Raw genomic sequence first — 72,089 nt, forward strand, 5'->3', positions numbered from 1 at the left:
TCCCCCATTTCTCCCATTTTGCCCCCCATTCTGCCCCCCAATCGCTCACTATCAGCCCTCATTTGCTCACTCTGAGCATCCATCCGGTTCCCCCATTACCCCCATCATTCTGCTTTCCATTTCTTCGCTATTCTTGTCCATAAGGGCCTTCATTTGTATAAAAAAAAAGGTTCAAATCCACCAACGGCGCTGCTACGGTCGCGGGCACGGTCGCCGTAGCCATGTGCGAGGCGCCATTTTGCGCGCCCGCAACCTCGTGCGCGAGGACGCCATTTTGCGAACCTGCCGCCCTCACTGCTTCGCTCTCCTCATGTCCCTCAATTTGGTCCTGGATCGACCCTGCCTCACTCTCCTCTACCGGAACCCAGCCGTCTTGATCTCCCATAGCGCGACTTTCAAAATTCGGGTTTTTTTTGTAAAACAAAATCAAATTTCGGTACTTTATAATTTTGACCAAATTTTTTCCTAGATGTTTTTTAAAAATTTGGTTCGGGCCTCGAATCTGACTCCTCGACACCAATTGTTACGGGTAATAACACAATTGGTGTCCAAAATTTGGGCTAAATAAATTTAGTCCCAGGTTCGAATCCCAACTCCTGACAACAATTGTTACGGACGCGGTTAGGATGTTATTTACCGAGCGGTGGTATTGCCGCGACCTAACAGTTCCCCCGATTCTTCCCCAACTCACCCGATTCCACCCAAACGTTGACCAAATCGCGCTATGCTAAATCAATGATGGAAAGGACACAACGACTGGGATAGATGAAACGACGCAAGGGGTACAGTTCTCAAGACCTCCGGAGGAGGATATAATTACAGTGGTGGAGAAAAGGGGTAGATTACAAGGTAGTGAGGTAAAGACACAGAAGAGATAGGCACTTAATTACAGTCTTATCTTATCCCAGACAGACCACAGACAAACGGAACAAGGCTGACTTACACAGGGATTGATGGCAGGGAGGGACAGGTAGTTTGATGGCACAAGGTGCACCTTGGCTCGGGGACAGGATAAAGCACGGTCCAGTCCAGAGATGCGGGGAGGCCTCACAGCGCTCGGAGTGTACGTCTTGCTTGCTCCAAGCTCAGCGCGCATCTAACGTCACCTCCCTCTTCCTGCGCATGCTCAGCGGGGAGTGACACGCCCTCGGCTGGTTAGCTCCGCCCCAGATGGGACCGGTCCGCCGCTTCCATTGGGTGCGGGGGTTACCGGGCTCCGCCCTTGACGAGGAGCTGACAGGGAGCCCCCATTTGGTAACCCCGTCGAGCACATGTTCGATGGCGGCTCGTTGGGAAGGCCTCGTGCCCTCCCAACACCACCTACCAACCAAGCCGGAGTGAGGACGCGCACTCCCTGTGCACGCCGCCGCCGTTGCTGTTGTTGTTGTTGTTGTTGTTGCTGAACCGTGAGGAAGAGCTGCGGGGAGGTATTGGGAGGTCCTAAACTTCCTAACGGTGCCATACAATCACATTCTGGTGCAACGAAGGGTCAGAATTAATGGAAACGAGTCCTTAACTGACATAGACTAAGAATAACTAGCAAGATGTCCTATAGTTGTCTTACATGAGATGCGGTGAACCTGGGCACGACATTTAATGGGGGAAATAGGGGGAGGTCGGGTCTACAGAGTGTTGTTTACAGAAAATGGGACTAGGGAATGGGGGATTGGGGATAGTTGGGAAGTATTGAGGAAATAGGGGAATATTTACAAGCGGATATGGATGGATGCAAATCCCATATCCGCAACAATATATATATATATATATATATATATATATATATATATATATATATATATATATATATATATATATATATATATATATATATATATATATATATATATATATATATATATATATATATATATATATATATATACAGACTTGGCATTTAATATGGAATTTTTTTTTTTCTTGCCTTGGGTTTACTTTCTGAACTCTGAACCCTCTGGCTCCGCCCTTGATGACGACGGGCGGGCACGCCTTTCTTCCCCAACCCTGCCTCGTGGCCAATGGCGGCAATTGTAGTTGGCAATGCGAATGGCAATTGATGAAAGGGGAAATGGAGGTTTTGGGAATGGGAATGAAGGATGAAGGGAATCTATCTTTTTCACTCGGTGCAATGGAGTGTCATTCTAATGGAAGACAAGGCCTTACCCTAAAACACATAATAAGGATATAAACTACTGAACAAGGGTATTATAGTGTCCTTCAATGGATGCTTTATGGAATTAACTACCGGGACGCCCTTTTAACCTTTACACAGCACTGGAGGCAGGAGGGGCCAGACTCAAGCAATAATTCATAACAATTTCCAATACAATACAACACAATCAAAAAAATACAGTCCTCATATCCGCAACACTGCACCCTCCTCCTCTTAGGCACGTCCCGGGCCTACAACTTTAATTTAGTGTGACACGTAGGTGTAGTTCCCTCTACTTTTAACCTGACCCTGAGTGCGACAGTTTTAAAACATAAATAAATATGTCCCGCTGCTCCATTGCACCCTGCCTAACAGACTCACGCCCACAGCTAACCGAATTGCGGAATGGTCTTCAAACTACACACTGGCGGTGGGGAGCATTATTTACAATTGACGCTACTTTATTTACAAAACGCAACCCAGGACCTGTGATTGTTCTTTCTGGGGGAGAGACAGTCTGCTCTGCATCAATGCACAATGAAAGCACCCAAAACGCACCAACACACCCTCAAGCACCAATCGGTGCAGTCACCACAGTTCATCAATGTTCAATAATAAAAATAACCAAACAACCCCTAACCCTGCAGGTGGTCTCTTGCTCTTCGGCTCCCTCTGCTGGCTATTATTATTTCTTCCAGTTGTTGTCTTTTTCCTTTGCTGGCGGTCTATTTGCAATAAAATGCACCCTACGTGTCCATTTTTATTTGTTTTATTTATGGCCCACAGGGCCGACTAGTGTGGTTCACCTGTGGGGCATCGGTGCCCTGTGATCAAGGTCCGCCAGCAAGATTTCGGGCCCTCATGGCCGGTTCCAGCAGAGGGGCCATGCCCCAACCCATGGGGTCCATAAGTGGTGCTCGGCCACAGACATGTGGTCCATAATGTGGTGCATCGATGCAGACAGCTGGTTCTGGGAGTTCCGGGCGCACAATGGCGGACTCACGCACGCTCCCCTCGGCGCCCAGTGGCGCTCAGGTCATGTGGGAGACAAAAGGGGGAAGACAGATGAGCGAGGGGTAAGGTCACAAGGGTACACATCAAACAAGGCAATGCAGGGTGAAGTGCGTACAGAGAGCGAAGTGAGAAAGCTCGTCCCTTCTGTACGTCACCCCCCCCTGTCACCTGCACTACCCTTGCCCTTACCCCATATTTACAAAAATCTACACATTTACAAATCCGTCGCTACTGTCACGTCTTCCCCATTTTTCCCCTATACCAAATTCGTCACCACAATCCCTGTAGCCAAAATTTGCCATCACCCAAATTCATCATCAATCCTCATAAGGAGGAAGAGATGGAACAACAAAGCACAATGTCACACCCACGTCATGATGCGTCTCACAATCCAAAACATTTGCATCATAAAATAATTAAACCAACCTGGCATGGTGTGGAGGTACGTCATCTCAGGTGAGTGGATGCAGATGGTGCGAGGAGATCTCCATCCTAACTATCCTCTAAATGACATTAACACACTTTACACTACCCGGGGTCTTTCCCTGCCAAACCATTGGCCATCTTACTCTATGTGATTTTAAGAACCAAATTCCCATTGACCAAACTGTGGTGCTTCATCAATTTGGGGTCTCACTCCCCCGATTCATCTCCCGGTGCCCTTGCACAATTTCTGGGCAGTGACGTGTAGCTCTCCCAGCAGGTCTACCCACCTGCACACCTCCACCACTGTAGTTGCCGCCCGAGCTTACCTGCTCCTTACCTAACCTATCTAACTGGGGAAGGCCCCTCCTGGCTCTGTCACCCCTCGGTGCCCTCTGGCACTGGGCTACCCGGGTCCGTCCTCCGGATCCTCGGGCCCCATCAACAACAACTCTACCGTCTCCCAGAGCCCACCTGCGGCCTCACCTGGCCGACATCCTCACAGTGGTGGAGTGCCCAAACCAACTACACACACTAACAGGCTACACGCCCAGCCATTTCCACAACACTAATGCACCCATCCAAACACCATTCTTTCACCTGCACCACAGATGCCAATATCCAACCACAATTTACCTGTACCCTCTACCTAACACTTACACTACCCGCCCCGGGTATTCGTGATGGGGGTCCACTCTTCCCCCATTCACACCTTCGCACCATCCACTCCACTCCATAGTTTCCACCATACTCACTCCACGACCATCCATTCCAATACTACATATACTCCAGACCATTTATTCCAAACACCTGTTCTCCATTCACCTGTAGTTGCACACCTGTGCAATCTCACCTGGTTGCACCTGCACCCTCCTTCCTTCCTGGACCATTTGGTCAGCACAATACTCATCACTATCACTCACTCAAACACTGCTCCATACACCTGTTCAGTTGCACACCTGTGCAATCACACCTGTTCCTCACACACTTTTCACAATACACTTCTATACACCTCCAACACTCACACGGCATCATCTAATCTACCTGTTGCCCTGCTAACTTAGTGCTCCCCGTCTTCCCTTTAAACTAAGCACATACCACGTCATTATCATCCAAACTACCCTCTCTATGTCCCCAGCTACCTGTCCAATGTAGCTACCTAACCTTACCGTTACCTATTGTCAATCTCTTCTAGATCCCTACACATTATCCAAACCCTCCCTCGGCGAGCTTACACTGCCATAAACCCCATAAATCTAGTGCTCCTTTGCCCCCCGTTGAGGGATGGTGGATTGGCCATCCCATCACATGGGGCATCTCTTACTATAAATTTTGCTCGTCCAATTTCCACAAATCAAAAATTTGTCAATTACCGCCAATTCTACTCACTATTCTAAATTTCGTATCAAATCACTATCACTATCACCATCATCACAGTCCACTCACTAGTGCCTCTCGGTGCGCCAATTCACTTCCAAAGCCCGGCTTCATAAAGCCGAGCAATGAATGCGGGTTGTTTGGTGCCGGCGGCTGGATGCGTCCGGCACTCGGTGCAGGGAAGGAGGTTTACCCGGGCCGAGATCCCACGCACCACTTCGGCACGGAGCCATCCAATGGCCCGATCTCGACCTGCCGGAACGTCTCAACAAAAAGGGGTCGCCATGATGACCCTTCCTGTCGGGCTGCCCGCTGCGCCTAGTGGAGCACCGACGCGGCCGTTCAAAGCGAGGCCCAGCGTGGATCACGTACGGCGGTCCTTTCGAACCCGCCGTGGTTCGGATCCCCGCTGGTCCTCGCGGCACGCGAAACCCGGCACGCACCGAGGGCCCGATTTGGCTATAAGTCGCTCTAACCGCTAACCTGGTTACTGTCGATGCCTCACCTGCATGCTTACACCCCGCAGCCCGTTCCTTGCTCATACATCCAGCTGTTCCCATGCTCCTCGTCTTTGCACCTTCTCTTACACACCCAGGTACACTCATTCCGCTCACAGACTTGGTCACACACCTGACCACCTCACACCTTTGCACACACTCGTTGTTCGCACACCTCACCAACACACCTCTTCGCGCCCCCTTCTCGGTCACCTCCTCTGTGACAATTACAGGTGTGCTCTCACCCGCACACCCAACCACGTGCCTCACTACCAACTCAAGTGTGCATTCCCACACACGCTCTACCATTCCAGGTGTGCATCCTTCCATTCCAGGTGTACATCCTCTCTCACCTGTCACAACCAACTCATGCTCCGTGCCACTCTCACTACTTTCACCACCACTCTTGACAGCGCACTCAACCTTACCCTCGACAGCGCACTCTTTCCTCATGCACCTGTCCGTTACACACCTTTCTCGCGCACACTCTTGCGCACACTCTCCCGTTACACCCTCTGTAACACTCACCACAGGTGTGCATTCTTCCTTACTTTTGACAGCGCACTCTTTCCCCATGCACCCGTCCGTTACACACCTTTCTCGCGCATCCTCTTGCGCACACTCTCTCGTTACTTCCTCCGTAACACTCCCCACTCCGCGCTTCCATGTGCCCCCTCGCACACGCGCAACAACCAACTCACTCTCGACGGCACACTCACTCCTCGGCGCGCACTTTTTCCTCACACACCCCAGAGTCGGACATTCTCGCACACCTCCTCCTTCGCACACCGTACCTGTCGCACACTTCACCAACGGCCTCTCACGAACACCCGGATCCAAATCAACCCCCAAGCCGACTGAAGCTCCCCTCACATCATGTACATTTCCACGTATATCGCCACTCACCTCGGCACCTCGTCTCCGCACCTCCTTCGCCACCTGCAAACTCTTTATTTGGTTAGTGAGCACACCATTATGAGTTGAGCACCGACCTTGTACATATTGCATCACTGCCTCCTGTATTTCTCTCTTAGTTTCTGTCCGTCTCTTCTTAATTTCACTCACCTCTTCCTCCACTTCCTCTAATTTTTGCTTCACCTCTTTTATTTCCCGGTGCGTCTCCTCAAGTTAATCCTCTAAGGCTACCTTGACCGTTTCTATGTTCGTCCTCACCTGCCGGTCCTTCGTCTCCATTACCTCTGTCACCTCTTCCAACCTCGTTGTCAGTCCCTCACGTACCATCTGACATTGCCTCTGCGTCGCTATCAAGTCATTTTTAATGTCGTTTTGTGTCGCTTTTAACCCTCCTAGTACCGCAGTGTTCCTTTGAACCTGCTCCACTAACTCCGTCTGTCCCACCGTCAGCTGTTCCACCTCCTCCGTCAGGTCCTCTATGCCCCCTTGTAACTTTGCCGTCCCATTTCTCACCTCTTTCTCCATACGCTTTTCACCTCGCTTTACCTCTTCGCGTACCCCCGAGACCTCCTCACTTACACCTCGTCGTATCTCCTCTTTCATCTCCTCCCTCTCTTTTGTAGATGCCACCCTCATCTGTCCCAATTCATCCCTCTGAGCATCCAGTTTGGTTTCTACCCCGATTTTCACCTCCTCTATCTGCTCTCCCATTTGTTTAATTTCTCGGGCGGATTGCTCCCCTATTTCCCGCAATTTGCCTTCCATCCTATTTTCTAGCCCCATTAACCCCTTTTTCACCTCTTTTATCCCGTTGTCTAACCCCTCAAATTTCTTGTCTAGTCCCTCACCGGTACCCCTCGCTTCGTCCCTCATTACCCCCAATTGCTCACTCTGAGCCCTCGCTTCGTCCCTCATTACCCCCAATTGCTCACCCATTTATCTTTGCTCTCGGGTGGACTTATCGCTTTGAGCATCCATTTTTGCTTCTAGCCTCTCCATAAGGGCCCCCATTTTTAACAAAAAAAGGTTCGAATCCACCGGTGGCGCTGCTATGGTCGCGGGCGCGGTCGCCGTAGCCATGTGCGAGGTGCCATTTTGCGCGCCCGTAACCTCGTGCGCGAGAGCGCCATTTTGCGCGCCTGAAACCTCCTCAACCACATTGCCAATGTTCTCCTCATTGCTCCCCTCCATTTGATCCTGGGTTACTCCTAACCCCTCTTCTAGCTCACCCACCTGCATCCGATCGCCTTAACCAGCCATGGTGCGATTTCAAAATTCGGGTTTTTCTTTAAAAATAAAACAATTTCCAGCAGCTCGTAATTTTGAGCGCGTTAAGCGCGCTTCGGGTCCGACCCCGCTCCCGACACCAATTGTTACGCCAATTGTACAATTGTGTCCAAAATTTGGGCTAAGTGAATTTAGTCCCAGGTCCGAATCCGACACTCCTGACACCAGTTGTTACGGTCCGCGGTTAAGGATGGTATGTTTGCCGAGCGGAGGCACCGCGACCTAACAGTTTCCCCGATTCACCCGATTCACCCGACGTTGGCCGTATCGCGCCACCGCTATTCAATGAGGGAAAAGACAAAGACGACGGATGTGAAGAAAAGGAATAAGACGACGAAGCAAAGGTTGAAAATACTACTAAATTTATTTACTATGTACAGGCTCAAAGAAACCAAGGAGAAGGAAAGATAATAAAATAATGTACAGAAGCTTTTAGAGACACAGTGAAAATACTAGCTTATACAGACTTAATTAACTACCCAGGACAGAACAAACAGAACAAACTCACGTACACGAATGGGGAACTTGCAGGCAGGAAGGGCTGGAAGGAGAGGAAAGTCCAATGGGTCCAGCAGCACGAATCGGCGCGTTGGGCAGCCGCCGTTCCTTCGCGGCCCTGCTCAAAACCGCCGTCCAGGCCCCAAGCGGCTGTGGAGTGTTGTTGCTGCTGTGGACGCTGCTGCTGGCGAGCAAGGCGACGAATAGCAGGCTTTGTGCTTCCCTGGATGATCTCCTTTGAACAAGAATCGCTGCTGGATGATCTCTTCTCTTGGACAAGAATCGCTGCTGGATGATCTCCCTTCTCTCTCTTGGACCTCACAACCCAGCTCTCTCTTGGACCCTTTTACTCCGCTCTCCTCTGACGACCCAGCTCTTTTCTTTGCACCTCACCACGCAGCTCAGCTCAGCCCTGGTCACTCTTGCGCGCGCGCTCTTATAGCGCCTCCGGCGATTAAGCCGCCGGCCTTCAGGACACGCCCATCGGTGTGCTCACCTCGGCCCTGGTTGGTCGCGCGACCCTCTGGCTCCGCCCTTGATGACGACGGGCGGGCACGCCTTTCTTCCCCAACCCTGCCTCGTGGCCAATGGCGGCAATTGTAGTTGGCAATGCGAATGGCAATTGACGAAAGGGGAAATGGCGGTTTTGGGAATGGGAATGAAGGATGAAGGGAATCTATCTTTTTCACTCGGTGCAATGGAGTGTCATTCTAATGGAAGACAAGGCCTTACCCTAAAACACATAATAAGGATATAAACTACTGAACAAGGGTATTATCGTGTCCTTCAATGGATGCTTTATGGAATTAACTACCGGGACACCCTTTTAACCTTTACACAGCACTGGAGGCAGGAGGGGCCAGACTCAAGCAATAATTCATAACAATTTCCAATACAATACAACACAATCAAAAAATACAGTCCTCATATCCGCAACAATATATATGTATGTATGTATGTATATATATATATATATATATATATATATATATATATATATATATATATATATATATATATATATATATATTGTGTATACTAGGGCATTGCCCGTACGTGGGTGCCCGTTCCTTGCCAAAAAAAAAAAAAAACGCTACCCGTACGCTCTACCCCGCCCGTACGCCCGTAAACAAAAAAAACAACGCTCTTCGCTTCCGCCCTTCGCTCTGACTGAATTGGGAGAAATAATGCGCATAAGAAATCGAATTACGTACCGTAATGGCGGTCAGCTCGTAACGCGCTCAGCTCCGCTCGTCTCACATCGGCCACGCCTACGCAACAAAGCGTTCTGTGATTGGCTGCCGGAAAGCGTGCTGCCGGACAGTCTTCACTGTCCGGAAGTTCGCAAATCGCAGTTAGGATGAATCGTTTTAATTTAATCGCAGTTTGAATTCGTTTTAAAACATAGTTTAACGGCAACATAGTTTTCCAACGTGAAATAAATGAATACGCTGTCAAATGTGCCGTCCGAGGCAGAGTCTGATCGCCACGTTCGGCACACGTGATAGCTCGCTGCTCTCTGATTGGTTGAATCGTTTTTTGGACATAGCTCGGTAAGTAATTGTCCGATTAATATGAAACCTTGAAAAGGCACATCCTCGGGTCCCCAGCAATATACCTGGCAAGTTTCAAGTATATCGGACCCGTGGTTGTCGAGAAACAGCGGTCACAGACACACAGACACACAGACACACAGACACACAGACACACAGACACACAGACACACAGACACACAGAGATTACTGGAATTATAGATAGATATATATATATTGTTGCGGATCTCCCGAAGCCCGTTCTACAAAGGGGGGGGGGGTTAAACCCTTTTCCCCCTGGGTCTTCGGGTTCGCGAGGACAAATCGCCACTTCCGGGCAAACGTGAAAAAGGGTATCGGGACAAATTTGCACGTACCTTTAACCCACGCTGCCACGAAAGCGGGGATCGAACCTCGCACAAGCCACGCTTAATCGAGTACGCCCGAGCGGTATGCGTATCACGTGACTAGTGCTGTTACTTTTATGGAACCCGATTTGAGCGATTCCATTCGTACCATGCGAAGCCAATGGATGGAAGGGACAGGACGGTCAAATCAGAGGAAGAACACGATTTATTTACACTGTACAATGATTCAGAATGAAGGAGGAAAGGGGACACAGAGTAGAGCTTAATCAATCTTACTTATCCCCAGACACGGGCCCACTCATGTATACGCGGAGAAGAAGAGAAGAATGTTCGCTCCGGGGCAGCTCGCCCGGCGTGGCTCTCCGATGTTCGCGGCACGTACGCAGGCGAAGGCAGGCAGGAAGAAATCGCGCATCTTTGGCCCGGCGCGGGTCGTCCTCTTGAGCGCGCGATTAATACAGCACAGAGCGCAGGGCACGGGGAAAGTTCGTGTGCAATAGGTTCAATTCGCTCGTTCTGCAGCTCCACTCGCATTCTCAAGCTCAACCCAACTCACTCTCACGGGGAACTGTAACTCGTCTCACAGGGAACTGTAACTCAGCACACGACTTTGACTCATCTCCCGTCTCTCTCTTCAACTGCACTGCCAACTCAACTCACCGGGAACTCAACTCATCTCAACTGTTCTGAGGTGGGGGGGTTCGGAGCCGGGTTTTATGGCCCCGCCCCAAAGTCTCACTCGAATGTTCCAAACACCGCCTCTGGTCGTCGTGGTTAGCCACTCCCCTCGAGCCCTGATTGGCGGCTCGTGCTTACCGGCCACTCCTGCCGCACCTCCCTTCGGCCTCGGTAGACTTGTTCAGGCCTGCCGCGTGGCATTTCAGCGCCAAAAGAACACCGAAGCTCACTGGCCTACTCAACGCAAAACTAAACACAGGAAAGGACTACGCTTACATTCACTAAGAAATAACTGAACTATCACGAGGCTTCATGTTGTGGTGCGTCTACCTACGAGGGGGAATTAACCTTTATTCCGAAACCACAACAATATATATATATATACAGACTTGGCATTTAATATGGAATATTTTTTTTTTCTTGACTTGGGTTTACTTTCTTAACTCAGTATATCAATCTGGTGAGTTTCTTTTACACTTTGGTGATTTATTTGTTAAAAGAACCATGTCACTGATTGTCGCAGCAAGAAGTCAACAACAGGATTATATCACAGGTGGCGTGGCAAAATGTACAGACAGGTGCATTTGATGATTGGCTTCACAGTCGGGTATACAAGGGTTGTTGCGTTCTGTATTAGTGGAAAACAACTGCTGCACGTCTCCAAAAGTTATTGCCGCTTCCTCTGGAGATGGTCCGTCAATTTGACAATGCTGTTTGTCATGGAGTGGTGGCTTTACGAAATTACGGCATGAAACAGCGTGCTATTGCTCGGCAGTATGGCATCACTCAAGGTCAGGTGACAAAGATCCTGAAACGAAATGCTCCGAGGGGTGTCCCTACTCCAATACCGAGGCCAGGACGTCCCCGCAGAACCACAAGGAGGGATGATCGCCAGCTGCACCAGTTAGTCCGCAATGGCCGTACCAAGACAGCTAATCGGCTTAGGGCTGAGTGGCAGCAACTGACAAATGTGCCTGTATCCAGAAGGCTAGTCAACCAACGACTGGTTCAAGCAGGCTATCGTGCCAGGCGTCCCCTGAGAAAGCCACGCCTGACCAGACAACACCACCAGCGCCGATTGCAGTGGGCCAGAGAGCACCGTCAATGGCAGCCAGGACACTGGAATCACGTGATCTTCAGTGACGAGTCTAGATTTCTGGTCTATCGTCAAGATGGCCGCGCCCGAGTGCGCAGACAAGTGCATGAAGCCTACAACAAAGATTGTATAGTGCCAAGAGTCCAAGCTGGAGGTGGTGGGGTGACCGTTTGGGCTGCTTTTCATGCAGGGGGCAAAACTGACCTGGTTGTTCTGAATGGAAACCTGAACCAGTTCAAGTACAGGGCCATTCTGGAAGAAACATTGCTTCCATTTGCTCATGCAGCCTTTCGAGGAAACTGTCTTCCAAGATGACAATGCACGGCCTCATCGTGCTCGCATGATCCAACACTTTCTTGCTGACCGTGGTGTAGAGCATATGGAGTGGCCTGCCATGTCCCCGGATATGAATCCGATAGAGAACTTGTGGGCAGAATTAACGCATCAAATCGACGACTTGGACCAGCAGCCGACCTCTGTGCATGAATTGCAGCAGGCTATTGTCACTGCATGGCAAGCGATTCCTGTCCAAACCTTGGCAAATTTCGTGAACAGCATGCCTCAACGTGTACGTGCTCTCCTGAATGCTCGTGGGGGTTACACGAAGTACTGAACTGTAATTTTACTGTCCGTAATCCCAGTCTTAATTTATCTTTTGTTTTTGTTAAAAAAAATTTTGGCTAATGTGCAAAATAAAGAGATACTTCTGGAAAACGTACAGAAGTTTAACACAGTACTGTCCATGAATTGAGTTCGATATCAGTTTACATCACTTTCAAGGATCAATTTATTTGTTTCGAAATGTCAAATGTGGTTTTTGTTTCTTTTAAAGGTCACATTAACAAAATCTAGAATAATTTCAACATAATTCCAATGAACTTTTGGTTCTAAGACATCTTGAAAAGTAAGTTCACCCCCACAAAAAAAATATTCCATATTAAATGCCAAGTCTGTATATATATATATATAGGGGGGTAGAAATTATTCTAAGAGCATATATATATATATATACATATATATACATATATATATACATATACATATACATATATATACATATATATACATATACATACATACACATATGTATATATATTGTTACGGTCTGCGGTTAAGGATGGTATGTTTGCCGAGCGGAGGCACCGCGACCTAACAGTTTCCCCGATTCACCCAATTCACTCGAACGTTGGCCGTATCGCGCCACAGATATTCAATGAGGGAAAACTCTAAAGCGACCGAATGTAAAGAGGAAGAAGAAGACATACAGAAGAGTAATGGGATTTATTATTTACACACACAAGCAAAAAGGAGCAGTCACGGTTATTTACAGGGGACATGAAAAAGCAGGTGACACAGTGAAAATTACTAGCTTATACAAACTTAATTAACTACCCAGGACAGAACAAACAGAAACGGACTCACACGGGGAATTGCAGAGTGGATTGGCTGGAAGGAGAGGGAGGTCCAACGGGTCCGGCAGCACGGTCGGCGCGTTGGGCAGCCGCCGTTCCTTCGCGGCCCTGCTCAAAACCGCTGTCCAGGCCCCAAGCGGCTGTTGAGTGTTGTTGCTGCTGTGGACGCTGCTGCTGGTGAGCAAGGCGACGAATAGCAGGCTTTGTGCTTCCCTGGATGATCTCCTTTGAACAAGAATCGCTGCTGGATGATCTCCCTCCTCTCTCTTGGACCTCACAACCCAGCTCTCTCTTGGACCCCTTTTTTTCGCAGCTTCTTGCGCGCGCGCCTTTATAGCGCCTCCGGCGATTAAGCCGCCGGCCTTTTGGACACGCCCATTGGTGTGCTCACCTCGGGCATGGTTGGTCGCGCGACCCTCTGGCTCCGCCCTTGATGACGACGGGCGGGCACGCCTTTCTTCCCCGACCTACCTCGTGGCCAATGGCGGCAATTGTAGTTGGCAATGCGAATGGCAATTGACGAAAGGGGAAATGGAGGTTTTGGGAATGGGAATGAAGGATGAAGGGAATCTATCTTTTTCACTTGGTGCAATGGAGTGTCATTTTAATGGAAGACAAGGCCTTACCCTAAAACACATAATAAGGATATAAACTACTGAACAAGGGTATTATAGTGTCCTTCAATGGATGCTTTATGGAATTAACTACCGGGACGCCCTTTGACCTTCACACAACACTGGAGGCAGGAGGGGCCAGAATCAAACAATGTTACACAGCAATTTACCACAATACAACACAATAAAAAAATACAATCCTCATATCCGCAACAATATATATATATATACATATACATATATATATATATATATATATATATATATATATATATATATATATATATATGTGTGTGTGTGCGTGTGTGTATATCTTAACAGAGAGTTGCTGCACTCTGCTGCTCACAGAGAAGATTACTGGAAAATGCCAAGATGAGAACGCATCCCATGAAACAGGAGGCCAGCGCCACCGAACAGCCCAACAAAGCAAAAACAGAACTCCCTGGACGATGCAATGATAAAGTCTCAATTGATGTTTATTATGAATAGTTTATCTTTCTTTATTCGCTGCAAAGTGCGACTCAAAACTGGCGTGTTCGTTCAATTTTCCTTTTCTGTAGGTTCATAAAGGCCCTCATTTATAGAAAGACCCTTTTTGTCTGTAATCAGAGCTAAATCTCTGAACCTTGCTCCTTTTAGTTGTCTGTTCCCACTTAATACCAAGTTTGGAGAGAGAAGAAATCCTTCTGTGTCTGCTCGATGTAACACGAGAAATCAGATAAGAAATAAACGGCACAATGCATGGGAAAATGTACACTTTGAGTGAATGATGCTTTCAGGAATCACATGTTATCTGCACACTAAGTGGAAAAATTATGAGATCAATTTCACATTCCTGGTTTCAAGGAATATCTCGGAAAGGTTTGTTCTCTCTCTTTTATTTTTAAATCAACACTTTAGGATATTGCATTTTTAACTGGAAAATCTCTTGGTGGAAATAGATTGTCCTTATTGTCGAATCGCTCATTATATCGCATCTTATGGAACAAATTTGTTTACCAATCGGCAAGCGGAGGAAGCTTTGATCTCTGGCTTTCGATTGAACGACAGAGTATGGTGTGACGTCATAAAGCACCACAGTTTTTTTGAATAGGTTTACTCTGCTCTCTTAATTGCATTGATGCCTGGGTGGAAGACATCCTCGAGATGAAGAATGCGTTTACATTCAAAGCTCCAGTGAAGAGTTTTGAAAGCAGTTTGACATCCTCTTACAAAATTCCAGTGGTGTTCTTCAAATTCAATCGACCCTTTTCACCGCTACATGGTTCTGGTGCCCTGATCTTCAACAGAAAAAGCTAATGCAGTAACTTGTAAAAGTTGTAGAATAACAGTTAACCTCGAAATGGTAACACAGAAATGGTGCACACAGAAGACAACCACGAGCAGGCTCATAGGTGTTCTTGAATACTTTTTCAAAATTGAACGAAGAGTATTACTCTTACATTGGTTTAAAGAAAATGCTCCATTCACAATCAAGGCCTAAGGTATGTGTTTGAAAGACTCAGCAGAGTTTGCACGCAGGTCTTGGTGAACATCAACATTCACATCACGAACCAAACCTGATGTGAAATCATCATAATTTTCCAAAGATTTGTGGAAGCAAAATTATTCTAAGAGCATATATATACTTTTGGTAAATAGTTCATTGTTTGGACTGTCCAGGTGCTCAACGTGAGTGAACACAAACACACACACAAACACGCACACACAAATACATACAAACACACACACAAACATACACAGAAACACACATACTCAAACACACACAAACACGCACACACAAATACATACAAACACACACACACAAACATACACAAACACACACAGAAACACACGTACTCATACACACACAAACACACACACACAAACACACACACAAACACACACACATACATACATACACAAACTCACACACATACTCATACAAACACACACACACACACACACATACAAACACATACTCAAACACACACACTCATACACACAACACACACAGAAACAGACATACACACACACACAGACACATACACACACACATACACACAGAAACACACATTCTCATACACACACAGAAACACATGCACACAAACACATTAGTTCTGCTTGTCAGATTTATATGTATCAGCAATATTCTTGTTTGGAGCATAATGGCGATTTAATGCGAAGATTATGAATGGCTAATAGCGAGTCGATAATATGTGAACCTTGGTATTAAAATGCATTGGTTTTCCAAAATAACAAATGGTCGCATTTCAGCCCCCATCAAGTAAAATAATTTGCATGCCTTTCCGACAGCGTCACAAAATGCATTTTGAAATCTCAGTCACCTGATGGATCGATTCTTGAGGTTCAGCACCATCAAAATCCCAGCAGTCACACGGCTGCATATTATCACTGTTCAACGTACCCTACTTTCCGGATGATTTAATGGCGCAAAGTAATCTACATTTGTTCCATCTCAAGCGTATGGCAGGCATTGGCAATGCAACGCTGACAATTGCGTTCAAATTACAATTTTATAATACGAGTGAGATACCCATGCTACGCACGGGTGTGAGTCCAGAAGCAAACAAGCAATGCAGATACGGCGAATGCTAAAGCATGAAACCAATAAATTCCACATTCCTGTAGCAGTGTAGCACCCTCAGTCGCACGTCAGACATGGACAGCAAGTTCGTGAAGGACTTCCATGAAAAACGTACCGGTTCACAAACAAACGGGAACGTTCACGTATAGAAACATCGATTGTGGGTCCGTGGCGAATCTGCATATGGCGATCCGCGAAGTTCATGTTTAGAAAGTAGAAACCATCACGCCATGTTGTCATTTACTTGAACTCGATATCTCTTTTTTCATTCCAAACAACATAACTCCAATCACAAATTCATCACAAAGTAAACTTTTAACAACATTGTTAATGTTTCCTTCATTGTAAAAACTACCAAGCAACAGTTAAAAGGATTTTGAGCCGATAGGTGTTACAGCCTTGGCAAGATCGATGGAGACAGTGATGTGTTAGCTTATACACCGCCAAAATAGTTATGTGGAATTCTCTTATGTAGAGATTAAACTCACGTCGTTTGAACTTTGGCCGAGGTCATTATTTACTTTTAATGATGTTTATATACGAATCAAAAAGAAGATAATTGGTCTTGGGTCGTCCTTTCCGCATATCTCGTGGGATTGTGAGTTGGAGTGATGGCGGGGAGGGGGTTGGCATTCTCTTAAGCAGGGATTCAACCCATGTCCTTATAAAAGGTCTTTGTCCGAGGTCACCGAGTCCGATCGGTGCAGCCGTTTGTGCGGCACGCGGGAAAATAACGTTATGCGGGAGTCCAAACCTGAAAATGCGGGAGGCCAAAGCTGAAATTGGAAAAACAATACAGCCTATTTTACTCCAGGAGATCCCAGGATTACCCACCCAAAATTTAGTTGCGACCGGTTCAGCCGTTTTTGTGGTAGTTTCGAGCAGATGGACAGACAGACAGACGGACGGAAAGACAGACAGGCGGACGGATATTTGGTGAATTATAGTAAGATGTAGAGAGATGCGAGTGCAAACAAGCCTTCCAGAGATAACTGGGCTGGACAACCGACGGTGGCATCAAGAAGCAAGATGCCCTTGAATAAGACGTTAAGTGGAGCATTCCAATAACTTTCCGTCATTTATTTATCTCTGGGTTTCTCGGTCTCGGTGTAATCATTTTATCTCTCGGGGTAACCTACAAGAGTGGGCACGTCCTACTTCAATTGCGAGCTTTCTTGTTTACTAATACTATATACCAGATTACTGCCTCCATTCCCCCCCCCCCCCCCCCCCCATCCATCTTTTCCCCATTCCCCCAACAACCCACAACCCTCAATTTAGAAAATAAGAAGGAAGAACTAGTTTTGCTGGTGAAGTGTCGATCTACATCGGCAGAAAGGGTGAACAACGGATGAATATGGGACGTTGATTGAGGAATCATGTTAACTTATCAGGCGTTATCCCTCCCCCCCCCCCCGCCTCCCCCCCCCCCCCCCCATTCACTCTGACGAAGCAGTAATGTCCGAAACTTCATCTTCTCCTTGCTTCCCATGACGAGCATACTCCGTTCAACGTCTTGTTCATTCCATCCACTTGGAAAATAGGTTGTATTTATTGTATACTAGCAAAAGTACTTGGCGTTGCCTGGTAACACTGAGTCGCTTCCTGATGGGAATATGAAGAGAGTGGCGGGGGGGAAGGGAGAGGAGGGAGTGGGGGGGAGGGAGAGGAGGAAGTGGGGGGGGAGGGAGAGGAGGGAGTGGGGGGGGAGGGAGAGGAGGGAGTGGGGGGGGAGGGAGTGGGGGGGGAGGGAGAGGAGGGAGGGAGTGGGGGGGGAGGGAGAGGAGGGAGGGTGATGGGGAGAGAGAGAAAGGAAGGTGGAGGGGAAAGAGAGAAAGGAGGGAGGAGAGAAGAAGGGAGGGGATAAAGGGGAGAGAGGAGGAAGGGTGAGGGAACGAGGAAGGTGAGGAGCAGGGAGAGAAGGTAAGGAAGGTGGAGTGAGGAAGCGGGGGAGAGGGAGAGTGACGCCTCACCACACGTCCCTACGCTATAAACTCTGGAGGAGGAGCGAAGAGAAGGGTTGGAGCGAGAGGTTTGTGGAAGAAGTGCGTGGCACTTTATTAGGAGGGAAGAGTGAAGAGGAGAGAGAGAGAGAGAGGGGGGGGGGATGGGGGGTAGAAAAGGTGAGGGGGAGTTAGCAAAGAGAATTATATGCAATGAGAATGATAATTGATGTTATGATGGCCATAGACTCTTAACCTGAGCCGGATTATAAAATTTAAGCTGTGGAATTGAGCCTAGCAACAGTTCTGACTGCTAAAAAGCGTTAATTTGTTCTCTGAGTTTCTCCGGACATCTCCAGGTGGACAGCACACATGAAGTATACCAAACACAAAAACGGCCACCACAAAGATTTACCTTTAAATAGTCTTCTATAAATGTGAAAATCAAGCAGCAAATCAGCGAAATGTGGAAACCATTGAGAGCAGACAAAATGACAACTTTATATTTGCAATGATACAGTTCGACATGGCGAACGTTTGATTTGAGTTCCAAACACATTTGATTTTTTTTAAATAAGTATATTTTTATAGGTATATTAAAATAACTATCTATTAATGCAATGAAAGTATATCGTCCAAAAATGTTAGTCGATAAAAAAATGGGTACGTAAAAACAAAAATGGAGCTCTGTCTACTGTAACGCCATGGCTTGCAAAAGCAGCCTGAAAAGCATTCACCAAGTGGTGGTTCACCTCATTAATCATATTCAAAAAGGGTGTTAAAATTTCCCCGGCCTTGTGACTAATGAATTAAGTACACAGGCATTTCTCACTTCATTTGTAGAGCCCTCACCAATCGGCTTAAGCACTCCAATGAAATGGGTGATAAGGGACGGCTGGCTTGGCAAGCTAATTGCTTCTGGTTGAAATGGCCGAAAATGTTTGTGACACCACCTCTTAAATACTTTAAATATATGCAATCTCGGTCCATCTAGAAGGAATTTTAAAAACAGATCACAGGTACAGTGGAGTGTACCTGCGATCTCCTGCGATCCCTATCCCATGGAAGTATGAATTAAGTAAAAAATTATTTTTCAGGTAAATAAATAAAAAACTAGCCCCAGAAGGAGAATGACAGCCTCACTTAAATAAATGAATATATACACTTCGTTATAAAAATCGCTAGATATGGTAAATTTGGTCAGATTTTACTCCAGATTTGTACATTTATTTAGTCCACATGATCCAATCCTTATATCCGAATCCAGATTTTGATGATATTGTTACGGGCGACAGGGATTAGGACCAGAGTCCCAAACGTCACGCCCGACTACGTGTGATATAGGGTGACTAATGTCAGCGCCCCTAAGTCTAACCTGCTGGGTCGAGCGGTTTTTGGAAGCATGAACTTTTGGCTTAGTGCAAGGAGTTTAAACTGCCACACTGGCGGCTCAGGGGAGCTTGCAACCCGATCCGAAAAAATGTTAATCAAACAAAATGAAATACAATCAATTTACTTGACAGAATGCAAAACGATGCAATAAGCAAATCACACAAGTATGATGATGGACTTAATTATTTAATAATGACAGACTGAATTAATTAACACAGGCCACATACAACCGAAACGAAAGGCCAACACAACATCCACACACACAGACCCTCAATCTAACCCAGGGAAGGGAAGCAAATTAATAAAACAATATTCGCAGGGAATTTAAATAAAATGGGATGAGGATGGGAATGAAATGGGGTTCAGGCCTGTTTGAAGAGCAGGTTCATCGACGCTCGTCAGAGCAGGACTTGGTGTGAACAAACCTGAACGGACCAGTCATCATGCTCTGCAATTCCTTTCTCCTTTGATCCCTTTCCTTTTGTCAACCTCCTTCATACAATACAGCAAATCCCTCAGGAAGTTCATCGAGGTCGACTCCTTCATATAGCACACGCCGAGCCCATTCACAGCATGAAGCATGTATCGTTTTCCACATAGACCCAAAGAAGCCCTTTTTCCACACAATATGCCCTTTTCCTTTTTGTCCACCTCCTTCATGCACAATTAATCCTTCATAAAGTTCGTAGAGGTCGAGTCTCACACCAACAAGTTCACCGAAGCCGTTCACACCACGAGCAAGGATTGCTTTTTTACCCACAGCCAAGAGCCGCTCTTCTTCTTCTTTCTATCCTTTTCCCGCACTTTCTTGCTTGAAAGACAAAAGGGCTGAATCCTTTCCAAAGTTGTTTTGTGCACCACCACGAACAGTCAAAATCACGTGGTGTAAATGGAGTGGATATGGGGTAAACTTTAAGAAAAAGGAAAAATAAATACGAAACGGTCCTATTTGGGGATCCACAGCTGAACTGGCGTTTTCTTATGCAATACACCCTAAACGACACGACTCCAAAATGATTGACATTCCCACAAACGTAACAATATGTAATGTAATGATAATATCATGTAATGTAATGATAATCAATTCAATTATGTTTTGTTATGTGCACTAGCAATATAACAATTCAATTTTGTAAACTTCAATTATGTAATGATAATCGATCGTGTTTCCAAGACTAGGCACGTTTGAATAGGCTGAAACAAAATGGCAGCTTAAGTACTGTTATGGGCCCCCCCCCCCCCTTTCCTCTGGTCTCGGTGGACCTCCGAACCCCGAGAGGGTCCCCGGCAGAAAGATGTGTTATCCCTGGTTGAAACCCAGCAACTTAATATCCTTGTCTAATATTACGATAATATCCTTGTCAAGCCCCTTAACCCCACTCACGGCACCTCCCCCAATGTCTCTGCTCTCCTCCAAGGTGAAGTCCCAATGTCTCTGTGCGCTCCCGCGATCGGGGAGTCAAGGCCCGGTGGACAATTGAGGCGTGGACGAGCAAGACGACCCTGAGGTCACGTGCTCAGCCCCCAGCAGCACAGCGGGTTTATTTTTTTATTTTTTTTATTTTTTTTGTATACAAGATCGAGGCTCGTGAAAGAGCGAACATTAATCACACAGAAAGACAAACAGACACACAAAACAAATAACATCGGGAGCGGTAGACAAGATGGGGAGAGAGGGGGAAGGACACAAACACAACATTTGAGAGCAGGGACCGAGAGACATGGAGACATCGAGAGAACTGTGGGAGGGAGAGGGCTTTGGGGGGAAGGCATGGGAAGGGGGGGGGGGGTGAGGTATAAAACATATGGACACTGCCAAGACTTCCAGGAAAGAAGTTGGAATTTCAAACAAGGTGGATCTGGGGTGAATTAGTGGGGGTAGAAAAGATCAAGGTTTTGGATGGGGGAAGATAAGAGATGGTGGTGAACAGCTGTTTTGAAGACCTGGAGGGAGGAGTGTGATTGAAGTGAGTGTGGGAGTTTGTTCCAGAGGCGGGAGAAAAGAGGAATGAAAGAGTGAAGGTGAGCAGAGAGCCGAGATTTCGGCAGTTTAACCATCAGAGGGTGGCTGGCAGATCTTGTGCGACCTGTAGGAATATTTGGGGGACAGAGCACAGAGAGAGCTGGGGGAGCAAGGCCGGAGAGGAGTCGGTAGAAGACAGAAAGACCACCTACCTGCCTGCGGTGAGTGAGTGAAAGGCCCTCAGAGATAGCTTCATCGCGGGAGATTCCAATGATTCTGAAAGCTTTGGATTCAACAGCGTGAAGCCGAGCCAGGTGTGAGGCAGGAGCACCAGCCCATAGGGGAGAACAGTATTCCATTGAGCTGCGGATGAAAGCCTTGTATGTGGCGGTGGCGAGGAACCTCCCAAAGATGCGCTCCCTCCCGCGATCGGGGAGTCAAGGCCCGGTGGTCAATTGAGGCGTAGCCGAGCGAGACGATCCCGAGGTCACGTGCTCAGCCCCCAGCAACACAGCGGTGGCGAGGAACCTCACAAAGATACCCTCCGACGTACACGTTGCGGTTCAACCCGCGAGCCTCCGTATAATTCTCACGTGTCCCTTCCTGGCACAGCCGTTCCCGGCAATCCACCAGGGAATAATGTCCAGCCGACACGACGAAAGCCGGTTCACGGCCGGTTGCTCGCGTGGCCAAGATGGCGGACGGCTTTCGCTCCACCCCGGATTCTCAAGGCCTGGATCCTCCGGAACCTCAAGGAAAATACCCAACGACACCGGCTCCACGCACTCCGGCGATATTTCTTATCGACCGAACTTCCTTTCACGGACGCAAAGTTCCCTCGCCCAGTACGTCAAACACTCGGCCCGGAGCTTCAACCACCATGTCGCTTTTCCCTTCGCTCCACCTCTTCCGGTCTCGATCCGGATTTCCGGCCACATTTTACCAGGAGCGCTTTTAAATCTTTTACTCACAACAACCCTTTCCCTTAAGGGTGTAGTACTGATGAACAGGTGATTTTTTTTAAAATTCGGTTTAGATTTAGATACGGTTTAGATTCATACGTATTGTATAAACTCATTCAGTATTTCCTTTAAAATATCTAATGTTATCTTTCCACGCAATTTACAAGAAATATAATATTTTGCATGAAATTTGTTATAACTTTAATTTGCATCATTCTTTTGGGCTGAAATTTGGACAGGATATTCAGAATATCACTTCCTTTAAAATGATGAAGGCTTTTGTTTATAGGAGTAGCCATTGTGGATTTATTGAAGGACAACCAAGTTTTATCTGGTAATTGGCATAATTAGCTAATTAGTGAACATTTGACATAATTTCACAAAATCCTCTCATCAGGTAGTAGAGTAACACATGTATAATACATGTACCAAGTTTTGGGTGAAAATAATGATAGGTGACATAGAAGATAGAAGTAGAAATGTGTTCTTTGTTTTTCCTTGTTTTTTATTGACGGTCTAATTTATGCAAATTATATGCATGTAATATGACAAAGAAGCGTTGAAACTGGTCTGAGTTAAAGCCAAGATTATATCTTTCAAGAAAAACTGAAAATTAGATATTAACTTGAATTTGTTTTTGTGTAAAGGCCTCTCAAAGGTACCTATGTAGTTTTCTCAATTTTTCACCAGAACTACACCCTTAAGTCACAATAAGCATACTATCTAGAACTTTGAACCAGCAACAATACTCATAACAACAATCATTAAGGCCGAGTCCGTAACAGTACCCAGCGAGTGGCAGTGGGTTGACCAAGATGGTGGGCCACCATATTGGTAAGTCTTTTTCGAGTTCTTTCTTATGAGCACCTCGTTAATCATCTTCAAAAAGGGTGTTATAATACACCCAAACACCCAGTTTTCATCATTGCAATCTGTTGGATGTCCAGGTGTATGATTTCAAAAAAATACCCCCCCAAAAAAGTCGAACCTTTTTTCCCAAAAATTTCAAAACATTTCAAATCTTATTTGCCTAAAATACCTGACACTCAGTGATGAACCTCTGAAAGTTTGACGAAGATCCGTTCAGCCATCTCTGATAAAAATGGTGACACACACCCACACAGACAAACAGCTCTCTTATCGTATAGACAGCCCAAATGGTTCACCTACCAACAAATTAAGGTCCAAACGATACCTAAACCGAACACCCTCTCTCCATGGCACAAGTAAGAAATTATCTAAAGACAGCATTTCCAAATTAAACTTTATCGTGCATTTCAACTTCAACGTTTACGCAGTCCTCAGAATACGCCGCATTGATAAAGGAACTAAGGGATGATGTGTTCATTGTGATAAATGTTTGAAATGGAGGGCCTCACAAACAAAGAGAGCCATTTATCCTTTAAGTGTTTATATTCGGGCAGAAACGAACACGAGACACTCCAGACGCTTTTAAGACAATGGGAATGGGGGAAAAGAGATAGGTTCTCTCATTCTTTCACGATGGAACATGATAGGTACTTCAATTGTATGGATTAAATTCCATCACCAGAGAATCTCGCACGTGACAATTGTGGTTTTATTGTCGGAAACGAATCGAGGATCAAGAATATCCAATAATCTAAAGTTTTTGTACTTTTTTAAAAAACAAGGGTTTGCAGAAGAACCCTAAATTTTACCTCTTTGGCTGATGTATTTTATACAAGTGCACTATGTAGTAAGAAGATTTGAACGATTGTTTGATTCAATCCACAGTTGCTATTCCATTTTGATATCTGTGCAAATGGCAAAGGCAAAACAGAACCATATGGAATCAGAACCTCTCCCTGAAATAATTTTAAATTATCTACATGGTTAAAAGCTTTGTATTGAAAAATACTCCAAGCATCTTGTATATAATGGAGCAAGCGTATGTATGTATGTATCATCTACATACTGTACATACAAATCCGGGAGGATTTGACCTCGGAAGCTGAAACTGTCAGGGATTAATAACGGCACTGAAGTTGTGCATGTGTAAGTTTCGATTAATGACGTGTCACCTACTCAATTAATACATGTGCAAGCACCCATATATGTACATAAGCAGTATGCATGGTTTTGCTTCAAATACAGTGCCTTCAGAAAGTATTCACACCCCTTGACTTTTTCACATTTTGTTGTGTTGCAGCCTGAATTTAAAATGGATTAAATTGAGATTTTTTTTATCACTGATCTACACGTAATACCCCATAATGTCAAAGTGAAATTTCCTTTTTTGACATTTTTACAAAGTAATTGAAGATAAAATACAGAAATATCTAATCTACATAAGTATTCAACCCCCTGAGTCAATACTGAGTCTTCAAGTAAGGAAGCAGCACCTTGCTTTGCCATGAACCTCGCTCCTGTAAAGAAAATATATTTGGCATGACTCAGCTCAGGTCAGAATCCAAACACAGAACCTCTCAGACTCAGAGTGGGCACGCTAAGTATGATATAATCGAGTCTTGTACTGACAATAATGACTGTCCCTTTAAAGGAGTGCAGAAAACAGTGTGATGAGATGGATACAACATCTTGCTTATGGGAAGAAGATGGGGGGAATGGTTGAAGTGAACAGAAAGCTTAGACTTAGTAGCATAACAAAGAAAGGATTGGTAAATGAAGATCGGTGGGGTGTTTGGAACTGGGGCAGGGGCAGGTGAATGAAACGACAGAGGTGCAAGGTCACATTAAAGATGGTAGAGGCCACCAGGCGACCAGCTTGTCTGCCAAGGAAGGCACGTGGCCTGGCAGTATATGCTAAGACAGTATTTGGCTAAGGATACCAAGTTGGCCTAAGACCTGTATTGTGGTTCTCTAGTGTATAGACCTTGATGTTAGTGAATGAATAAGAGGATTATCATGGCAGCCTTCCAAGAGTTAGAACAACGGCATGAACCATATGTGAATGGAATGTCATATTCCTAATGAGAGAACAACCGTTTATACACAACTTTGCTCTTGCACGAGCCTCGATACCTGGATAATAAAAAGGACCAGTCAAAGTGATACCATTGATTCCTGTCTTGCTCTGAAATGAGAAACTGGTCAGTCGAAATGAATTCATCAGAAAGGTACTAAGGGGTTTTCCAATAAGGCAAGAGGACATTGCATAAGGAAAGGAAAAAGACTGGTCCCAGAATATTGCCTGGTGATACCAGATTCCATGGGAATATTGAAAGAGAAGATGCCATCATGAGAGAGAAACATGTTGGTTTTGCGTACAAAGGAACCGGAGCGGAGAAAACCTCCAAGCCCTCCTGATGCTTTCCTGATGCAACACCAGCTTCCTGATGCGCAAGTCAAGAGATAAAGATGTTGTTTTTTTTGTATACAGAATCGAGGCTCATGAAAGAGCTAACATTTATCACAAAAACAAATCAAAGAGACAAACAAACAAAGTATATAAAAAGGGGAGCGGTAGACAAGATGGGGAGAGAAGGGGAAGCACATAAACAACATTTGAGAGCAGGGACATCGGGAATGTGTGGGAGGGAGAGGGATTGGGGACAGGCGGTGTGGGAAGGGGGGGGGGTGGGTGGGAGAAGTATAAACACAAGGAAACCAAGGATTTCCAGGAAAGAAGTTGGTATTTCATAAAAGTGGATTTGGGGTGAAATTAGCGGGGGTAGAAAAGATCAAGGTTTTGGATGGGGGAAGATAAGAGATGGTGGTGAACAGCTGTTTTAAAGACCTGGAGGAAGGAGTGGGATTGAAGAGAGTGAGAGAGTTTGTTCCAGAGGCGGGAGAAAAAAGGAATGAAGGAGTGAAGGTGAGCAGAGAGTCTTGATTTTGCCAGTTTCACCGTAAGAGGGCTGCAGGCAGATCTTGTACGACCTGTCGGAATATTTGGGGGACAGAGCCCAGAGAGAGCTGGAGGAGCAAGGCCGGAGAGGAGTCGGTAGAAGACAGAAAGACCACCAACCTGCCTGCGGTGAGTAAGTAAAAGGCCCTCGGAGGTAGCTTCATCGTGGGAGATTCCAATGATTCTGAACGCTTTCGTTTCAACAGCGTGAAGACGAGCTCGGTGTGAGGCGGGAGCACCAGCCCAGAGGGAGGAACAGTATTCCATTGAGCTGCGGATGAAAGCCTTAAAAGTGGTGAGGAGCTCAGGTGTGCCAAGGAAGGACTTCACACGACGGAGGATGCCCAGTCGGCGACTGGCTTTGGAGGCCAGATTTGAAATGTGGTTTTCCCAGGAAAGATCATGGCAGATAGTGAGACCCAAAAGCTTGAGTGACAGAACTTCTTGTAGAGGATTATTCAGAAAGTGGATGGGAGGGTTGTCCAGTCGGTCTTTTCGGAGAGACATCGTAACAGTGTGAGATTTGTCCGGATTGAAAGACATGTTCCACTTGTTTGCCCAGTCTGTGATTTTGTCCAGGTCTGCAGAGAGCGAGGAGGCTGCAGACTGCCGATCTGAGGGATGAGGAATGGAGCAGCAGAGGTTGGAGTCATCAGCAAAGAGATAGAGAGGATTTTCAAGAGAGTCAGAGAGATCATTGATGAAGACCAGAAAAAGCACAGGGCTCAGAACACTGCCTTGGGGAACTCCAGCCTGAACAGGAAGAGGAGATGAGAGAAACCCATTCAGGGCCACACGTTGACTACGACTAGAGGGGAAGTACGCCAGCCATGCGTGGAGATTTCCATGGATACCAAAGGAGGAGAGTCAAAGATGCCAGAAATGATGAGGGAATGGTAAAACAATAGAAAATATAATGGCACTCGGTAGGTAGAGAGTATACATTCACCAGGCTGAACAGTTTGTTTTGTATCCCACTGATAAGCCAGATCTGGATCCAGACCTGAACCAAAATCTAATCAATTCGCCCTCGTCACCCAGCCAACCTGTCGACCAGATTTCGTCCGAATCCGTCCAAAAGTTTTTGAGGTGTCCTGCTCACAGACAAACAAACAGACAGATAAAGAGACGGGGTGAAGACATAACCACGATATAGTGGAAGGGTAAAATCCTATTTTGTTTGCACAGTGGGAAGCAACACAGTATGGTTCACTTTGCTGTGTGGAAAAGGACACTTGAACACCACAAGGCAGGGAACATAATCAAACAGGGCTGCCAGACGATGTCAAAAGCTTATTTGACATGTCAAGAGAGACTGCTTTAAATTAGTTTGAGACGTAAATCATTGATCAATTCAAGTAAGGAAGAAAAAAAGACGAATAAAATAAATAAAGAAATCCAAAGGCATATCGATTGCATTTTTTTAAAAGACCACATAGTTGTCCTCTTGAAACCTGGGAATGACTGAGGCACTGCTGATGAATTTTAGGAGATCGACTCTTCTTGTCTTCATTATGAAGGAACAATTGATTTCTGATGAAATGTTGGACACTTGAAGAGCCTACGAGATTCAACGACTCTCGTCTCAGAAGTGTTCTTCTGAGAGCTATAAACTGGGCTAACCCACATCCAGTGCCAAATCTAGACGTTCCTTTCTTCACACTTGTGGAACCAACTTCCTCGACCTCTTCAATCTCACTCTTCCCTCCAGGGCTTCAAGACGACTATTCACCACCATCTCAGGTCATCCCCCATCCACAACGATTCACTTTTCTACCTCCATTAACCCTCCCCAAGCCCACCACTTTCCGACTTTTCAGTTTTTCCTTCCACTTCTGTGATCGAGGGTTTGCAGCTGTATCCATCTTGTTCAACCTTTGTCCTCAACTTTCTCTCATTCTTCGCCACATCCCTTATTTATGCAAGTCTTCCCTCAACCCAGATTTTGTCCGGCTGTTGGTGTCCCCCCCCCCCCCCCCCCCCACACCTTCTTTCTACTCTAATTTTTGTTCTGTTCCATGTTTCTTTGTTCAAACCCCTCCACGAGCCTCGACTCTGTATACAAATAAAATAAAACAAATAAAGTCCACACACGCAATATTTCAAGCTCCAACTTCTTCACTCTCTTCAATCTCATTCTGCTTTCGTATACAGCTTCTGCTTTCATGGGAGTTTTTATCCAATGCTTTCATGGCAATGATCTTCACTTATTGGCAGTTGGTTGCGATTCCAAATCGGAACGTGACCTTGAACTGCACCTATATAAGAATTTTGAGAAGGATAAAAAAAAGATTTTTAATAGAATTTATAGATCAATTTTATTTATGGATATATGTTATTATAATTTATTTATTAGCAACTTATAATAATTAGCAATTTATAAATTAGCAATATAATAGCAACTTATAGATAAATAATTTATAGATATAGATATCAATTTATAGATTATAATTTATAGATTAACTTTATTTATTTATATATATATATATATATATATATACATATATATATATATATATATATATATATATATATATATATAATATATATATATATATATAATTAAAATTAATTATTTAAGCAATTTATAATAATTATAATTGATTAATTAGCAATGTGATATTAACAATTTATAGATATATAATTTATAGATAAACATATCAATTTATAGATTATAATTTAAAGATAAATTTTATTTACGGATATATATATTATTATAATTTATTAATTTTAATTTATAGATTATAATTATAATTTTATTTATGATTATAACATAAGATTTTATGATTATAATATATAAGAATTTTGATTATAATTTATGATTATATTATATAAGAATTTTGAGAAGGATAAAAAAAAGACTTTTAATAGAATTTATTGATCAATTTTATTTATGGATATATGTTATTATAATTTATTTATTAGCAATTTATATTAATTAGCAATATAATATTAGCAACTTATAAATAAATAATTTATAGATATAGATATCAATTTATAGATTTTAATTTGTAGATCAACTTTATTTATGTATGTATATGTATATGTATATATATTGTTGCGGTTGTGCCATAAAGGCAAACCCCCTATAGGTCGTTGCACGACAAAATGTAGCCTGCAGTAGTTAGATATGTCTTATTGAATGTAAAGATTATCCCTTTCCCATTGTGTAGTAATAAAGACCAAATATCCATTGAGTTAGGTAGGATGTCAAGCCTTCGTGGCTGGGAGAAGCCATTACTAATGTGCAGGAAGGCATGGCCAGAAGCACAGGCCCACGTGACCAGTGAGGAGGCGGGAACACCTCGCCCTGATGCGACAAGCCTCAGCCAATGGGAGGCTCTGGAACATTTTGAAGGGGGTGGGCAGGTCTGATAATAGCCCATGCGGAGCGCATTATCATTCTCTTGGCTTCGGATTTTCGCTGTGCTACGACCTCCTGTTCTCTCTTTGCCTCATTGATGACACGATTCTCTTTTGCCGAGGATTTCGCTGCGCTACGACCTCCTGTTCTCTCTTGCCTTGGATTTTGCCACGTGGAAGACACCCTGCTCTGGACTCCCTTGTTTTAGCTCCAACGACACGTGTTTTGGCCTTTGTTCTGCGCCGTTGGTGCAAATCGCTTCTGCGCCGATCTTTTGCGCCATCCAGCTGACCTGCAAGCTTGTCCAACCTGTGCTGCAGTTCGTCCGTACCAACTTCGAGGCGGCGTTTCATCCTTCGGACCATACCTCATCCAGGCTGCACGTCCGGATCGGGTATTGAACTGCGAGCCGCGCACACCAGACCAGACCGTCACCAGCGAGGCAATTCCAGCATGTACATCGGTACGCCCTTAACCAGTGTCCTTTTTCCCTATGTGTGTGTGTGTCAGAGTGTGAAGGCGCCAAGTCGGGGTTATTATTAGGTAATAATTGATCAGCTGAATCTTCGTCTCTGTTTCTCTGTGCCTTCAAAATAAAAGGCTGTACATTTTGTTGTTACTTTCCAACCTGTTCGGTATGTCTTTTCTCCATTGGCCTAGCATCATCCGGGACCGCATTTGGCTAGACTCAGGTCCATAAATCTCGTGGGGTAACGCCGCTTTCCACACCATGCAAATCCGCTCGGCACGCAATTGAATAAGGTGTGTGAAAGCAAGGGTTCGATCGCGCGGTCTTCGGCAAGCGCGTGCATCTTGATCCGTGCACCTTGAAGGTATTTGTGATTCTCCGGTATTAACCAAGGGGAAACACACAAAAAAATTGTTGTGCAAGAAGGGGGTTTTTGAACCCGGCCCCCGCAACAAATTGTTGTTAGGGAGTGGGATAATTTGAACCACGTCAACAAATTGTTGTCAGCAGTGGGGATTTGAACCACTGCAACAAATTGGTGTCCGGGAGTGGGATTGGACCTGCAGTACGTTTCATGTACTGCGAAATTACGAGCGTTTTGAAGTTTAGTTTAAAACAAATTTAAAAGAAATAAATTAAATTCGGATGATGTCGGGCCAAAACGTGCAGGTTCCGGTGGGTATAGAAAATGTAGAGAATGAGGAATTAATGGCCCAGGACACAGGCGAACAGATTGAACTTGGAGTTGAACACGGCACGGCAGGGAGTGAAGACAATGGCGGCGCTTCACACGTGGGGCCAGCGGCGGAGGCTGAGCCCGCTGTGCAAGCGGGTTTTAACATTGAGTTACTCATGACTCAAATTAAAGCATCCTTTGAGGTGCAAATGGAAAAGATGAGTGAGAAATCAACCAGGGAAATGACCAAAATGGGTGATCGATTGGTTGATCGAATGGATAAAATGGATGGAATGAATAAAAGGGGTGATCGGATGGACACCATGGGAGCGGAAGTTGGGCATAAGATGGTGCGAGGAGTTCGCGGGTGCAGGTGACACGGTAAAGCGGAGTGAGGTGCACGTCCAGCGAGGGCTGAAGGGGGGTACGGCCAAACTGACTAGGGGAATGGAAGTGTTGATGCAGGAGGTAGAGGAACCGATGAAGGTAACCTTAGAAGAGGAGATTTTGGAGGCGCAATGGGAAATAACAGAGGTAAAAGAGAAGCTGGAGGAGGTAACTTTGGAAGAAGGAATAATTGAAATTAAAAAGACAGAAGGAGAGACGGGGAACGAATTAGGAAACGAATTGCGGGAATGTGTGCAACAGTGGTGCTCTGGCTGTGATGAAATACCTGCTAATCAAATAGAAAGATTGCAGGTTCTTGAAGAGGACCGGGAAAAGATGAGTCCTGAGGTGAGTAGCGATATCGGGAATGTGTTTGGTGCGATGGGGTGTTCGGCGAGTTTGGGAGAAAGGATAGACCCGGGACTTCGTGAAGGACCCGTTGTGAGGGGTGAGACTGACGCGGAGTGTGTGGAGAGAGAGTGCGCACCGGTGGGTGCAGGTACGGAGTGTGTGGAGAGAGTCTGCGCACTGGTGGGTGCGGGTACTGAGAGTGTGGAGAGAGTCTGCGCACTGGTGGGTGTGAGTACGGAGTGTGTGAAAGAAGCGTGCGCACCGGTGTGTGCGAGTATGAAATGGAGTGTGAGAAATGATCAGGCTCAGGCTTCGACGCCGACCGGGGTAGTGCTTAGTGAGACGGGTAGAGTACACGAGCCCCCGATGAGTGGTGTACCGTGGGGACCGGAGGGAATCGGTGCGGCATCGTTCTCGCAAGGACCGGCATGTGGGATTCGTACCTCCGGCACCCGCACGGTATTGTTGGTGCCGTGCCGTGGCGGCAAAGGCAATCGGCGAGGTTCAAGGGGAGGTTGGAGTTTTCGGAGCCATGCACCTTGTCGGGTGCGGTGCTCCGACCGTGGCCGGTTGGGTCACCGTGCGTGGGACTGCAAGGCCCCGCGCAGGGATGGAGCCCTGAACCTAGGCCCATGAATCCCTCCCCCCTTGGATCATAAATGCCGGACGGACACCACATACAGGCGACCAACCACCCGCATGGATCGCTCGGCCCTTCGAGGCCGAGCTGCGACGATGTACATCCACTTTGAGAGGCTCGTAGCGTAGAGGACTGGGGGGGAGTAATGTACCCCACGTGGGGGAATGGTAGTGTCACCATTCCTCACACGGGGGGGGGGGGGGGGGTGGCATTAGCACTAGTTTAGGGGGATGGCAGTGTTAGGCCCATGGAGGGGCCAGCAATGGTTGCCTCCATGGGGCACCGAAGCTAGCCGAGGGAGGACTAGGATAATGATTAGTGATCTAGAGGGACCATAGGGACAGAGATTTAAGTCGTGACCAATAACTATAGAGGGGATGTAGAGAGTTTAGCTGGTTGTTAACAAAGGGTGTGCATCGTGTAAAGGGATGACGGGAAAGCATGAGTTATGGGGGAAATCAGTTAAATAGATGATGCTGTGTGTTTGAGAAATAGAAGGAATTGTGTTGTGGTATGGAAATAAATGGTGTGGAATGCATGGTGTGGGATGCATGGTGCGAAGGATTGAATGGGGGGAGTGGAACCCATTCACGGAGACCCAGCGGGGTAGTTTAAAGGTAGATAGAGTTTACAGGTAAATTGCAAGGATATTGACACCTGTGGTGCTGATTGTGGAGATAGTTTTTTTTTTTATAATAATAATAATAATTCATTTATTTTGTATAGCACTTTTCATGAAGCCCAAAGGCGCTTTGACAGAGTGGCAAACATAATGCATAACAATACATGAAAACAACAATTGCAAAAAGACAAGAATCAATAGGGAAATATTTAAAGCAAAAGGAGGGAGAAGGAGAAGAGATAGTCAGGGGTTAAATGCTGTGGGTTGAATGTTGAATGCAGTGTTGAACAGGTGGGTCTTTAGTGATGTTTTGAATGTGGTGAGTGAGGAGGAGTCTCTGATGGTGTGAGGTAGTGAGTTCCAGAGGGTGGGAGCAGCGATGGAGAAGGCCCTGTCCCCCCAGGATCTGAATTTGGTCCGGATGGAGGGGGTCAGGAGGTTGGTACCAGCAGAGCGGAGGTTGCGGGTGGGAGTGTGTCTGGAGAGGAGGTCAGCCAGGTAGGATGGGGCCAGGTTATGGAGGGCTTTGTATGTCAAGAGGAGGATTTTGTACTGGATTCTCTGGGGGATGGGGAGCCAGTGAAGCTTGTAAAGGACGGGGGTGATGTGGTCACGGGTCCGGGAATGGGTGAGTAGACGGGCAGCGGAGTTCTGAATGTATTGGAGTTTATTGGTGATTTTTGAGGGTGAACCATAGAGGAGGCTATTGCAGTAGTCCAGACGGGAGGTGATCAAGGCGTGGATGAGGGTTTCTGCAGCCGTGGAGGAGAGGGATGAGCGGAGACGGGCAATGTTTTTCAGGTGAAAGAAGGCTGACTTTGTGATCTGTTTAGTATATTTGTCGAAGGAGAGGGTTTGGTCAAAGATGACGCCAAGATTCCGGATGTGAGGGGAGATGGATACTGGGATACCGTCGATGTTGAGGGCAAAGTTATGGGTGGATTTTGTGAGCGTTTTTGGGCCAATGATGATTATTTCAGATTTATCACAGTTAAGCTTGAGGAAGTTGATTTGAAGCCAGGATTTTATTTCAGTGATGCAGATTGTCAGGATAGAGTGGGTGTCGGTGGAGACGGACTTGGTGGAGATGAAAAGCTGGATGTCATCGGCGAAGCAGTGGAATTGGAGACCATGACGGCGGATTAAGTGACCGAGCGGGGACAGGTAAAGGATGAAGAGGAGGGGGCCAAGAACTGAACCTTGGGGGACACCGTGGGGGAGGGGAGCAGTGGGGGATTTGCAGTTATTGATGGAGATGAACTGGCATCTGTCAGAGAGGTATGATTTAATCCAAGAGAGGGCAGTGCCGGTAACGTTAAAGGTGGATTCAAGTCGGGTGAGGAGGATAGTGTGATCGATGGTGTCAAAGGCAGCGCTGAGGTCAAGGAGGACGAGAATGTTGAGGTTGCCAGCGTCAGAGGAGAGGAGAAGGTCATTGGTGATTTTGAGGAGAGCAGTTTCAGTACTGTGGTTGGACCGGAATCCGGATTGGAATGTTTCATACAGGTTATTGGCAGAGAGATGATGTTTGAGTTGAGTGGCTACAGCGCGTTCCAAAACTTTTGACAGAAAGGGTAGGTTGGAGATGGGTCTGAAGTTGTTTAGGGTGTCAGGGTTTAGACCAGGTTTTTTTAGAATGGGGGTAACAGCAGCAATTTTGAGGGAAGGTGGGACGATGCCTGTAGACAGGGAGCAGTTTATTGTTGCAATGATAAGTGGAGAGAGAGCAGGGAGGGAGGCTTTGACAAAGCTGGAGGGGATGGGGTCAAGAGTGCAGGTGGCAGTTTTCATTCCTATGAGGAGTTCAGAGAGGTCAGTAGGGGAGATTGGGGAGAACCGAGACAGGGGATGGCAGGACAAGGGGGGGGGCAGGTGGTTGGAGGGGGAGCGGGTGCGGCGGTGGTCAAGCTGTTGTAGATGTTGTCAATTTTGCGTTGGAAGAAAGAGAGGAAGGAGATGCAGTTGTCTACTGTGAATGACTGGGTGGTGGTGTTCAGGGGGCGGAGGAGTTTGTTTATTGTCGAGAAGAGTGCTTTTGGGTTTCCGGAGCCAGAGTGGATAATTTGAGAGTAGTAGGCAGAGCGGGCGCGGGAGAGGGCATCTTTGTAGTGTTGTAGGTGGTCCTTGTAGGCTTGGGAGTGAACTGTGAGACCCGTTTTATTGCGGAGTCTTTCAAGTTGGCGAGCACGAGTTTTCATCAGGTGGAGTTCAGGGGTAAACCAGGGAGCAGAATGGGTGAAAGAAACTGTTTTGGTTTTTACAGGCGCAAGCTGGTCAAGGCAGGAGGAGAGAGTGTGGTTGTAGTAGTCAGTGAGGTCGGAAGGGGTGTGGAGGTCAATGAAGGGAGAAGTGGACATTTTTTCAGAGAGGGTGGATGAGAATGAGGTAGGTGAAAGAGCGTTTAGCTTACGGAAGTTGATTGTGCGATAATGCCTTGGTGTTGGGGCGGGGATGTTGATGGTCAGAGTGATGGCTAAGTGGTCAGAGAGGGTGAGGTCGGAGCCATAGAGATGGTGCAAATTTAATCCAGTGGAGCAGACAAGGTCCAAAATGTGACCACGGATATGGGTAGGAAAGTCGACATGTTGAGTGAGGTTAAAGCAGGTGAGTAAATCAGTGAAGTCAGTGGTTATTGTGGAGTCAGTGGAGTCCATGTGGATATTGAAATCACCAAGGAGGAGGATTGAGGGGGAGAGGGAACATAGCTGGGTCAGAAAGTAGGAGAAGTCAGACAGGAATGATGGGTGTGGTTTGGGAGGGCGGTAGACGACAGCCATGACTGACTGCGTGCGACCAGAGAGTTTTAAAGCCAGGTGTTCAAATGATGGAGCAGATGAGATGGAGATGAGGTTGGTCTTGATGTCTTGACGGTGGATAACGGCAATTCCACCACCTCGGCCCTCCGAGCGTGGTTTATTGACGTAGGAATATCCATTGGGTGTGGTGAGGTTAAGTGTGTAGTAGTCCAGAGGTTGTTGCCAGGTTTCGGTGAGACAGAGAAAGTCCAGTTTGTTATCCAGGATGTATTCGTTCAGGATGAGGCATTTGTTGTTGAGGGACCGGGTGTTGAACAGGGTGAGCTTGATGTTGTTTTGAACAGCAGGGATGAATTCAGGTGATTTAGCCAGGGTTCGTAGGCAGGAGGTGCGATCGTGTGCGTTGCTGTGACCAGGTGCGCTGGGACGAAGAGTGAGAGTGCGCTGAGCCGACCAGAGGACGGGGATGGAGTGACCTGATTGCAAATAAACAAACTTACGACCGGAGCCACGGTGAATGTACCTGGGTCGTCGGAGGAGTCCATTTGATTTAATGGCAGAGATGCATGATGGGGTGGAGCGGGTACCGAGCAGAAGAAGCCCTGCGGCGGAGTACCTCAGAGCCATGCCAGGCAGGAGTGAAGGGACGAGTACGAGGCCAAGGTCGAGGAGGCAAAGCGGCAAACGCAGCGGCAAACGACTGCAGCCGCTAATCAAGACCACAGCGGCAAACAGCCACCGCCGCAAACAACGGGAGCGGGCCTGAGGAAACAGTGGAGGAGCCGGGCAGGCGAAGCCAGGAGCAGAGCCGGGACCGAGCAGAGGGCAGACCCAACGGTCAAAAATCCGCCACGACCACCAGAAAAGCAAACTATGTACAATGGCCCAGTCGGAGAAGCGGCGAACAAGTAACGCCAGCGTCCTCTCCAGACCGGACCGGAAGCGGAAGTCAATTCCGCTTCCGGTGCAATTCCGCTTCCGCTTCCGTTTATAAGGTGCATGAGGCGGTGGAATGGCTGGGCGTGTGGCTTATTAGTAGTAATAGTTATTGGGACACTCCGTCACTGGTAGCTCGTCGGCCAGGTAAGGCCGCAGGTAGGCTCAGCGAGCCAGTTAGGTTAGTGTGAGTGGGGCCCGAGGATCCAGGGAAAGGACCCGGGTTGCCCAATGCCAAGGTGGGCATCAGGGAGTAAGCGCCAGGGAGGGCCTTCCCCAGGTAGGTTAGTGTGAGGAGCAGGCAAGCTCGGGAGGCAGCTCCAGTGAACGGAGGGGTGCAGGTAGGTAGACCTGCTGGTAGAGCCACACGACCCAGCCCCGAAATTGTGCGAGAGCACGAATATAAAATTTGTGGGGTTAGACCCAAATTCAGGAGGGCACCACAGTGTGTGCAAAGCGAATTCGGGTTCTTAGAACCACATAGTTTAAAGAAGGCCAATTGGCAGGGTACAACCCTGGGGAGATTAAAATGTGTAAATGATGTTAGTGAAGTTAGGATTTTGTGAAGACCCCTTCGCACTATCCACAACCATCCACAAGGGGATGGATTTCGCACCACGGGACTCAATGTTTGATTGGTGAGATGCATCATGATGTGAGTACGAAACATTGTGTTCATTCCGCCTTTCCTTCCTTGGAGAACCTGGGGGGAGTTGGGGATGAATTTGGAATAAAGAGGGGACGTGGGAGACAAAACATAGAGACGAATTGTAAATACAAGGAGGGCTAGCGTAGTGTAGTTAACGGTAGGGGGAACAAACGGGTAGGGCCAGGCTCGACTTCACGCTGCCGGCGTACCTCTCACCCGCTTGTTATACCTGTGTTTTGCATGTGCTACCGTGTCTTTTCCTGTTTTGCTCGTTGCGTCTTCTCTTCCTCCCCGATCCAGGACCATCACGAGGAACACCTTGCCGTCGCAGCATCTTGCTGCCATCCATGACTCACTCCCATCATCCCATCACTCATCACATTATGGACCGCTGGCTCTGTGGCCACACCCATCTCCATGGTTACACCTCTTGGCTGCCTCATCATCTTGCTGCATATGGACCACCTGTTGGGTGGCACTGACGCCACACATGGATCACCTGTTGGGTGGCATTGGCACCACACATTTGGGCCACGTTTCAAGTGGCCCTGCTCGTGAATAAAAAAGTGATCCATGTGTGCAAGTATGAAGATTTAGACGGCCCTGATCTTCAAATGGCCTGTATGCCGGTCAGCGCCAGCTGGCTTTGTTAGCCCGCCTACCAAGGCAAGAAGAATGAAGATGATCCCAGCAACAAGTGCTCCAAGTTTTATTCCTCAAGTCCAGGTCCTGGGTCATAGTTTTTGTAAATAAATTGTGTGTAGTGTAAAATGTAAAAAATGTCGCCCACCGGTTATGTTTAGTTTCAAAATTCCGGCAATACGTGAACAGTATAAGGTTGTGGGTTTGAATCTGTTAGGTAGTTTCTCAACGCATTAGGAGGGACATATTTAGGTTAAAAATGTACATTTAAATGTTTTAAAAAATAAAATAAAATGTCGCACACACTGGGATTAGAGTTTAAAATGTTAGGGGAATCACATCTACATGTCACACTAAAAGTAATGTTTAAATGAATGCCAGCTCACCCCTGCCGCTCCATGTGGACGACTCGGGTCGAGTCTTGGTGAGAGAGGTGGGTAGTGTTGCGGTTGTGCCATAAAGGCAAACCCCCTATAGTTTGTTGCACGACAACATGTAGCCTGCAGTAGTTAGATATGTCTTATTGAATGTAAAGATTATCCCTTTCCCATTGTGTAGTAATAAAGACCAAATATGCGTTGAGTTAGGCAGGATGTCAAGCCTTCGTGGCTGGGAGAAGCCATTGCTAATGTGCAGGAAGGCGTGGTCAGAAGCACAGGCCTACGTGACCATTGAGGAGGCGGGAACACCTCGCCATGATGCGACAACCCTCAGCCAACGGGAGGCTCTGGAACATTTTGAAGGGGGTGGGCAGGTCTGATAATGGGTGCATTATCATTCTCTTGGCTTTGGATTTTCGCTGTGCTATGACCTCCTGTTCTCTCTTTGCCTCATGGACGACACGATTCTCTTTTGCCGAGGATTTCGCTGCGCTACGACCTCCTGTTCTCTCTTGCCTTGGATTTTGCCACGTGGATGACACCCTGATCTGGACTGTCTTCTTTTAGCTCCAACGACACGTGTTTTGGCCTTTGTTCTTTGCCGACAGAACCGACAGGATAAAAGAACTTTTGCTTTAATATATTTGCAGTTTTAATTTAATTTAAAATTTAATTGTTTACAAGTTTAGTTAACGGGTGTTCCACCTGCTGGTTCCTGATTTTCTAAAGACTTGAGTTATAATCCAGCATTGCTTACAGGATTATTTTAAGCCGTTAATATGCGGTTGATTTTTGAATTTGGTCAATAACGTCTCTGTTCACGAGAGCGGTGTGATACGGTTTCATTGGCTGTCCAGCTTTGCCCACCCCACTTTGCATATACCCCGCCCACTTTGCATATAAGGGGATGTTGAGATGATTTTATCACTCTTGAGGAAGATTAACGGAGGCGTGTGGCTTCACATGTTGTTAATCGAAACGTTGAGTCATTGTTTGTTCAATTAAAGGTTGGAGATCTTACCATGGAGTCATTTGGATTTACTCCCAACCGCAAATCTTTGCTTATATATATATATATATATATATATATATATATATATTGTTACAGACGCGGGTTTTAGATGTTATATTGACCGAGCGGTGGTGTATTTAACCGCGTCCGAACAGTTACTCCCCGATTAGAACCCGATTCCACCCGACGTTGGCCAGATCGCCCCACAGATATTCAATCGGGAAACCTCTAAAGCGACCGAAAGAGAATGAAAAAGAAGAAGAAGAAGAATACGGAGGAAGAACAGATTTATTATACACACACAGCAATGGATGGAAGAAGCAGTAACACAGCGAATCGTTAACTTACACTATTCATTTTTACTTAACCCCAAGACAACGAGCAGGACAGGACGTTCACACTTACACAGGGGATAATGCAGGCAGGTAGGGCTTGAGGTGGATTGCTTGAGAGGGAGGCAAAGTCGGGAGGCAGCAGCTCGCAATTCCTCGCGGTTTTGGCGGGAAAACCCTCCGTCGTGTATCCGCTGCGGTAGACGTCACGCGCTGGTTCGGCACACCTGCTCCTCTTGGTGCGGTGGAGCCGTCTCCCTCCTTTCAGCGCGTCTCTCCAAAGCTGGTTTCCTTGCCGAGTACCTCTCCTCTTTGGCTTGGAGCGTTTCGCATCTCACCGCTCCTCTTGGTGCAGCCTCTTTGCTCATCTCCCAGGTCATCTCCCAAGGCCTCTGGTAAAGCAGTCCCTTACAGTCGCTTTTATCACCTCGGGCGAAATCAAGCCGCCGGCTCCGAGGGCACGCCTACCGGGTCGCTTACCGCGGTGCTGATTGGCTGTTAGGGTTGGTTCACTCCTTCCCTCTTATGACGAGGTGGAGACACGCCTTTCTTCTCCGACTCAAAGCACATGGGCAATGGCGGCCTGCGGGATTGAAAACAACTCCCCTTTTGAAAGGAACTTTGGAGAGCGGAGATGTTTGGGGAAATTGGAAGGGCCTACGCTTATTTTGTTTGATACAATGCAAAGTCAATCTAGTGGGAAACACATATTTAGCCTACATGGAATAAGGAAATACACTATTTAAAAGATATATCGTGACCTGCGTGTAAGTTTCATGGAATTAACTAGGAGGACGGCTGCGACCATTATTTACATTACGAGGATGTTACCATACTTTTGTAACGTTCACATTGTAACGTTTTCACATTCGTTACACTTCCTCCAAAATTGTTACACTTCTCAAATTCGTTACACACTTCTCAAAATCGTTACACTGCACCCTCCTTTCTTCAGGCCCGTCCTCGGGCCTACTAAACTTTAACTTAGTGTGACACGTAGGTGTAATTCCCTCTACAATTAACCTGACCCTGAGTGTGACAATCTTAAAACACAAATAAGTATGTCCCCCTATTGCATTGCACCCTGTCTAACAGACTCAAGCCCACAGCTAACCGAATTACGGAATTATTCTCAAACTATACATTTACGGTGGGGAGCATTATTTACAATGACGTGATTTCTTATTTACAACGCAACCCAGGACCTGTGTTTTTTTTTTTCTTTTTAGGGAACAAGAGAAAGAAATTCCTGTTGGGAGGGAGGAGACAGCACGCATTGCATCGATGCACCAGTACCAATACCACCAAAGCACCCAAAAGCACCAAAAGCACCACAAAGCACCAAAAGCACCACTCGGTGCGCAGTCACCATGGTTCTTAATAAACACAACAAAACAACTGGTGGTGGTCTTCACTTTCTCTGCTGGGCCGATGTTCTTCCCGACGTCTTCTGGCTTCATGCGGCCTATTTGAACATAATAAAAAGCACAACTTGTGTTAGTTTTTATTTAGGGCCTCAGGGGCCAACTAAGGGTGGTCCACCTGTTTGGCATAGGTGCCACCTTACCGAGGTCCGCAAGCAAGATTCCCTGGCCACTATGGCCGGTCTCCAACAGAGGTGCCCTGCCCCAGAACCTGGGGTCCATCAAGTGGTACTTGGCCGCAGAACAGCGGTCCATAAAGTGGTACATCAACGCAATGCATGCTGGTTCTGGGAATCTCGGGCGCACAATGGCCACCTCACGCACGCTCCCATCGGCACCCAATGGCGCACAGGTCATGTGGGAGACAAAAGAAAGACAATTGAGCGAGGGGTAGGGTCACAAGGGTACACGTCAATAAGGCAATGCAAGGTGAAATGCGTACGGAGGGCGAAGTGAGAAAGCTCGTCCCTACCGTACGTCACCCCCCTGTCACCTACCCTACCCTTGCCCTTGCCCTTACCCCATATGTACAAAATCTACACATTACCAATTCGTCACTACTGTCACGTCTTCCCCATATTTCCCCTATACCAAATTCGTCACCACAATCCCTCTACTTCAAAATTTGCCATCACCAATTCATCATCAATCCTCATAAGGAGGGAGAGATGGAATTACGCACAATGTCACACCCACGTCATGATGCGTCTCACAATCCAAACATTTGCATCATAAAAAATAATCAAAACATGGCATGGTGTGGAGTACCTGTCACCTCAGGTGAGTGGATGCAGATGGTGCGAGGAGATCCTTCATCCTAACTATTTTCTAAATGACTTTAACACACTTTACACTACCCGGGGTCTTTCCCTGCCAATCCATTGGCCAACTTACACTATGGGTTCTAATAACCAATTCCCATTGACCAAACTGTGGTGCTTCTCCATTTGGGGTCTCACTCCCCCGATTCATCTCCCGGTGCTCTAGCACAACTTCTGGGCTGCGACGTGTACCTCTCCCAGCAGGTCTACCCACCTGCACACCTCCACCACTGCAGTTTCCACCCGAGCTTACCTGCTCCTCACCCTAACCTATCTAACTGGGGACAGCCCCTCCTGGCTCTGTCATCCCACTCGGTGCCCTCTGGCACTGGGCTACCCGGGTCCGTCCTCCGGATCCTCGGGCCCCATCCACAACAACTACTACCGGCTCCCAGAGCCCACCTGCGGCCTCACCTGGCCGACATCCTCACAGTGGTGGAGTGCCCAACCAACTACACACACTAACAGGCTACACGCCCAGCCATTTCCACAACACTAATGCACCCATCCAAATACCATTCTGTCACCCGCACCACAGATGCCAATATCCAACCACAATTTACCTGTACCCTCTACCTAACACTTACACTACCCGCCCCGGGTATCCGTGATGGGGGTCCACTCTTCCCCCATTCACACCTTCGCACCATCCACTCCACTCCACAATTTCCACCATTCTCACTCCACGACCATCCATTCCAATACTCCAGATATTCCACACTACCATTTATTCCACACAGCCACATACACCTGTTGTTGCACACCTGTGCCCTCACACCTGGTGCCACCTGCACCCTCCTTTCTTCCTGGACCATTTGGTCAACACAACTCGCAATCACTATCACTCACTCATACACAGCTCCATCCACCTGTTCAGTTGCACACCTGTGCAATCACACCTGTTCCATTCTCACCTGTTCAATCCTCACACACACGGCATCATCTCAGCTAACTACTCCCCTCTGAAACTTGCGCTTCCCAGTCGTCCCTATAAACTATTGCGCTCCCACGTCATTATCATCCACACTAATCTACCTGCGTCCCCACTACAGGTATCAGTCACTAACTAATCTTAACGTTACCTAATGTCATCTTCGCTAGATCCCTACAATTATCCAAGCCCTCCCTGGCTCGGTTGTCATAGCCACCCCATAAACTATTGCGCATTTGCCCCCACTGTGAGGGATGGTGGATTTGCCATCCCACCACATCGGGGGTCTCTCACTATAAATTTTGCTTACCAAATTCCAACCAATTCAAAAATTTTCCATTTACTGCCAATTCTACCCACTATTATAAATTTCGTTTTAAATCACTATCACTATCACCATCACCCGTCTACTTATTACATCCTCTCGGTGCGCCAATTCACGTCTACAGCCCGGCTTCGTACAGCCGAGCAATGAACGCGGATTCTTTTGTGCCGGCGGCTGGATGCGTCCCGCATTCGGGGCAGGGGCGGGGGCTTACCCGGGCCGAGATCCCACGCACCACCTCGGCGTGGAGCCATCCAATGTCCCGATCTCGACCTGCCGGCACGTCTCAACAAAACGTGGTCGCCATGACGACCCTTCCTATCCAGCTGCCCGCTCTGCCTAGTGGAGCCCGGACGCGGCCGTTCCAAGCGAGGCACAGCGTGGATCGCGTACGGCGGTTCTTTCGAAACCGCCGTGGTTCGGATCCCCGCTGGTCCTCGCGGCACGCGAAGCTGCCCGACGCGCACCGAGGGCCCGATTCGGCTATAAGTCGCCCTAACCGCTAAACCGGTTACCGTCGATGCTTCACCTGGACGCTTACATGCATACGCTACCCCTTTCTTGCTCATACATGCAGCCGTCTCCCTGCTCTTGGTCGTACCTTCTCTAACACACCTCGGTACACTCATTCCGCTCACCGACTTGGTCACACACCTGACCACCGAACACCTTGGCACACATTCGTCGCTCGCACACCTCACCAACACACCTCTTCGCGCCCCTTTCTCGGTCACCTCCTTTGTGACAATCACAGGTGTGCTCTCACCCGCACACCCAACCACGTGCCTCACGACCAACTCAAATGTGCATTCCCTCACACGCTCTACCATTCCAGGTGTGCATCCTTCCATTCCAGGTGTACATCCTCGCTCACCTGCCACAACCAACTCACGCTCCGTGTCACTCTCACTACTCTCACCTCCACTCTTGACAACGCACTCACCCTTACTCCCGACAGAACACTCTTTCCTCATGCACCCGTCCGTTACACACCTTTCTCGCACACACTCTTCCGCACATTCTCCCGTTACACCCTCTGTAACACTCACCACAGGCATGCATTCTCCCTTACTCTCGACAGCATGCGCTTTCCCCATGCACCCGTCCGTTACACACCTTTCTCGCGCACACTTTTTCGTTACTTCCTCCGTAACACTCACCACACCGCGCTTCCCTGTGCTCCCTCGCACACGCGCTACGACCGACTCACTCCTGACGGCACACTCACTCCTCGGCGTGCACTTTTTCCTCACACACCCCATGGTCGGACATTCTCGCACACCTCTTTTTTCGCACACCTGACCTGTCGCACACTTCACCAACGGCCTTTCACGAACACCCGGATCCAAAGCAACCCCCAAGCCGACTGAAGCTTTCCTCACATCATATACATTGCCACTCACCTCCGTACTTCGTCGTCGCACCTCCTCTGCCACCTGCAAACTTTTTATTTGGTTAGTGAGCACCTCATCATGATTTGAACACAGACCTTGTACATATTCCATGACTTCCTCCTTTATCTCCCTCTTAGTTTCTGTCCGTCCCTTCTTAATTTCACTCACCTCTTCTTCCACTTCCTCTAGTTTTTGTTTAACCTCTTTTATTTCTCGGTGCGTCTCCTCAAGTTCGTCCTCTAGGGCTACCGTGACCGTCTCTATGTGCATCCTCACCTGCCGGTCCTTTGTCTCCATTATCTCTGTCACCTCGTCCACCCTCATTGTCAGTTCCTCACGTACCATCTGACATTGCCTCTGTGTCGCTATCAAGTCATTTTTAATTTCTTTTTGTGTTGCCTTTAACCCTCCGAGTACTGCAGTGTTCCTTTGAACCTGCTCCACTAACTTCGTTTGTCCCTCCGTCAGCTGTTCCACCTCCTCCGTCAGATCTTCTATTCCCCCTTGTAACTTAGCCGTATTATTTCTCACCTCTTTCTCCATATGCTTCTCACCTCGCTTTACCTCCTCGCGTAGCCCCGAAACCTCCTCACTTACCCCTCGTCGTATTTCCTCCATCTCTTTTGTAGATGCCACCCTCATCTGTCCCAATTCATCCCTCTGAGCATCCAGTTTGGTTTCTACCCCGATTTTCACCTCCTCTATCTGCTCTCCCATTTGTTTGATTTCTCGGGCGGATTGCTCCCCTATCTCCCGCAATTTGCCTTCCATCCTATTTTCTAACCCCATTAACCCATTTTTCACCCCCTCTAACTGATTCTCCTGGGCAGCCATTCTGTTTTCCACCCCCGTTAACCCATTCTTTACCTCTTTTATCCCGTTGTCTAACCCCTCAAAATTATTGTCTAACTTCCCAAATTTCTTGTCTAATTCCTCAAAATTATTGTCTAACTTCCCAAATTTCTTGTCTAACTCCTCAAAATTATTGTCTAACTTCCCAAATTTCTTGTCTAACTCCCCGATTTGATTTCCTAGTCGCTCCCCCATTCTGTTTTCCAAACCTCCAATTTGGTCTCCCATACTCATCTGTACAGCTGCCTGTAGCTGCGCAATGAGGGCCTGTATGTCAATCGGCTGCATGTTAAAGCCCGCTGATACAGCGGGCTCGGCTACCGCGCGCTCGTGCGAGGCGCCTTTTTGCGCGCCTGAAACCTCGTGCGCGAGAGCGCCATTTTGTGCGTCTGATACTCCCTCAACCGCCTCCTCATTGCTCCCCTCCATTTGATCCTGGGTTACTCCTAACCCCTCCTCTAGCTCACCCACCGACATCCGATCGCCTTGATTGTCCATGGCGCGATCTCAAAATTCGGGTTTTATAAAACAAAATAAATTTCGGCAGCTTATAATTTTGAGCGCGTGAAGCGCGCTCCGGGTCCGATTTCGGGTCCGATCTCCCTCCTCGACACCAATTGTTACTCTAATAGTACAATTGGTGTTCCAAAATTTGGGCCTAACAAATTTAGTCCCAGGTCCGAATCCAACTCCTCGACACCAAATGTTACAGACGCGGGTTTTAGATGTTATATTGACCGAGCGGTGGTGTATTTAACCGCGTCCGAACAGTTACTCCCCGATTAGAACCCGATTCCACCCGACGTTGGCCAGATCGCCCCACAGATATTCAATCGGGAAACCTCTAAAGCGACCGAAAGAGAATGAAAAAGAAGAAGAAGAAGAATACGGAGGAAGAACAGATTTATTATACACACACAGCAATGGATGGAAGAAGCAGTAACACAGCGAATCGTTAACTTACACTATTCATTTTTACTTAACCCCAAGACAACGAGCAGGACAGGACGTTCACACTTACACAGGGGATAATGCAGGCAGGTAGGGCTTGAGGTGGATTGCTTGAGAGGGAGGCAAAGTCGGGAGGCAGCAGTTCGCAATTCCTCGCGGTTTTGGCGGGAAAACCCTCCGTCGTGTATCCGCTGCGGTAGACGTCACGCGCTGGTTCGGCACACCTGCTCCTCTTGGTGCGGTGGAGCCGTCTCCCTCCTTTCAGCGCGTCTCTCCAAAGCTGGTTTCCTTGCCGAGTACCTCTCCTCTTTGGCTTGGAGCGTTTCGCATCTCACCGCTCCTCTTGGTGCAGCCTCTTTGCTCATCTCCCAGGTCATCTCCCAAGGCCTCTGGTAAAGCAGTCCCTTACAGTCGCTTTTATCACCTCGGGCGAAATCAAGCCACCGGCTCCGAGGGCACGCCTACCGGGTCGCTTACCGCGGTGCTGATTGGCTGTTAGGGTTGGTTCACTCCTTCCCTCTTATGACGAGGTGGAGACACGCCTTTCTTCTCCGACTCAAAGCACATGGGCAATGGCGGCCTGCGGGATTGAAAACAACTCCCCTTTTGAAAGGAACTTTGGAGAGCGGAGATGTTTGGGGAAATTGGAAGGGCCTACGCTTATTTTGTTTGATACAATGCAAAGTTAATCTAGTGGGAAACACATATTTAGCCTACATGGAATAAGGAAATACACTATTTAAAAGATATATCGTGACCTGCGTGTAAGTTTCATGGAATTAACTAGGAGGACGGCTGCGACCATTATTTACATTACGAGGATGTTACCATACTTTTGTAACGTTCACATTGTAACGTTTTCACATTCGTTACACTTCCTCCAAAATTGTTACACTTCTCAAATTCGTTACACACTTCTCAAAATCGTTACAATATATATATATATATATATATATATATATATATATATAAATTTATTAATTAGCAATGTGATGTTAACAATTTATATATATAATTTATAGATAAAGATATCAATTTTTAGATTATAATTTATAGATAAATTTTATTTATGGATATATATATTATTATAATTTATTAATTAGCAAGTTATAATAATTAGCAATTTATTAATTAGCAATATAATATTAGCAATTTATAGATATAGATATAAATTTATCGATGATAATTTATAGATAAAATTTTATTTTATAGATAAATTTATAAGAATTTTGAAAAGGATCAATATTTAGACATTGCCTCCATCCCAACGGCAAAATGAGATGCTTTCCTAATACCATCCACTCTGTGCACCTGTCCATGTTTACACGCCTTTTCCCTGCTGAGCATGTTGTGCCCGACTACACACCTGTCTTCAATGCAACTCGCTTTATTAAGCTATGTTCCACATGCAATAACTGTGACACTCTTCACTACACACGGATGCTTCAGAAGAAGTGCTTCATCATAATGGATGTCTTTCTAAATGGACAACACCTTTGAGCACTTTTTACATTTTTATACACCAAAGCCATTCTCAGATGGGAATGTAAGTTTTATCAAGTGAAGGGGGTGGATGGAGGTGGTAGGGTAAGCTTCAATGAATGTGCAACAATAAATCCATGCTCAATAGGTTTTGAAAATCCGTTATAGATTAATAGGTTGTGCTTTTATTCCTCATGACATTGAAATCTCCATTTGTAAAGAACGAGGACCGAGGCTAAAGAACAATAAATTGTATTCTTCCTCTTCTTTCATCAAATTTGCTTTGGGTGGATTCTCTCTCTATGTAAGAACAAAATAAATAAATAAATGCCAGTCGCCAAATAGCTCTTTCACGTTCCCCGTAATTAAACGGTTTGGAAATAAAATGCTGAATTCCCTGTAATGGGTTATAATCAGTTTTGAATTTCATAATTAAAAAGCAGCAAATTACGTGATTAAAAGAAAAGCTGAAATATGGGAAGAGGAATATTTCCTTAGCCCACCATTGCTCAGAAGAATGCTAATTAAATGTTCAACAAGACGGATTATATTTTGCATTAAAATGTAGTTAAAGCCTTGGCGCTAATAGACCTGCCTGCAAATACCACATGCAAATGTAACCGTTTAATTGGATGCTTATTATGTTCCAGCAAATCTTTTAGCTTCAGCTTGATCTCCTAGGAATGAAAATGTCCCCGGGGGGGAACTCACAACGGCAACACCTAGGGGAACACAAAGGAGCCGCAACACTCGGATACAATGAGAAGCCGCTTTGAGCGGATCATGGACTAACCTTTAGCATCGAGTCCGTTTAACAAGGCACCTTTTGCTACCTTTATTAGCATTTCTCAGATCCAAAGAGGTGCAAATTAAATAGCTTGCAATGCAGCGATCAATATTAAAATGGGCTTACTTCTCAAAAATGGGCATTGGAATCATCTGAGGCCATGTTGATGGGTTGATCTCAGCTCGCTGGTGAAAATGTATGTGTTGCTGAATGCTTTGTCGAGTTTTTAAAATATAGTTTCTCTGATGTGTCAATGCCCACGTGGTCCAATGGGATTGTGCAGGGCCGTCAGGATGGCCTAGAGGTATACACACACCCGTGGGCTCCAACCTGGGTTTTCAGCTATAAACTGCCATCATGGTGTCTAACAAGGGTTTGGCATCGATGTGTGTGCCGTTCCTAAGATGGATGTTAAACTGGGCATCCTGTCTGCCAGCATTAGTTGGTGGATGTTAAAGATCCCACAGTGTGCGTCGTGAAGAGTGAGCTGTTAGGGCGGGTGTTGCATCGGTGGCACAGCCGCACCCTAACATCCATGTGCTGCATACAAAAGAAGAAAAAGAAGGGAGAGAGTGCATACGTACCTAGGGTTTTTGCTTTTCTTGGAGTGGTCTTCGTTTGTTTTTGATTCATGACCTGACTTCAACCTGTCGGATTGTTGCTTGGCACGCAGGACATTGCATCACAAGATGTGTCGTCCTTCCGATGGACGTTGAGCTAGGTGTTCCACCTGCTGGCATTAGTTGGGAGATGTTACAAATCCCACAGTTTTCTTTGCGAAGAGTCGGTAAGTTTATCACCGGAACCCTCAACACAATATAAATTTAAGCCCAAATCACCTTCAGTCACAATCAGGCCTGGCCGACCGGTTGATGAAAGAACTGAGCCAGAAGTTTCCCTTGCCAACCCAACGATAACGTGGGCATAATTGGGACCAGTAAGTAGTAGTGGTAGTAGCAGTAGTAGTCACAGTAGTTTATCACTCACGTGTGCTTTCTATTCAAATGTGAAACGAAGGCAAATTTTCAAATTTGATAATCAACATATCTGTTCACTTTTCAAAAGTTTCACTTTACATCTTTATAAGAAAAATAAAAAGCACCTTGATGTAAATAGAACATTGCTGAATTTCTCGGTAATTTTTGCAGAAGCCTAAATAATTGTCTTGTTGACAATTGTGCAAACTACAGATGTGACGTTACTTGTGTTTCAGAACCAACTAGAACGGCACTCAGTCGGGAGCATACCTCTGCCGGGTTGGCCATATCACTCAATGGTGAAGAATCACTTAAAAAATTAAATAATTCTCATATCCGAATCCATATTCAGATCTTCACCAAAATCGAATCTCTTTGTCCTTGTCAGACACCCAACCGTCCACCAAGTTTCGTCCAAATCCGTCCACAACTTTTTGAGATAAACTGCTATGTATCATCCTTAGCCCTATCTCCCAATGGTGAAGAATCACTTAAAAAATTATATCAGCCGGATACGAATCCGGATCTTCACCAACATCTAATAATTTCGTCTTTGTCACATACGCTACATCTCTGCCAAATTTCGTCCGAATCCGTCCACAACATTTTGAGATATTTTGTTCACAAACAAACAAACAAACAAGAAGACGTCATGCATAGCATGATACTTGCAAACCCCCCTCCCCCCCCTCCCAAAAATGGATGCCATTGATCCATCAAATTGTCCATTTCATCCAGATTTAAATTGACGATCTCTATCAAAGCGCGGGTTAATAGGATGAAAAGTGACGATTTTTCAAATGAAAATTGATGATCTTAGAAGTTTCACCTTGAGTTGACCTTTGACCTTTTGACTTCAAAAATAGTTGGTTTCCCTATTTAGTGACTCAATGTGCAAATGCTGTTCAATTTTCAAGTCAATCGGATGAAAATTGATGATTATGCAGATGCAAATTGATGATTTTGGAAATATGACCTTGAGTTGACCATTGACCTTTTGACCTCAAAAATAGTTGGTTTCCCTATTTAATGACTCAATATACAAATGCTGTTCTACTTTCAAGTCAATCGGAGTTAAAATGGCGATTTTAGAAATTTGACCTCCAGATTACCTTTGACCTTTGTCCTCAAAATCAATAGGCTTCTCAATTGTGACGACCTCTACAACTTGGTGAAGCTTAGTGACGATCGGTTTAGAATTGCGACCTGTAGGCCGGTGACAAACAAACAAACAAACAAACAAACAAGAAGACGTCATGCATAGCACGATACTTGCAAAGTCCGCCCTCCCCCACCACCCCAAAAGTTTACCATTGATACAGCAAATTGTCCATTTCATGAAGATTTAAATTTACAATCTTGATCAAAGCTCGGGTCAACAGGATGAAAAGTGACGATTTTTCAGATGAAAAATGAGGATTTTAGAAATTTGGCCCATGTTGACCTTTTGGCCTATGTTGACCTTTTGGCCTCTTCACCTAAAATATAATTCGTGGTTGAATTTATTGACCAGATATGCAAGTCCTCTTCAAATTTCAAGTCAATCAGATGAAAATTGAGGATTTTAGAAATTTGGCCTATGTTGACCTTTTGGCCTATGTTCACCTAAAATATAATTTGTGGTTGAATTCAGTGACCAGATATGCAAGTCCTTTTCAAATTTCAAGTCAATTGGATGAGAATTGAGGATTTTAGAAATTTGGCCTATGTTGACCTTTTGGCCTAAGTTGACCTCAAGAATACTTGGTGGTTGAATTCAGTGACCAGATATGCAAGTCCTCTTCAAATTTCAAGTCAATTGGATGAAAATTGAGGATTTTAGAAATTTGGCCTATGTTGACCTTTTGGCCTAAGTTGACCTCAAGAATACTTGGTGGTTGAATTCAGTGACCAGATATGCAAGTGGTCTTCAAATTTCAAGTCAATCAGATGAAAATTGGGGATTTTAGAAATTTAGCAAATTTGGTGACCTTTGGCCTATGTTGACCTATTGACCCCAAAACAATAGGCTTCTGGCTTTTGACCAACTCTACCATTTGGGGAAGTTTGGTGAAGATCGGTTGAAAATTGTGACCTGTAGGCCGGTGACAAACAAACAGACAAACAGACAGAATCACAAACACAACCGACCAATATACTTGAAAAATCTTCGATTTTGCAAGTAACAAACGGACAAACAGACAGGGGTGAAAACATAACCAACCATCCACCTTTGGTGACGGAGGTAATTATGGATCCACAATCGCATATGTGCAGAAACACCAACCACGGCTGCGGTGATGTGCTAGACAGGATAGATACATGATGGAGACTCAAGGAGGTCGCCACCAACCATGAAGGAATGGTGCTGTTGGAGTGAAACACGGTACATATATCGGTACATTTCTACGTAGTTTCAGGGTAGTATCAAGGATTATTTCCAGTCATGCAGCGAGTTTCCTGATACCAATGGAATCATGCTCTTGCTTTTGGCCCCAAGTCTGGTTCCGCATGTCCAGATTTTAAGGTTCGTGCCGATTTTCTGGACATTTGTAACCACCGCCATTTTTTAAAAGATTGAGAGGTTTTGAATCAGAAAACCAATGATTCCATTTTTGATTTTAATTATTTTCTTCAAATCAAATCAAGTTGGAAATCAGAACATTTTCAAGTCAAGTGGAAACATTAATTTTCGGAGTCGGAGACTAAAGCTTTTCAAAAATGTAAATGGTTACAAATGTCCACAAAATCAGAACGAAATTACATATGGAACCTGACTATCTGGAACTGAAGTTATTTTTGACTCCCCTTCAGAATTGAGTTGTTTTGCTGTGTTAGGTTAACATGAGGATACCCTAGACTCTAGAGGTACTCACATATGAGTTGTCCAGTCTGTATTTGAATCCTGACCCAGCTATAAACTGTCACGCTGGTGTTTGGCATGCGGGGTAGGGCATCAGTGTGTGGCGTCCCTCAAATGGACATCAACACTAATTGGGTGTCCCATCTGCTAGAATTATTGGTGGACGTTAAAAGATCCCACGGTATCCTTCACAAAGAATAAGAGCACTCACTATCTCTGACATCCTGAACAAATTACAAATTCCTGCCTGAATTGGGGAGGAAAGTTTTTTTGGTCTTAATGGATGTTCATCAACACAATGTTACATTGCTTGCGACATCAGGATGTTCTGTTTGTCTGATTCAGCAGATCTAGCAATATATTCACATTTCCAGGTTGTAAGCATATCAAATGTAAAGAGCCATATTTGGCTATGAAGGGCAGCCATGTGTTTGGTATGGATTAACCTTTGCATGAATTAAAGGAAATCTAACAAGGCAGATTAGAATTTCTGACACGAATATACCTCATAATGCCAGTGGTAAAGAAAAGAAAGGGAAGGTGTGGTATCATTAGTCTGTTTACCTGCTCTATTTTCAGGTGTTGTACACCGCTCCTTTCCTCTGCCATCTCCAGGCGCTGCATAACGTCATTGCCGGGCACCGTAGGAGGCCCGTCAATGACGCACGCTAAAAGGGAGTACTCAGTTTTCACTCCGGTTTCTTTCTTTCCTGTTTGTTACTTGCTGGAATAGATTCCAGCAAGTATGTTGGTTGGTTTGTCTGTCTGTCTGTCTGTTTGTGCGCAGTACTACGTCTACATTGTTGCACATAGCATCGCCATACTTTACACACATATTTGCCTTGCCCTGGAATAGACTGTGCCCAATTTTTAATTCTCTAGTCCCAAGGTCAAGCTCAAGGTCACCCAAAACGTTTTAATTGAACGTCAAATTGAAGCCCCGCCCTTAGGGCGGGTACCGTTGCTTGTAATATATAATGGCGATACAAATTTTTTTACCGCTTTGCTTTGAAGAACGGGAATGAAGGGGGAGCAGCGTGTTAATATGTCTGGTTGAAGGCTTTGGGTGGTGAGGGGGCTTGAAGCCAGATTTTAATCTTACAGCCGCCATGTTGGTGCTCGCTGTCACTGCGATGCGAAGCGAAACACGCCTCTCAGAGCTGTCACATTCACAATCGCTGTCGTATGTACTCCCGATACGTGTTTCCTTCTTTGTAAAAACTACCAAGTCAACAGTTAAAAGGATTTTGAGCCGATAGGTGTTACGGCCTTGGCAAGATCGATGGAGACAGCTATCTGTTAGCTTATACACCGCCCAAATAGCTATGTAGAATTCTCTCATGTAGGGATTAAACCCCCGTCGTTTGAACTTTGGCAGAGGTCATTATTTACTTTTAATGATGTTTATATATGAATCAAAAATAAGATAATTGGTTTTGGGTTGTCCTTTCTGCATACTGTGGGATTGTGCGTTGGAGAGACTACCGTGATGGTGGGGAGTGGTTGGCAAATTCAAAAAAAAAGTACATTCCGGCAAGTCCTCGGTCTCTGACCAATTTTTCATTTGTTTGTTTGTTTGTTTGTTTTCTTTCTTGTTTGTCCATGCGATATTTCAGCCATCCTATGAGCTAGGAAGCTGCAATTTCTGCACAATAGTGACCAAGCGCTTTGTCAAAAACATCATTTTTTGTTTTTTGATTAAACAATTAATTGATGAGTTATTTAATTATTATTGATTACTTAAGTACTTATTTATTTCCTTTCTCATATGGGCAATATCTCAGGCACCTTTTGAGCTAGGAAGCTGATATTTGGACATGACAATGACCAAGTGATTTGGCTGTAAAGGATATTTTTAATTTATTGATTAATCAATTAATCGATTAATTATTAAATTATTCGATTAATGGCTTATTAAATAATTTTCAAAAAGTTATAGCCTCGGATGAAGTACTGGTGATTTAGGTATGCTATTAGCCAATTGATTCATTATTTAATTATTTTATGATTATTATTTATCTATTTTATTTCTCACCTGGGCAATATCTCAGGCACATTTTGAGTTAGGAAGCTGATATTTGGACATGACAATGACCAAGTGCTATGACTGTAAAGGGTATTTTTGATTTATTGATGAATCAATTAATCGATTAATTATTTAATTTATCTCATTAATGACTTAATTTTTAAAAAAATTTAAGTCACAGATTCGGATGAAACGGTGGTTGCTTCGGTATTGTATAAGACAATTGATTCACAATTTAATTATCTTACCATTATTATTTCTTTATTTTCATTATTAATCATTTATTTATTTATTTTCTTTCTCATCTGACCAATCTCTCAAGCACCTTTTGAGCTAAGAAGCTAATATTTTGACACGACAGTGAAGAAGTGGCTAAAAAGGATATTTTTGATGGATTGAGTAATCAATTAATAGATTAATTATTTATTGATTAATCAATTAATTATTTAATATTCCCGATTACTGACTTATTTAATTAATTTTCAAAAAGTTACAGCTTCGGATGAAGCACTGGTGGTTTAGGTATGCTATTAGCCAAGTAATTACGAAAATATTTTATGATCATTATTTATTTATTTTAATTATGCAATTAATCAATCAATTATTGTACAATACAGTCTCTATAAGCTGCACGGCGGTATTGCAGGGTGCCAAAGCCCCAGCAATACCGCGCTGGAGGATATTTATTTATTTGGCGTGGGGGTGGTGTACTTTGAATGTATCTGTACTTGTTTTTTGTTTTGTTTTTTTGTTTTCAAAATAAAATCCTGAAAAAAATAAAATAATTCTCACTAGCAGAGAGTCAAATTTATGTAAAATATCATTAGAAATATTTAAATATAATACAGAAAAGGTTCTGTATATTAAGTAATCTATTTAGATTACAGTATTATTATAATATGTGAATTTTGAAATGATGCACTCTGCCCAAAAATTGCGTAGTGCGCAAGCGCAGAAACCCCAGGCGAGGTCAGTGTCAGAGCATCATAAAGTATATTGTGTGTGGGAGATAAAGATTGTTACTTTAAATTGCTCACAAACAAAAGACATGGAGACTTGGAGAAATTTATCAGTTCACCGAACGGGAAGCTGCTCTTAGTACAAATTTTCGATCACATGGGCCAGTGCAAGGCCCCAGTGGATGGGCGTTTGCTACACAAACCCCCGATGGATCGCTTCTCGTGAATTGACTGTTTATCTGGATTATGTTCTTCTGAACACCGATAAAAAGGACATGTATGGTGCTTGTACAGTACCATCCCCACGCCGCAGAGCAGGGGGTGGCCTTTTTCTGGCACCATGGTCCCCTTTTTGAAGCAATGTTTTATGGCCGGATGCCCTTCCTGCCGCCAACCCTGTTGGTCGCCTTTTTTGCGACACACAGGGAACTACCAGTGAACTGGTACTCAATTTGTCGACCTCGGAAGGATGACAGGATGAGTCAACCCCCCTGGCATTAATTCAGCGATCGACCGGGATTCAAATACAGGATCGGAGGATCCCAAGCCGGCACCCGAACCGCTAAACCAACACCAGGCATTGCTTGTGCATGTACAGGGTAAGTTTAAAAACCATGATATTTACAATTATTCATGTTTGGAGGGGCGCTACTACAAATATATTGTTTGTTTGTTTCTGAGTCCACAAAATAAATTATACTAGATTTTGCGTCTATTGGTAAAAGTTGAAGTGCCGCATCTGTGTGTGTGTGTGTGTGTGTGTGTTTTCTTCTTTATATCCTCACTACGACTACTAATTCTATTAACAACAAATGATAGGAAAACAACACCTCTCAGTCTCAACTACTGATATTTCTTGTATTTCCTGTATTTCAGACGATTTGAATTACGGATTTCGCATTGGCAGCAGCAGGTTAAAAGTGTCCGGCAAGCAGAACCGAATCAGTTTAAACACACACAGAGCATGCGCAAAAGGCCTCATTTAGCATTCATACGTCAGTTCAAAAGTCAGGTACTAGAATGTTGTGGAACAATCCACTTTGTTGCAAGTACGTAATGGAATAGCCTAAAAGAAAAAATTAATTTTCCACTATCGACCGTGTTAAGCCAAAAGGTATATTTTTGATCGATCCATTCCTCCTCCACCACCCCCACCCCCAATAATCCTTGCGCATCGACTCGGTTAGGTAAACTAAGGTACAGAAACATGATGCTGAATGGCAAAAGTCGAAATCTCGAAACTTTTTATTTTCCACATTATTCAATCCCATAATTCATACTGCTGTTAAACATTGCAAGAAGAACTTAAATATAGTTTTGTAATATTCTGCTGCGTGAAAGAAAGATTCATTTCATTTGAAGTAATGCCCACTTTTCATTCCGCTGAAATGGCAATGTTATTTATACAGCTCAGCTGCCCTAGGGGTAAATATCATAGCCTAACAGTATGTTTTCACGGGACTGCATTTTTGTAATAAATAATATTTTTCAGATGTATGACTCGCTTTAGGCGACAAGGCAGACAATATGAAATAGGTATAATATATCAGAAAAGAGGAAAGAAGCAATGCATCAAAAGTGGTTATTAAGAACCTGGACCACAAGATTTGCCTCGTGGCATTGGCTGTGTACTTCACCATTGCGTGTAATATGTAGCAAGTGTCAGGCACAGATAATTCATTTGGTATAAATAACATATTTCAATTATTTTGTTCGGGAATAATGAGATATTAAGCATTTGAGTGCTATTTCAATAAAACAAAATATGTAATTTGGTGTAATATTTTGCTGTGATATGGATTTCTGGGTTTTATTTTTTATTATTACCTCCACCGCCTAAGGAGGACGGAGGTTATGTTTTAAACCCTGTTTGTCCGTCTGTCAGGATGACTGTCTGTCTGGCTGTCTGATACGTATCTCAAAAAGTTAGGGACAGATTCGGACGAACCTTGGTGGACATGTTGGGTGTGTGCCAAGGCCGAATTGATTCGATTTTGATGAAGAACGTATCCGCATCCGGATAAGAGGATTTTTTTATTTAAAGTGATTCTTCACCATTGAGTGATGGGGCCAACAACAATATATAGCAAGATATCTCACAAAGTTATGGACTTATTCAGATGAAACTTGGTGGACAGGTTGGGGTTGTGCCAAGGCCGAATTGATTCGATTTTGGTGAGGATCTGCATATTTTTTTTCTTTTTTTAGTTGTCCAATGGGCTTTTGGATGCAGCCCATTGCTGCTGGTTCAATAATTTCTGGAAGCATGGCAGTGCCGCTGATGCAGTGCCCCTTGTTACCAATAAGCTGGTACTCATTTTTCCGACATCGAAGGATGACAGGCTGAGTTATTTCCACCTGGTGGTATTTCAACGAATTGATCAGTGATTTTCACCCTTGTGCGATAGGGCCAAAAACGATATATAGTATATTTCCAAAAGTTTTAGACGGGTTATGAAAAAACTAGGTGGATGCGTTGGGTAGATGACACGAACAATCCAATTCGATTTTGGTTAAGATGCAGATCTGGCCTATCAATGGGACACAAAGTGTAAACTGTTCAGCCTGGAAGGAGGTATGTGCTCGACAGAGTAACTGCCTTTCGAGGCCATTTTTCCCTGCAGAGCAGGGGATGGCCTTTTTTGGGCACCGTGGTCCCTTTTTGAAGCAATGTTTTATGGCCGGATGCCCTTCCTGCCACCAACCCTGTTGGTCGCCTCTTGCAACAAACAGGGAAATACCAGTGAACTGATACTCAATTTGCCGACTTTGGAAGGATGACTGGCTGAGTCAACCACCCTGGTGTTAATTCAGCGATAGACCGGGATTACGAACCCAAGATCCTAGGATCCCAAGCCAGCACCCTAACCGCTAAGCCAATACCAGGCTTATATGCTCTACAGAGTGCAGTTCGATTTATTTTGTGGACAGGTAGTGAACATGTACCAACGAGATACTCACAATAGCCTAAGACATGTCCAAAAATATATGAGACCTCCCACCGAATCCCATGTCCATGGTCGCGTTACCATGCCGTTTTAAGTCCTGCAATGGATCAGCGTGCTGAGGCAGTCTCATGATCGATCTTATCTTTGGCCGAGCTTGCCAAATTATGTGATGCGATCTTATCAACTCAACCAATGAATCTGCCTTTAACAAGACGAGATGAGAGCCAACAGATGAAACTGTCATGAGCAAGCAGGATGAGCCAGAGTTTTAGTCAGGTTTGTAAGGTTTATTTTTAAAATTGCACATATGTACAAAAGCAAACAAGCAATAATCCCCCAAATTACCCACTACCGTATATGCGCCCATGATGCCAATGACAAACAGGAATCCTAATTATCCGATGCCATAAGGCCTCAGACACACATGAAAGAAGACAAAGGGAGTCCACAAGACAGCAGAGTTGTTTGGGAAAACCAAGTTAGTTTTTTGGAAGGAGAACCCCCATGTCCGATGCAAGTACTCCAAAGGGCCTGAAAGGGGGGAGGGACATGACCCGATTGAATAGGTGTGAAGCTGGCTGAACAAGGTGTGGTTCTCCTTTCTGAGCTCCAGGGTGCAGCCTTCAGCTCAGCGCTTCCGGGGTTCTCCTGGTATTTCATGTCAGCCCACGCCTTTATAGACTGACCGAGCGACGTCACAGCTGATGATATATGCCCCTCCCCTCACTGGTCCATTGGTCCAATCCCCAACCGGTAGGTGGGGCTTATGCATTTCCCACCTTGGGTCACGGGTCTTTTGCAACCGGGACTCCAAGGCAACTCCTTTTCCCACCGAAACTCGGGGAGATGGCCTAGTATGGTGCAAAAAGGCACTTCTTGACAGAAAACAGAGGAATAAACATCAAATAAGGGCTTGCAGGAATGAGGAATTTTAGACACAAACGATGGGGTGGCTCTGGCGTTTCGAAGTATATGAATTAGCAATGCATATCTAAAATGACATTTAATTATTTTATGCTTATTCTAAACACTCAAAATGGAAACAACTGCTATATTAAGCATTTATTAACTCCTAGGAACCACTTCCGCAACAATATTTCCATGTACATCCACACTGCAGTGCTCCTAAAGCCACTGCCAATAGGGATAATTCATTTTACAGCTAACACGGCAGATACACTACATGATCAAAAGTATCCGGACACCCAAACATCGAACATCTCATTCCAAAATCATGGGCATTAATATGGAGTTGGTCCCCCCCCCCATAGCTGCTATATCAGCCTCCACTCTTCTTGGAAGGCTTTCCACTAGTTGTTGGAACATTGCTGTGGGGATTTCCTTCCATTCAGCCACAAGAGCATTAGTGAGGTCGGGCACTGATGTTGGGTGATGAGGCCTGGCTCGCAGTTGGTGTTCCAATTCATCCAAAAGGTGTTCGATGAGGTTGAGGTCATGGATCTGTGCAGGCAGTCAAGTTCTTCCACACCAATCTCGACAAACCATTTCTTTATGGAACTCACTTTGTGCATGGAACATTGTCATGCTGAAACAGGAAAGGGCCTTCCCAAAACTGTTGCCACAAATTGGAAGCACACAATCATCTAGAATGTCATGGTATGCTGAAGCATTAATATTTCCCTTCACTGGAACTAAGGGGCCTAGCCCGAACCATGAAAAAGAGCCCCAGACCATTATTCCTCCTCCACCAAACTTCACAGTTGGGACTATGCATTCGGGCAGGTAGTGTTCTCCTGGCATCTGCCAAACCCAGTTGAGTCCGTCGGACTGCCAGATGGTGAAGCGTGATTCATCACTCCAGAGAACGCGTTTCCACTGCTCTAGAGTCCGATGGCGGCGAGCTTTCACCACTCCAGCCGACGCTTGGCATTGCGCATGGTGATCTTAGGCTTGTGTGCGGCGGCTCGGCCATGGAAACCCATTTCATGAAGCTCCCGACAAACAGTTGTTGTGCTGACATTGCTTCCAGAGGCAGTTTGAAACTCGGTAGTGAGTGTTGCAACCGAGGACAGACGATTTTTATGCGCTACGCGCTTCAGCACGCTGCGTTCCCGTTCTGTGAGCTTGTGTAGGCCTACCATTACGTGGCTGAGCTGTTGTTGCTCCTAGACGTTTCCACTTCACAATAACAGCACTTACAGTTGACCGGGGCAGCTCTAGCAGGGCAGAAATTTGACGAACTGACTTGTTGGAAAGGTTTCATCCTATGACGGTGTCACATTCAAAGTCACTGAGCACTTCAGTATGGCCCATTCTACTGCCAATGTTTGTCTATGGATATTGCATGGCTGTGTGTTTGATTAATATATACATGTCAGCAATGGGTGTGGCTGAAACAGCCAAATCCACTAATTAAATGGGGTGTCTGCATCGTTTTGGTCTTGTAGTGTAACTAACCAGGATAACAGCATGCCAATATGGGATTACCTTTTTTGAAAGCGACTGTAGATTATCTTACTTCAATATAAATACAGAGTCAACTGCCAGCTTTACCCTCCCTAATGGAAATATGACATGCTTCAAGATGCAATTCCTCCTGTTGGATCTACAAAAAACGGTAGTTTTTAGTTGGGTTTGACCACATCTAGGATAAAACCTACACTAGACTTTTCAATAATGAGCATGCTGCCCCACACAGAAAATGTTGCAGTACATCTCACCGATTGGAATTTTAACATTGATACTCCTTGCCCATAGTGATCACATTGACTTGATCATGTCCAAAACATCCCGAGCCATTTGTAAGGGAGGATTATAGGCGTAGACCCGTGCTTCATGAAACTGCACGCGATATATGTGGTTCATGAAGACCTTTAAGATAAGTGGATCTATGTTCTCGATTTGTTTCTCATCCGGAATCTAAGATGGCAGAGCCTGCTGTAGACCCAAGAGTGTCTTACCATTGGAAGAACATCTGCAAGATTGGTGGTGGAAGGTGTCACTCAGTCTCCATATGCCAATGATACATTGCATGCGGCAGTTGTCCTGAGGGCATGTCGCCTCTCCCAGAGTTTGCCCACGGACATGGTTACCACAGGAACGGTGGATGCATCAACGTCTCATTACTGCTTCTCTATTTGATCACATTCATTTAGAAAACATGCATTTGCATCTGAAAGTATATACTCTATCGATTTTAACGAGATTCAGAAAATTGTCGCCCAGGCAGCATGAGTCTTACACCTGTGCCTTTTTTTTATAGGCAGCATGAGTAAATGACTGCCAAGGGACAGCAGCTGGAACATGTATTGTTGAGTTGAATCTGACAAACTACGGTTCTGGTGCGGTGCCATCATTGCTGCGGGATTTGGAAGCACGCTGTTTATCCAATAAAGTTGTACATCCGGTTGTCCCATCTACATTTCGGATCACGGAAGTTAGAGATCCCACAGTCCCTATCCAAAAGTTTAGCTACAGTGTACTTGTACCTCTGGATGAATTCCTTCCTTGATATTAAAGGGCATCTTCTTCTTCTGTTTAGTCTTTCATATGCAGCACAAGGCTGTGGGGTCACATCATTGGCTGAGGGCACGGCTGCGTCACTGATGCAATTCCCACTGTAGGTTAGGGCAACAACTTGGAATTTGGCCAGGCTGCCGGTGAAAGTTTGCTCACTCTTCGAGAAGGACACCATGGTATCTTTAATGTCCACCACTAATGCCAGTGGATGAGAAGCTCGGTTACCAGGCTGACAATTAATAGCTGGGCCGATATTCAAACCCAGGCTAGACAGCTTAGAGACGACTTAACTCAATATCAGACTGCCAGCCAAAACCATGGTCTATTCTACCCCCGTTAATTCACCCCAAATCCAATTATTTTTTTTGGAAATACCGACTTTTTTCTTTCCTGGAAGTTCCAGCAGTGTCCATGTGTTTTATACTTTCCCATCCCCCGCCTTCCCATGCCTCCTCCCTCCCAAGCCCTCTCCCTCCCACAGATCTCCCGATGTCCCTGTTCTCTGCTCTTGTACTAGTGTGCTTCCCTCTCTCTCCCCATCTTGTCTCCCCCTCTCTTTTTTGTATGTTTTGTGTCTGTTTTTTTTTTTGTGATTGATGTTAGGTCCTACACGAGCCTCGATCTTGTAAACAACAAAAAAAGGAAATAAGCAAGCTTTAATGAAAGAAATGATGTGGATATTAAATTAGATCGAGGTAAAGGTACAAATTAGATTAGTACGTAGAAGATAAGTAAATTGATAGTTTTTGTGTACAAAATCGGGGCTTGTGGAAGAGTGGAAAGACAATGCAAAGTGACAACGTAATGACAGTCAGACAGCAGGTGGACACCAAAAAAAAAGCACAACAAAGAATGAAAAGAGCGAAGAGGGGAGAGGAAACTTGCAATTAAGAGGGTTGCGTTGAGCAGGGTTGATGGAGGTAGCATAGATCACGGGTATGGGTGGGAAATTACTTATGGTGGTGGTGTACAGCCACCTTGAAGCCCTGAAGGGGAGAGTGGGATTGACCATTCTTGTGAAAGCAGTCCAACAAATTGGAGAAAAGAGAAGAAAAAAAAGAATGGAGGCATGTAGTAAGCCTGGTATTTTGGGGGTTTAACCAGGAAGGGTTACTGGACGAATTTGTGCATTCTGGAGAAGTTGGGGAAAGTCTGAGGGCTGAGAGAGCAGAGGGAGCTCATAGATTGGAGGAAAGGTGGTAGAAACCATCATGGAGGCCACTGACCTATCTGTGATTGAAGGCAATGGGCCGTGTGTTTCGGCCTCATCATGGGAGATGCCAATAATGTTTAGAGCTTTAGTTTCCAAAGAATCCAGGAGACAGATGTGAAGCAGGGGCACCAGCCCAGAGGAGATGGCAGTACTCCACGAAAGGTCTTGCGGTATGAATAAAGGTCTTTTAGGTTGTTTGGAGTTCTGATTTTCCAACGAGTGACTTGGAATGACGGAGAATTCCCAGCTGTGGCTCACTTTAGAAGCCAGCTTGACAATATTGTCAGCCAACGTGAGGTCGTAAGTCAGACTGATGTTGATGCCTAGAAGTTCAAGAGATTGAACATATTACAGAGGATGACCATTTAAAGAAGAGTTGGTTGTGTTTGACAATCTTTCCAGAGCGACGGTGTGAGACTGAGATTTGCAGGATTGAAATACCTGCCCCATTTGTCAGACTGGCATCTAATCAATTCCAGATCCGCAGAGAGTGACACAGCTGCTGTTTGCTTGTTAGTGCGATGGGGGTACTTAAGAACAATGTGGAGTCATCTGCAAAACGAGGCTTTTGTAGACCATTGGAGAGGTCCGAGTTATTTTGAGACTTGCAGCCTCCAATCACTGCTGAGAGAGAAACAGCAGCATATCCATAGCTGAGTGACCGAAATGAAACATTCTGAAATGGAACAAAGACTTAGCAGTGTGGAAATCTTCGTACTGATGAAGCAGCACTTACGCGGAACGAAGGAAGGAAGACTTGACATCAACAGCGATTATGAATTCCACAAATTTGCTTATTATGTGGTACGAAAAAGACATAGGCACGATGGGCCAAATGGCATCCTCCCATGTGTATTTACCTTGTACGTCATTGTACTACAAAACAAAGAATGATAACAATTAACGACACTGTGATGTAATGCTTCGAGGTTCCTCTCCGACTCTGGGAGGTCGGTTGGTACCTTCCTTGCTTGAAGCTCAGCATATAAAAAGAAGAGAGCATGGCCAACCATATGTTGACAACCATTGCACAAGTTTTGACGGGCTTAATGTCATCCTCCTTCATTGCAGTTCCTTGTAAGAGAATATATATTGATATTATAATTCAATTAAATAAATGAACAGGATTATACTGTAATTAATTAATTGACAAATGTGGGGAAATCACACGCCCGACCAGGGATCGAACCCAGGTCCTCTGGTGAAACGTACCAGTGCTCTGCCCTCGAAACGTACCATGAAACGTCCCAGTGAAACGTACCAGTGCTAACCCTAACCCTAACAACCTTAACCCCAACAACTCGCTGCCAACCATAGGAGCACCAACGGCCTGAACACGAGAGGGTCTTCCTCCAATTGGGGGGCAAATCCATGTCCTCTATTACAAACACCACTGGGGGCGTAGAAACACAATTAAATAAATGAACAGGATTATAATTAATTAATTGACATATGTGGGAAAATTACATGCCCAGACCAGGTATTGAACCCAGGTTCGATACCTGGTCTGGGCCTGTGGTTTCCCCACATATGTCAATGAATTAATATTGTAATTCATAAATACATCACAACGTTGATGAAATACATCAGTCGACTCAAAGGATTTCACGAAATTAATCACTCATTCACCCAATCACAAGCGCCAACGACGCAAAGGCTCATGGTAAAGGCTTTACTTAACTGCAGATTTCGCCGCATGGCGACACGGAATAATGTTTCGCATAAACTTCCACAGAAAGCATGATAACTAAGCAGGATGAAGAAACAAGTCGTAAGATAGTGCTATTTAGCCAATCAGAGGAGCTGCAGAAAAAGCAATTTTTGCCGCCCTGCGATACGCTTTCCTTGGGAGCAAAATGCATTTGATGCCACAGAACCACAGCCTTGCCTAGCAAATCACGCTTTGTATTAACTGCAGTGTCCTGAGATTTATGAGACCAAAATCCATTGTACTTAAGGTTTTATATGTCGGGATGAAAGCCCATATACTACCTAGGGGCACTCATAAATTACACTTAAAGGAATATATTGCCTAAGACAACGATGATTCAGGGTACGTATGTGTTGAATGCAGCAAAGTATAAATTCAATCCCTATGATGTATTCCCCTTCATGACAGCAATAATAATTTTTCAAAAACAGGTTCGTGATATCTCATCACATCTGTCCGCGCACAAGCTTTCCGATGATGATTGATAAGGATTTCGTCGAATCAATACGAACCTTGTGGCTTTTTCAAACTCTTTTGCACGCTTGCAAGCCCCCTTTGATGGTGGTTACAATCTCGAGGAATACAATGCTTTTCACTGCACGATTGCACAATTCGCCAGACTACAGGCGGAAAACTGACAATCCCGGGTAAAAAAAAACAGATATATTTTTTGTCGGGATATATATAAAAAAGATTCTTTTTTAGAGGCCTGGCAATAAGTGTGCAGGTAATTTAATTAATGGTTATAAAAAATGCTCAAGAGCGCATTCAAAATGCTACTACTACTACCACCATTATTCCCACCTTCTGGGAATGCCTGGGAAACGTTTTTTTGGGCCAAGTCTTTCACGAATCGGCTGGCTAGGCCTGCCGTTTTGACTGAAGGTGGCAGTAATTTGTTCAGGGTGTGGAAGATAATGCCCCTGCCTACTCTTCGCGAAAGACATGGTGGGGTCTTTAACGTCAACCAACGACCAGTGTTTGTTTGTTCGTTTTTGTTTTTATTTTTGTTTAACATCAAACCTCTTTGTTTGTTTTTAAACAGGATATCTCAAAAAGTTGTGGACGGATTTGAACGAAATATGGTAGAGAGGTTGGGCATGTGACAATGACGAAATGATTAGATTTTGATGAAGATCCGGATCTGGATCCGTTAATTTTTTAAGTGATTCTTCACCATTGAGAGATACGGCAAAAAACGATATATAGCACACTATCTCAAAAAGTTATGGACGGATTCGGACGAAACTTGGTGGACAGCTTGGGTGTGTGACAAGGAAGAATCGATTAAATTTTGGTGAAGATCTGAATATGGATTCGGATATGAGAATTATTTAATTTGTTAAGTGATTCTTCACCATTGGAAGATCTGGCCAAAAACGATACATAGCAGGATATCTCAAAAAGTTATTGATGGATTTGGACGAAACTTGTTGAACAGGTTGTGTGTGTAACAAGGACGAATCGATTCAATTTTGGTGAACATACGGATCCGGATCCAGCTAGTAGAATTTTTAAAGTAATTATTCACCATTGAGTGATATGGCCAATACTGAGACCAGTACAGACAACTAATGATGCATTGAGAATGTAGATGTGATGGTTGATCAAATTGTCCATGGCCGGACGAAGAAATACGACGGGGCGTTCAAAAAGTTATCCTAGTGAGATACTTACAATGTCCCAAAAAACGCCAACATTTTATTCATTTTTCAATGTACAAGTAAACATGAGTAAGTAACTGGAATATAACTCGGTGGAGCGCATACCTCCACCAGGCTGAACACTTTATGCTTTGTATCCCACTGATGGGTCAGATCCTGATTCGGACCTGAACCAAAATCGAATCGGCTTCTTCTTGTCACCTAATCAAGTCGTCCATCAAGTTTCGTCCAGATCCGTCCATACCTTTTTGAGATATCCTGCTATGTATAGTTTTTAGCCTTATCTCCCAAAGGTGAAGAATCACTTTTAAAATTCTAGTAGCCGGATCCGAATCCGGATCTTCACCAAAATCGAATCATTTCGTCCTCGTCGCAAACACTACATCTCTGCGAAATTTCGTCCGAATCCGTCGACAACATTTTGAGATATTTTGTTCACAAACGGACAGACAGACGGATGAAAACATCCTTTGGTGGAGGATGTAATCAAAAGAGAACGGTATTACAAATCGTTCAAACCACCGGAAGCGGTTGGAGGGATGGTGTCTTCGAAAATGGACGCGACACAAGTTAAAACGATTAGCAAATAGGGAATTCAGAGGTGAGAATAGTTGTGGTTGAAGATCAAACAGGTCGTACACCGGTACATTGCGGTACAAGATGACAGCTCCTTAAACCGATGACTAAATGCTTGCGAAGCATTCGGTCACGCCCCCCGCGCGTCGTCAGCAGCACAAAGCCTTCCTATTGGTTGACGTTGACCACGCCCACGTGACGTCCCGCTGTGCCCATCGCCGCCTCGTGGTCTCGCTAATTAACTCTGCCTTCCATTCCCAACGAGGCTGCACATTGTCACTCCGCTAGGCACAGGCAAATTGAAATCTAATAAACTGCGAGGATATTGAATAATTTCACGTCGCCTCTCTAATTAAGGCAGATCGTCGTTAAGTGCCACGGTTCTTGCATTATTGAAACCACACTTAATGAAGAGTGCCACATTAATGCATTCCTTTGTGATTTAGCTGTGCAATCCTTTTTATGGGCACGATCTTTCTCAAAGACTAAAGCAAGAGATTGCTTCCATGATAATCTGCATTTGTCATCCCGGCCTGTTTAATATTGCACAATTCGTCCTGCATACCTGGAGTAGCCGAAGTATCGCTTGCAAATGATCGTGACATTATCAGCGAATCAAATGAAGGTTCATTAATTGAATTAAACACAGGACCACAATCTTTCCTCGTTGCATATTTATTTGGCTGATCGGAGAGTCCTGGGTTCAACTCCTGGCATCATTTCATCCGAATGAAACTGCAGTCGGACGGGTGCTGCGTCGCGAAGCCATGCCATTCAGAGGATGCGTGAAGCCGGCTGTCTTGTGTGCTTGCATTATAATGGGGAACTGAAACTCCGAAAGATTCCACGTTATTTGTCAGTTACTTTATCATAAGGATAGTTGTTGTTGCATCATTTTCTAGAAGCACAGCTGATGCAGTGCCCTTGTTACCAAAAACAAAAAACTGGTACTCAATTTGCCAACCTCGGAAGAATGAGAGGCTGAGTCAACCCAACTGGTGGTTAATTCAACGGCACGGCAGGGGCTCGAACTCAAGAACCCTAGGATGTTAAGCCAGCCACCTTGAGCGTTAAGCCAACACCAGGCTTACATCACAAGGCTGTAAGCTGATCAAAACCAATCCCTCACTCACCTGTAATAAGGACCTGCACACCAAAGCAGCAGCAGGTGGCTCCAGAATTACTGATCCTGCAAGGAAAGACCAGATTGGAGTCTAGTCGCATATAAACTCGAAAATACATATATGGCATACTTTCGCGAGGATAAGGTTAAGCGATCGGTTGCTTGCGTATATGTGGCATACGTACATGCAAGTCTGCATTAAAAAAATTCATTTTCTCGGCAACCGTTGGTCTGATTGACTCCAAATGTTATCATAGGAGCACCTCCTCCTCCAGAATTTTTTAATAATTGTGACGTCATAGGTCACATGGATCACGTCATAGGTCACATATAAACCGAAAAACGTTGCATCTCTATATCTCCGAAACCACTCTATGGAAAAAATTGAAATAAGTATTGTTAACAATGATGTCATTGGTGCCTTAATTATGACGTCATAAATTCGACAGGGACAACGCTTAGTCTGACCAGTTTGAAATTTATTTAGCGTGATCTGGGCAACAATCTATATATATAAAACACAGTTTGTGTGTGTGTGTGTGTGTGTGTGTGTATGTAATGTTACCGATAGACTCCTAAACGGAGAGGCTTTTTTTTTTTTTTTTTTTTTTTTTTTTGTATACAAGATCGAGGCTCGTGAAAGAGCGAACATTAATCACACAGAAAGACAAACCGACACATAAAACATATAACATCGGGAGCGGTAGACAAGATGGGGAGAGAGGGGGAAGGACACAAACAAAACATTTGAGAGCAGGGACCGAGAGACATGGAGACATCGAGAGATCTGAGAGAGGGCGAGGGCTTTGGGGGGGGGGGGGCATGGGAAGGGGGCGGTGGGAGAGGTATAAAACATATGGACACTACCAGGACTTCCAGGAAAGAAGTTGGAATTTCAAACAAGGTGGATCTGGGGTGAATTAGCGGGGGTAGAAAAGATCAAGGTTTTGGATGGGGGAAGATAAGAGATGGTGGTGAACAGCTGTTTTAAAGACCTGGAGGGAGGAGTGGGATTGAAGGGAGTGAGGGAGTTTGTTCCAGAGGCGGGAGAAAAGAGGAATGAAAGAGTGAAGGTGAGCAGAGAGCCGAGATTTCGGCAGTTTAACCATCAGAGGGTTGCTGGCAGATCTTGTGCGACCTGTAGGAATATTTGGGGGACAGAGCACAGAGAGAGCTGGGGGTGCAAGGCCGGAGAGGAGTCGGTAGAAGACAGAAAGACCACCTACCTGCCTGCGGTGAGTGAGTGAAAGGCCCTCAGAGATAGCTTCATCGCGGGAGATTCCAATAATTCTGAAAGCTTTGGTTTCAACAGCGTGAAGCCGAGCTAGGTGTGAGGCAGGAGCACCGGCCCATAGGGGAGAACAGTATTCCATTGAGCTGCGGATGAAAGCCTTGTATGTGGTGAGGAGCTCAGGTGTGCCGAGGAAGGACTTCGCACGACGGAGGATGCCCAGTCGGCGACTGGCTTTGGAGGCCAGCTTGGAAATGTGGTTTTCCCAAGAAAGATCATGGCAGATAGTGAGACCCAAAATCTTGAGCGACAGAACTTCTTGGAGAGGATTGTTGAGAAAGTAGATGGGAGGGTTGTCCAGTCGATCTTTTCGGAGAGACATAGTAAGAGTGTGAGATTTGTCAGGATTGAAAGACATGTTCCACTTGTTTGACCAGTCTGTGATTTTGTCCAGGTCTTCAGAGAGTGAGGAGGCAGCAGACTGCCGATCTGAGGGAAGAGGAATGGAGCGGCAGAGAGTGGAGTCATCAGCAAAGAGATAGAGAGGATTTTCGAGAGAGTCAGAGAGATCATTGATGAAGACCAGAAAAAGCACGGGGCCCAGAACACTGCCTTGGGGAACTCCAGCCTGAACAGGAAGAGGAGATGAGAGAAACCCATTCAGGGCCACACGTTGACGACGACTAGAGAGGAAGTCCGCCAGCCATGCGTGGAGATTTCCATGGATACCAAAGGAGGAGAGTTTGGTGAGCAGAGCGGGGTGCCAGACCGTGTCGAAGGCACGTGATATGTCGAGGGAGACAGCTCTAATTTCCTGTTTGGCATTGAGGACCTCCATCCATTGTTGAGACAGCAGAAGCAGCATGTCCAGAGTAGAGTGACCTGGTCTGAAACCAAATTGATGATCAGAGATCAAGCCATTGGAGAAGAGGAAAGATTTCATATCCGAAGCAATGATGGATTCCATGACTTTGCTGATAATTGGGAGAAGGCTGATTGGTCTGTAGTTGCTAGGATCTGTTTTTGCACCTTTTTTGTGCAAAGTGGTGATGTTGGCTGATTTCCAAGCAGATGGCAGTTGACCTTGAGCAAAAGAGAGGGTGAAGAGAACAGAGAGAGGGTGAGATAGAGCAGCAGAGCAGGATTTTAGGACCCGTGGGCTGATGCCGTCGGGTCCAGTTGCAGAATCAGAGTCGAGGGTTGACAGAAACTTTTCCACCTTGTCAGGAGGAAAGGACACGGAGTCCAGGAGCAGCAGGGTACGACTGGGTATGGTGGGTACAGAGAGGGATGGGTTTGGGACACAAGATTTAGAGGCAAACACAGAGTTGAGGCATTCAGCTTTTTCACGTGCGGAGTCAGCTGTGTAGCCGTTTGAGGTAAGGGAGGGGATGGAGGGGGAACAAACACCAGAAACGGATTTGACCAGACGCCACCAGGATTTGGAAGAGGGAGACAGATAAGAGAGTTCGGTCTTGAGAACGGAGAGATATTGTTTCCTGGCTCTCCTGAGGGTGGACACACACTTGTTTCGGGCTTTGTGAAAGGAAATGAGATTTCCTTCCGTTGGATTTGCTTTCCAGGAGACGAAGGCAAGTTGTTTCTGGGCAACAGCCTCACCACAAGATTCCGTGTACCATGGACGGGAGGAAGGGTATGACAACTGAAGACGAGATGGGATAAATCTGTGCATGAGAGAGAGCAATTTACTTTGGAAGAATTCCCAGGATGAGTTGATGTCAGAGGTGGTAGAGATGGGAGACCAGTCCAGATGATTGATGGCTGCTTGAAGACCGTGCCAGTTGGCCTGAGTGAAATGCCAGACTCGTCGACGCTGAGCAGGCTCCCTGAGGATGGTCAGAGAGATGTCCACTTTAACAAGGACATGATCAGAGGCTTACGTGCTTGATATTTGGCATAGACATGGCCATTGAGCCTGGGACGAACATGGCCGAACTCAAAATATTTGACGATCCATATTTTTTATTCATATTTACCTCAGTGCATTTCAGCGAAGTACCCGCTAATCTCAGCCGGTTCCAGAGCAGCTCGCTGATTCGCTCAGAGCGATCACGTGATGTTCCATCCCGTCACACGTCACACGTTTTTTCACCTTTTATGCGAACGTGTTTTGTATCGATTTTGTGCGATATGAATTAAATGTCTTTGAAACAGCTGTGAAACGTCTTTCCACAACCCTTCCGTAACCGATTGGAGCAGTTTATTGCCGCACAAAACGAGATCGGCGAGCGAGTTGGTCGAGCCGTTTCGCTCAGAGCGATCACGTGATGTTCCATCCCGTCACACGTCACACGTTTTTTCACCTTTTATGCGATCGTGTTTTGTATCGATTTTGTGCGATATGAATTAAATGTCTTTGAAACAGCTGTGAAACGTCTTTCCACAACCCTTCCGTAACCGATTGGAGCAGTTTATTGCCGCACAAAACGAGATCCGCGAAGCGAGTTGGTCGAGTCGTGCTGACCAAGATGGCGACACGGCGGCTTCACTTTTCACGGAGTATGAGCGTTCTATATATTGTTGCGAATATGGAATTTGGCCTCCATATCCGCTTGTAAATATTCCCCTATTTTCTCCAATACTCCCCAACTTTCCCCAA

Source organism: Myxine glutinosa, chromosome 2, assembly GCF_964187855.1.
Source record: "Myxine glutinosa chromosome 2, kmMyxGlut1.1, whole genome shotgun sequence".
In the NCBI taxonomy this organism is placed as follows: Eukaryota; Metazoa; Chordata; class Myxini; order Myxiniformes; family Myxinidae; genus Myxine; species Myxine glutinosa.